The sequence below is a fragment of the Microplitis mediator genome, chromosome 8, assembly GCF_029852145.1.
Source record: "Microplitis mediator isolate UGA2020A chromosome 8, iyMicMedi2.1, whole genome shotgun sequence".
NCBI classification, from domain to species: Eukaryota; Metazoa; Arthropoda; class Insecta; order Hymenoptera; family Braconidae; genus Microplitis; species Microplitis mediator.
Window position 1 is genome coordinate 23506114 of NC_079976.1, and position 72089 is coordinate 23578202.

At 34.0% G+C, this 72089-nt stretch overlaps 6 protein-coding genes and 3 pseudogenes across 7 annotated transcripts in view; 3 read left to right on the plus strand and 6 right to left on the minus strand.

Annotated features, from left to right (window-relative positions):
• Positions 1-412: 412 nt before the first annotated feature.
• On the minus strand, positions 413-1447 carry LOC130673946 (tyrosine-protein phosphatase non-receptor type 9-like; annotated as a pseudogene).
• A 7012-nt stretch (positions 1448-8459) lies between these two features.
• On the plus strand, positions 8460-9530 carry LOC130673947 (tyrosine-protein phosphatase non-receptor type 9-like). Its single transcript, XM_057479160.1, has 2 exons — positions 8460-8487; positions 8611-9530. Exons 1-2 carry the CDS (start codon positions 8460-8462, stop codon positions 9522-9524), a joined length of 942 nt encoding a protein of 313 aa, XP_057335143.1. The 3' UTR covers positions 9525-9530.
• A 1557-nt stretch (positions 9531-11087) lies between these two features.
• Positions 11088-11615, plus strand: LOC130673948 (NF-kappa-B inhibitor cactus-like; annotated as a pseudogene).
• A 4936-nt stretch (positions 11616-16551) lies between these two features.
• On the minus strand, positions 16552-24671 carry LOC130673010 (odorant receptor 4-like). 2 transcript variants are annotated; one of them, XM_057477855.1, is made up of 3 exons: positions 24422-24671; positions 19737-20463; positions 16552-17424 (listed from the first exon to the last, which is right to left on the minus strand). In XM_057477855.1, exons 1-3 carry the CDS (start codon positions 24551-24553, stop codon positions 17090-17092), a joined length of 1194 nt encoding a protein of 397 aa, XP_057333838.1. In that variant the 5' UTR covers positions 24554-24671; the 3' UTR covers positions 16552-17089. The 2 variants fall into 2 exon arrangements, with proteins under 2 accessions (XP_057333838.1, XP_057333839.1); XM_057477856.1 differs by lacking the exon at positions 16552-17424 and adding an exon at positions 19210-19423.
• A 5898-nt stretch (positions 24672-30569) lies between these two features.
• Positions 30570-31472, minus strand: LOC130672965 (tyrosine-protein phosphatase non-receptor type 9-like; annotated as a pseudogene).
• A 3001-nt stretch (positions 31473-34473) lies between these two features.
• LOC130673471 (tyrosine-protein phosphatase non-receptor type 9-like) lies at positions 34474-44041 on the plus strand. Its single transcript, XM_057478489.1, has 2 exons — positions 34474-34817; positions 35377-44041. The coding sequence occupies exon 2, from the start codon at positions 42779-42781 to the stop codon at positions 43670-43672; it is 894 nt and encodes a 297-aa protein (XP_057334472.1). The 5' UTR covers positions 34474-34817; positions 35377-42778; the 3' UTR covers positions 43673-44041.
• A 2772-nt stretch (positions 44042-46813) lies between these two features.
• LOC130672894 (uncharacterized) lies at positions 46814-52350 on the minus strand. Its single transcript, XM_057477667.1, has 3 exons — positions 52100-52350; positions 49652-50378; positions 46814-47559 (listed from the first exon to the last, which is right to left on the minus strand). Exons 1-3 carry the CDS (start codon positions 52229-52231, stop codon positions 47222-47224), a joined length of 1197 nt encoding a protein of 398 aa, XP_057333650.1. The 5' UTR covers positions 52232-52350; the 3' UTR covers positions 46814-47221.
• Positions 52351-56243: 3893 nt separating this feature from the next.
• On the minus strand, positions 56244-60490 carry LOC130672895 (uncharacterized). Its single transcript, XM_057477668.1, has 3 exons — positions 60250-60490; positions 59051-59777; positions 56244-56754 (listed from the first exon to the last, which is right to left on the minus strand). Exons 1-3 carry the CDS (start codon positions 60379-60381, stop codon positions 56420-56422), a joined length of 1194 nt encoding a protein of 397 aa, XP_057333651.1. The 5' UTR covers positions 60382-60490; the 3' UTR covers positions 56244-56419.
• Positions 60491-65859: 5369 nt separating this feature from the next.
• LOC130672896 (uncharacterized) overlaps positions 65860-72089 on the minus strand; it is a 6635-nt gene continuing 405 nt past the window's right edge. Inside the window, exons 2-3 of the mRNA XM_057477669.1 lie at positions 69840-70566; positions 65860-66353 (exon numbers count right to left, since the gene is read on the minus strand). Of these exons, the coding sequence (XP_057333652.1) occupies positions 66019-66353; positions 69840-70566 (1062 nt within the window). The 3' untranslated portion in view covers positions 65860-66018. The remainder of the gene's footprint in view (positions 66354-69839; positions 70567-72089) is intronic.

Consider the following 72089-nt stretch of genomic DNA (forward strand, 5'->3'; position numbering starts at 1 on the left):
CAACAATCTTGTTTAAAATCATGGGTTACTTTTTTAAAAAAAAAAATAAATAAATAAAACAAATTACTAACATTCAAAATATCCTTGAAAAGTTTTAATTGTTGGAGATTTTTTCCTTTCGAAATTAAGGATTGATATATAGAATTTATCAATACAGATAACTTTATACGCTAGACAAGGGAATCCCGAAGATGGATTGAGATGAGATTCTATAGCTTTTTTAATGTGTAATTAAAATCGTGAACAAATTTATCATAGACAATAATAAGCAACATATGGACGATCTATTCTAAATAAAAGTAAGTTATAAGATTAAACACACCAGATATACGACCAAACTTACCCTAATAAACTAATGTTTACTTACAATCTACTAAAATTACACTATGAACATCAAATAACTGTATTTTATCTAACAAGCCGTTGACATTACGAACTGGAGCACTGTAAAATAACAGAACATGTATTGCGTAGCTAATGAGAGACAATTGTTTCTCTGCTTACGAAGATCACGAAATTTTGTGGACAACCGTATGATTGCAGTTCCGATGTACTTAGAAATGCATATATCTATCGCACAAAACACTGGCGCCCGGTCGAGACCTGCGCTGGAATGCACCAAGATAGAAGACTTTTTCACATGATTTTCACTTAAGACCTGAACTTCAGCCTCTGAGTCAGCACGCCTTACTACCAAGACGAACTCCAGGAAGTTCTTCACATCTGACGGAACGCCATCCTGAGGCCAGTCCTTGCAAGCGCAATGCTTGATGTCGAATACGGTTCTAGTATTAGTATTAGTGAGACGCAAAGTTGTCACCTTATAGTTGCCGAAGCTTTTTATTTTGTTGGTCTTTATTTTAAGCTTACCGTAGGTCACGGTGAATCCTTTGTAAGAAATCCAATGTAGGTAGCACTTTTGTTTGTTATTTTCATAGGTCTTGGTGAGCATGACGATAACACGAACGCGGCCTTGATACACAGCTCGCCAGAAGTCGTGGGCCGTTTTTTTCAATGGACCCTGGGAACAGATAAATCTTCTCTTGATGATGTTTCCGTCGACGTAGCTAGCATTGATGTAGTCGTCGAGACCCTTCCAAAATGGAAGGACCACCCAGTTGTAATCGAATCAGGGCGGATCAGGATATCTGTTCTTCTTTTCATCATTATTTTCCAGAGAGATGCTGCACGGAAATGCCACTATCCCTTGCCTTACGTGTTGATGTTTTCGCTTCAAAATTTCATGGAAGTTACGCTTCTGAGTAGGAGTAACACAGTTTTCATGGGATGGGTTTATAGAATAATGTAAACCCAATTTAAATAGAGTATTGTTAGGTCTTCTTTGACTTGGGTCGCAGATTGGGACTGAATAAATGCTTAGGGAAAGTGAGTATTTATAATGGTTTCCCAGTAGAATTAGAACACGCCATATCAATATTATGACCATTAAAAATGTGGTGACAATCACTTCCACTCACGTCAGCATTTTAATCATAATATTTTATAATGACGCAAATCACGTAAACTTTGGGTACCTACGGCATTTGGCATGTGTAGCCTAATAGCCTAATATCCAAGTGTGGATGCCAGGAAGTATGATAAAAACAGGTGAATATGAAATAGGTTCAGCGCTTCTGAAAAAACAGGAAAACCACAATGCCCATTGTACGTACGTTAAAAGGCATTTTTGGTCGATTTGCCTAACTCGTTGAAACAATGAGGCATTGTTGCTAATGAGGTCCTGAATACCGATACCGGAAAACCTACTTATATTATTAATTTTAAATATATTAACATCATCTATACCATGCCTTTGTAAAAACCGATACATATTTGGTTAATGTAAACTTTTTCCTCTGCCTAACTCGACCCGGACCGGTGGTATCCACTATTGGAGCTCTTACTTTGTGAATCCGCCATAGACGGAACAGTCCCGGTCCGATACCATCACTGCTACAGCCCATAAGGTGTAGTATAAGATGGTAATAATGTAAGTTACAACATGGCTGATGCCCATAACTCATGGTTAGGTTTTGATCTTAAGTCTATATTACACGATAGTACAGCAGCAAACATCTACTGATTCTATTGCAATATTCTGGTTGTTACCTAGTCTCCTCACTCGACTTTTTTATAGAAGCCAAGTGTTGCATCATCAACCGGGAATAAAAGGTTCCGTTAAACAATGTTGTATAATTAGACATTACGAGGAAATTATTTCTTAGGCGTCACTCTCAGTGGTCATGAGTTGATACTAAAGTTTCAAAGGTTAGATGGGTTAACCGTGCTCGTGCTGACGTATACAGAATTTTTAACGAGTTTATAATTAAACTAACAATGAACAAACAGTTCGGAGAAGACCTGTCATAAAAGTCTAGGTCACATTAGCATTCACGCCCCTGTCGTAAAAGTTTATAGCCTTATAATGGTCGGCATGTAATTAAATGTAGATCCATGAGTGAATAATATGATACCTCACGCTATGGTCAAAGAGTTAACTCAAATTTTATTCTCACCATCTTGTTGTCAATGAATGCAAAATGATTATTCATTACCTTTTTTTTTTCGAAATGTTAAGCCTATGTTAATTTACCCGATTTAAAAAATCACATAAAATCCAATGGATTTTATAGATAAATTGTCGTATGAATATGAATCTTGTATAGTGAATGAAATTCACTCCGAGGGATCCAAAATTGAGGTATTGAGCACAGAAAATTCATGAACGAATAATACATGGTTGAAAAATGTAGATTAGTTTCCATATTTTGCCCCTGATCTTTGACTATAAAGTCTAGTAATTAGGCAAATTATAATGCTCTTCATCACGCAAGTCAGGTAATGTGGGAACCTCCGGAATTTAGATCCGGCAGTTTATATCACTCATTTACACCAACCAGTTCTGTCTCTGATTAGAAGCTTTTACAGTGCGAATAATTTTTCATTACGGAATACGTTTTTTTTAGAAAAATAATTTTCTAAGGTAAAATTAAATCAAGTAAAACATTTCAAAAATGAAGACATTGTGGATATTAATATTTGTAATTATTATGGTGGAGGCTGGCCCAACTGATTCGGTGACAAAAATATCAGATCGACCTAAACCTAGAGCCCTGAATCCCTGCTCATTCTATGACAGAAAGGTAAGTAAACTCTTACAATTACTGGTAAGAACATATCGTAAATTTTCCACGTAAAAAAGCACGACATTCGACCCAAATAAAACCTTCCTTTCAAGAGAATAGTATGAAATATAAGCAGAGTTAAACATTCATTGTGATTAATTAATGCGTATTTTTTTCGTTTTTCAGTGCAGGGCGGAAAATTATATGATATGGGTCGATGAATTTCTGAAGTACTTAGATGGTGCGATTGAAGGTACGGAACTGCCGAGGCTTCGCGAATTATTCTATCCTGATGAATTAAGAAGACTACGAGTCAGAGTGTGGCGGCTTCGGTAAAATGATATCTACTCAAGAACTGCAGCAATGACTCTAAATTTCTACCACTGTTAGATTTCTGCTACTTTTTCACTGAAGGAAACATTTACTGTCTATAAGTGATCGAGTGTTTTAAAGTATTTCTTCAGTATCTAAGTTTCATTCTATAACTTTCTATTGCACGCATAAAATGTTTATAAAAAGTCATGGGATATCTAAATTCCTGAAAAACCTACCGTGACAACAGCCACTCTTTACAGAAAGTTATAAATCCTTTTAACTTAATTAAAATGTAAGTGACTAACGTTTCTGTTTTATTTCTGGTATAGATGATTTTAAAAAAGTCCGAGTCTGAAAAATACCGAGTGTTGTTTAGTAAATAGGCGCCTAGTTTGTTTATGAAAAGCAGTTCAATTAAATTAAGGGCATCTAATATTCACTACAGTATCTAGACTACCTACGACATTTGGGTGCATGACGATGTATAACCGGATATGATATATTAAGAGCGCACAGTCTAGACAAGTACCTTGTGCGTGTTTTTCAATCACTAGCTACTTCATAGAATGGGGTGGATGACGTAAGTGCGACAGTGGCAGATAAATAAACAGACACGAAATTTTTCATAATCCAAGTTTTAAAGTTGCCGAATTTTCAATGTGAATATCGATGTATTTGAATAGTATTATAATGAGACTGACAAAGATGTCTCCGTAGGATGAGTCATTTGCACATCGATTGGGGAATTAGAATAACTTAAGATTAACTATGTTAATACGGTACGAATCGAAGTGGTATGAATAATGAGATCATCCTATTATCATGCCTTTAGAAAAGGATAGGCTACATGCCTCAAGGCGTATATAAAGCAGCCTGAATATTTGGTACTCCGTCACACGGCAATAGACAACCGACAGAACGCTTGGACCAAACAGCTTTTGTTTCAACAATTCCTGTGTGTACTGTTTGTTGGACATCTGTATATCTGAACTTGGAGCTACCAATAAGGTATCTGTACCTAACAGTTTTCTAAAAATAAGACAGCAAAATCACAATGCTATTAGTCAGCCGGAGAACTAAGTTTATTGTTATCAAGCTCTGTATGTTTGGATTTCGTCTATATCAAATTCTTTGCGCAATTAAACCCGTGTATTTTCATACTCTATGTGACCTCCAAAAAACCTGAGTGTGGAAACGATTTTTTAAAAAATAAACAATAATTTCATCATTTTGTCTATTATTAATAGTGGTAAAATACAGAACTGCGGATTATCACTGCTCCGTTATGGGCAATGTTACTGCAATGATATTAGTTATATAATCGCCTTTACTTGAACCATTAGTTAGTAAATTCAATTTTTATAGGGTTATATCAGTTGACTGTTTTCGGACATGCGAAGAGAGGGTTCGGTAAAAAATCGTAGGTCATTAACGTTTGTACGCTATTATAGTTCTACTTACCACTTGGATTTATAGAACAATGAAACGTTTTACTAGAATAAAACATTTTAATAGTGTACTAAAACTTGGTATTCTCTAGTTAGTTCTAGACAGCTATGAAATGTAATTCCTTTACAGAAGCTAATCCTATGTGATATTAAACGGTAGTGAAGAAGCTATTAGAAGGTTCATTGTTATGGGTTTGAGATAATTATAGACAAATTCTTCGGGGTACACTTGATGTTCCAATTAGCTTAACTATCGGCACGTCAAAAAAATTACGAACTTTAAATAGTATATTACACACCTAGGGAAGTAAAGTAAGAAATGTCTCAGATCACATGTAATTGTTGGCCGAGGCGAAGCCAAGGTCAACAAACATGTGATCTGAGACATTTCTTACTTTACTTCCCTAGGTGTGTAATATACTATTTTTCTCCTCGACGGAGGCGGAAAGCGGCGACTTCGTGTTGCACAGAAGGACGAAAGTTGACGCTTTCCGCCCGGAGGTGAGAAAAAAATAGTATATTACACACCTAGGGAAGTAAAATAATTTCCTAGATGTGTAATATACTATTATTTTAATTATTTAAAAATAGTATATGTTAATAAAACTATCTAGCTACACCAATTTTGGACAACGTTAAAAGGTGGCTCTTGCGATGTCCAAAACATATTTAACCTTCTCGTTATTTTTCAATTCTTTAAAAATGTATTAGAAAAAGTAACACGTTTCAATAAACGCGGTCAAAATAAACACGGCATAATAACTAACGACACAATAACTGAATGACAAAATCACCGAATATAAAAATAAACTACAAAAAAATCACTTTTAATTAATATCGTATGAAATACCCTGAATGTTATGGACCCTAGAGAAATGGCGGTCTTAATATTCTGTAAATATGTTAAAAATTAAATCAGATCAACTTTAGGTTCAGTGCCTATGTTTGGTGATTTTACCCTAATGCCTATATCAGATTGCCATCGACTGACGTGTTCCAGGCAAAAACACAATATACATTTACATTTAAATACAATATGAATTTATATTTATTTCATGTCTAGGGTGTATTTTAGGTTTTAAGACAATTTACAAGATATATATAATAAACTTATGATTTCAATAACTTTCCATTTTATGTAAATCTAGATAGACTACAGTCCAACATTTGTCGAACGAAATAAGTCTCATCTTTCTATCTCGAAATCATTTTCCAATAGCTAGATCACTCTCAACCTTAATACCATAGGCAGTGTAAATTTTCTGTGGAGGAGAGAAAGCTTGCCTTTCCATTAAAATCTACCTGTTTATTTTCTACTTTTTCCTAACTTCCTACCATTGCGATTTGGGCCGTCTTACTACACTGTACTGCATATGCTTGAGTTGGGTATGCAAACAAGTCGACCACAATGATAAGGGAAACTCTTGGAGACCTGGTTAAATACAGGCGGCCTCGTTGTAGCGACTTCCCGTAGCGAGACCATGGTAGAAAAAGTCTTGTCCTCGCCAGGGCTCAAACCCCTGTACCCTGCATCTAAGGTCACAAGGACTCTTTCAAGACCGGCACATTAGACCCATTAGCTATACTGATTAGGTCATTGAAACTTCAAATTTCAATAACGATCGAAATACCTACTGTGCAGATTGATTGTGAAGAAAAACATAATATATGTGGTTATCCTCTGCTGAAAATAAATGCTGACTACAATGTATCAGAAAACCCAGTAGACTTCAGTTGTAGGCTACATTAAGATTGTCTTAACAAATCGGCGTGATTCTGCGGAACGACGTTGAACTACGCTTACCTTTCGCAGTAACTCATCCTTATGCCTGTTTCAGTATATAACAGTTCCAATACCTATTATCCTGCAGTGCGTATAAGGTAGTATAAGACACACTTCTAACGGGCGAATCCTATTCATTGAATGACTGAGATGGAACGCCTCTTACGCCCACAACCTATGTACCCTTATCTTCGCTTCGCACACATATTTACAGCAAATACTTATTGTAATTATAAACATTATAGTTTGTGTGTAATCTTTCTCGCTCACACAAAAAGCTTCACACACTCATCAATGTTTTACGCTTTCTGATATTAGTCGCATAAGGCAAGGTCCCATCACACGTGGAACGAATTGCCATCCACCGATTTAAAAAATTATTCTACCGCCTTGGATCACTATAAGTATACCGACAGCATCGTATGCCTATAGAGTTGATTGTTGACAAGACATATCTGCTTTTTGTCGCTACGGATGCTGTACTTGACGACAAACTTACCTCTTGCTATTAATTCCCAAGATATTAATGGAATTGGTAGGATATGTGACCACATGATATCAAAGTGTAAAAGCTACGTGGTGTGACAAATATAAGCGATAATGAAACAGCTGCGATGAGAGTAGCATTACTTTTATTAGCAACAGTTCTTGAACCATTAGTGGTTAACGCCTGACTGTTAACAAATATAAAAATCGGGAAACCCCAATTAATTGAAATAGTTAATCTAATTATAAATAATGGTTCGTTTTTTCCATTTCTGGAAGGCCAAAAAGAAGTTATCTTCTCCTCGATGAATGAATACCACAGTCATTTAAATTTTACACCGCATATATTGGCACTGATAACGATGAACCTATACTTTTTTCCTCTGAAGCTGGTCAAATAAAAATGGAGCTTATTCTCTAGTGTATAGGAACATAATTATTTGAGGCAACTTAAGAAGAATGGAGTTATCCTTATTAATAAAACGGATCAGTTTCACCATTTGGTCTGAAAGTTTCTTGACAGTTTAACGTGTCAAAATGTTTTCAAAAGCTGAACGTTTGAAATATGCAGTTGAAGTTCTAAAACTTCAGGACAAAATTTGTGAACTAAAGCGTCGTGAACCAAAAACACCTGAAGATGAAGACAAGATCAGTAAAGAAATACAACTTGCCGAAAGGCGATACCAATCTCTGAAGAATAAACTGCTGGTTATGTGTGCGAGAAAACGTTTCGTAGAATATGAGGTGGAGATGGCCCTTACGTAATTAATGAGGTAAGTTCGAACGCAGTCACCTATTATTTTTTTATCAATGACAACGCAATGTCAAGGACCCTTATAATTTATTATTTCAAGATTTCATAAACAGTGCTGTAAAAAAAGAATATAAATATCATGCGAATAGTTTTAAGAATGCGACAACAACAACTTTCGTGTGCACTGGTTTTCGGACGGTATAATCAATTGATCAAAGTAATCACTAAATTACGTACTAAACTTGGTTTTTTGTTCACTACCCAAGGCTAATTCTTCGAAGTACTATAAGCTAATGTTTTTATTAGTCATACTTATGAGCACACAACACACTATTTATACGAAGTTTATAGCTTTCAAACATGCAATACATAGGTGGGCTTGCAAAACTTTGCCCAAAGGGACGTTTTTTACGAGTTAACAGACAATTTAGTGGTTTAATAATAGGTAATGCGTATTACCTACCGAAAATATAAAAGCTCCAACGCAGCAATGAAAGGCTTAGTTCCGAAATACTACTCACAGCGGGTGCCAGTGCCTATTACGAATAATGAGTTTGTTTAATTTTGAAGAAACAAGTGAGTTAGATGATTGGCTTCGAGTGACAGTGGATCGGTGGAAATAAGACTACCAAACGCTTCCCGGTTGGGTTGCCCTTATCTTGAAATGTGAGTTTTAATATCAATTCTGTTCCTTTACAGATACTGCAGCGTGTATACCAAGGCCCTTCAAAGATAAGAGAATGAGAATAATGGATTTCATCAATTTCGTACAAAAGCCAGAATCTGTAAGCTGCACCGTTCAAGAACATCGTGCAATGGTATCTGAGCAGGAAGACGGCGGATCAACTTCTTCTAATCAAGCCGTAAATAAGGCGCAAAACGGAAATAATGTCCGACCAATTGGACATTTGCTTTGCAACCGAGTGAACCTCCATAGTAAGGAGAAGGTCTTGAGTGCAAGGTTTGTTGACGGATATAAACATAAGCGGAAGTACATCATCACTACGAACTCTTGTGAAAATAACACTGACAAATATTTACAAATGGTGTGGGATAAGAATGTTCAAATTGTAGTTATGACATCTGTATTCGCGGAGAAGGATAATTTCAACCGATTCTGGAGTTTAAATGGAAGTACTGTAATAGCCTGTAACAACTTTCAGATAGAGACTTTAGAAATTATAACAAACCCTCACTTTGTGTTAACCTTGTTGGTTCTCACTGATCAAAAAGGTCAAGCACGCAAGCTTTCACATTTTCAGTATACTGCTTGGCCTGCTGATAACTTTTCCCATGACCCAAAGGCCTTTATAGATTTCTTTATTAATATTAACAACTTGTACGCTGATTTAAAAAAGCATAAGACCTTCAGAAATCTCGGTCCCATAATTGTAGATTGCATTGGCAATAATAGTAGCTCAGAGGTATTTTGTGTGCTCGATATCTGTGTTACAGAGCTCAAAAAGACTGGACTGCTATCTATAGCAAATGCTGTTAAGAAAGTTAGACAGCAAAAACATGGTTGTATGGATCGATTAAGTACCTATGTCTTTTGTTATCATCTAATCCATACCTATATCTTAATGCAATATGATACAGTTAACATGTGTTGAAGGCGCAGCCCATTGTTTATTATTTTTTTATCTCGTATCTGGTTAGAAATACTTAGTGTATGTCGACGTTCCAAGCCTAAGTGCGATGGGAACGACACTTTAATTTAGAAAATATCATCAAGTACTTTAAGATTTAAGTTATAAATATGAACCACAGAATCAGTATCTGAAAGACCGAAAGATAAAGCCAAAATTTTCTTAAAATAATACAGAACATCAATGAGTAATTCATTCCAGGTGAACGTTGCCTGATAATTCCGAATTTCAGGCACGTGGTGATTATTCTTGGCTCTAAACTTATACGACGTACTTTATCAAATTTTACGTGCTTCTTTGAAATAAATGTATGTTGTTTTTTAGTTTTTAAAAATAAATGTGACAAATGTAATATGTTTGCATTGCTCAGAGAATTTATGTTACATTTTTAACTACAGAGGTCAAAAAGATATCGTAAATATTGTTAAACAACTGCCCTTAGGGTAATCGTATTAATAGGTGTCACATAATTACATGCAAACACTCCGGGTACAACTATTTGTATAAAATGAATCTTTTTCAACTTACGATAAGCTTGATCTTTCTGCGATGGAATACTGTATAATCACACCAACTTTACCGGTGACAAATCGAAAGAGCTACAAGCAAATGTTATTATTCCTATGAATAAATGATAGTAATTCCGGTTTTGTTTGGTAATCGCAGACTGTGCTTTACGTATTACTAACCAGCTTTGGGTTACCTTAGGATGAAGTAGGTCTAAGTGTTTAGATTAAATAGAACAACGTATTAGTTCAGTTGGAAGATTTATCTTGTGATCTCATCTGTCAATAGTAAATAGAAAGCTAATTCCTATTTTGTATTTAATCCTTCTAATTTTATAATAAAGTTATAAATTGCGGTTCAGCTGTCAATTATTTGCAAATTGAAACCCCTGGTTCTAACTTTACCTACTTCAATCTCCTTAGAAATAAGGACACCGCAAAGTGCGGACCCTCAGAATAGCGCAAGGTCCTAAACACGAGCTGAGAATTTCGAGATAGAGGTAAGCTATACATTTCAGAATAAGTTACATGTGCGTGCTAGACATTGTTCTTGATATAGTTCATTTGAGGTCAGTCAATGTGTGCTGTCCTCAAGCAACGGTCTGCAGACCTATTAATGCTTGAGGCCCAACATTTTGGCTCAATGAGTTCTAGATTAAGGAGGGACTGAATTTTTCCGATGAACTCACTCTTGAATTAAGCTCAAATATTTTAACGCGCATTAACATTTCTTTCACTTCAAAACGAAAAAAAATTGCTCATCAGATGAGTAAAACTGAATGACATGATAAACGTCAATTAATAATACCACGCTATCGTACGACTGGACCGAAATAAACATACGATAGCCTATGACCTCCACGTAATAATTAGGGAAATCCGAAACCAGAATTCGTAAACAATCGGTGCTATCAATATATAGTAGGCATTCGAAATATCGCCACCAAAGACGATTTAAATAAACAATCCAGATTAAATGAATCAGTTCATTCAGGATAGAACCGAAAAATATTTCTCAGCGATGGATAGTTCAGATAGTTCAAATCTTCAGCTTCTGCGTGAGATAGACTGGGAGCGACATGAGGCGTATACTAGAGAGAACGTTCTTCACCTCCTTGCTAAAATAGGATAGTTGAAGATGCTGTATGCTATCGAGGGGCTTATAGATGATAAAATCAAGCTATGGCTGTAGAAGCAGAACAATTAGGGCCATACTTGCCTTCACATTGCAACGGACGCACATAGAGGACAGCAAGCAATACGGATAATAGAGAAGTTAGTAGAATATGGAGCAGATTTTAAAGAAAAAGATCGTTATACTGGTGACGCTGTACTTCACATGGCAGTCAGAAAAGGAGACTGTCAACTAGCCACATGGATGTGTCAGCAGCTAAACATCGATTTGGAAATAGAAAATTACTCGAGTTACACGGCCTTCCAAGTGGCATTGAAAAACGGTGACGAAGAAATGATGAAAAGACTCGAAACCTATGGTGTGATTACTCTGGGAGTAAACGGCAATGAAGAAGAAGAGAGTGATTCAGAATAGTAACTGACAGTGTGAAAAACGAATAGTGTAAACATAAGTGTAGGGTAAAAACTTAATACGCAGATTTATATACTATACTAATTATAGCTTAGAGTCTAGTATTGATAGTAAATTATAGTAAGACTCTCTGGTCATGTACATACAAGATGGCATTCTGGGCAAAAAGCCCGTTACTCCAGTGAAGAACTAAATAATATTATTCATTTGAGTTAGCAACACCATGTAATTGAAAAACAAGCCAGGGATTCCCAAACAATACACTCCTAACAGGGGCGGGAATATAAATAGGTAGCATCGATAAAATGCTTTAGTTGTTGGAAAGTTCAAATCGACTCACTCATTAGTTGTGTAGTATTAATGTCCCTATTTATCATCAAATGAGGAATATACATAACCAGGTTGCAGACAGGACACTGCAAACCTTTACGTCGCGAACTTCATAGCGGGGCAAGGTAATCAATCAAGCGGTCAATAACCTGTATCCATGACCGGACAACCATGATTTTAGCGGAGGGAGGAGACTTTCTTTTTTGGGCGCTACAATGGTGAGTCATGTTTTATTTTTATTTAAGAAAGATCTCATTATATTGATGGAATCCGTTTAATTAAAAATTCCGAACAGTTAGATTGTACAATTTTAACAAAAAATATAAGTTTACTATAAACTATTTTTGAGCTCAAAGAACTTTAAAACGCTTGGGATAATGTTATCGAGGTCTTTGAACTCTGGAAACAAAAAAACAAGTACGGTGTTTTTCTCTTACGATATTCTAAAAACAGGATACTGTCAGTTTGAATAATTCTCAACTACTATGTTGTTGTGGTAGCCACGAATGACGCAGTAACCTTGACTTCAATGAGTAATGATGTTTGTCGTTTTTAGATTAACGAAACAATGAACTGAGTTGGGAATGTGCTTGAATCAGTATTCATAACAGACATCTGCACGATTTATTATCTATATATCTATTTATCTTAACGCTTTCGAGCTTGATCTAGAAGCCCTACTCCATGTTCAGACGGGTCGTAGAGTGAGCCCGTAGCACTCATTAGAGGGGCGTAGTACAGAAAAATATGGCAGAATAGCACCTTCAAACGTCGACATATGATAAAAACCCGATTTTCGAAAATCGGGGTGAAACCAATAACTTCCCGAATTTTTAGAAAACCGTTGATTTTCTCAGCGGGAAGTTAAAAAAGATTTTTTTCTTTCTGTATTTAACTTAGCCATACTGACATTCCTAACTACGGTACATAATTCAGTTTAAAATAGGTGGATTGGGACACAGTCACACTACTACTCTCACATTGCACACATACGAATCCATGAGACTTTTTGATTCGTGGTTGCCCCACTCAACACACACCAAGATGTTTCGAGATTCTCTAATGGATTAAAATTTGATGTTATGTCATTGCCTAAAGCTAATATGTCAACAGTTGATAATGGCTTCGATTTAGCAATGGTTTCTATGGAGATAATTTTTCTTAGCAACTGCTGCGATGAAAATTATCTACTTTAGTTACGGTTGCTATGATGATTGCACACCTCTAGTACTATTAACGTTCATTTCAGATAAGATTCGTTCCTGTTATGAATAAACCTTATGGTAGTCGTTTAAGCACGATTTGAATTAAACTCGCTTGTCTAGCAAAGAGTCAACTATTTAAGAAAATACATTAATATCATTTGATGAACTTTTGAAAAAAGTTAAAATTAACATTCCATTACATTTGATCGTTCAAAGGAATGTAACTATTTTCAAATGATTACAAAACATTGTAACCTCCTTGTTTTCTACTTCAAATTCAAATACAACCAAAAAAATTGTTTTCGTTTCTCCATTGTGATGCATACTGAGTAGACCTGTCCTTGAAAAGTGCGCCTAGGTATTTGACCGAACTCGATAACAAAAAGTACGACGACACCGTGCAAGCTTCAGTAAACTCATCGATAAATTATGTTTCATGCATTATTTTACGTAAATTGAGAACTGATGAAAAATTCATTGAGCAGTAAAATACTTTTGATAAGAGAATTATTTCCAATTCATGTAGTTTTATTCATTGATTGACAATTAATAAACTATTAGTGTAAATCATGAAAAATTCGTCGCAGTTTACTAATGTTAAATATATAGCAGAGTACTTGGACTTACTGAGCTTACTGCCCAATAATCACTCCTCGCTTCAGTCGATGATCGATAAGATAAACAACGTGCAACAAGGTTACGCAAAGTCGGACTGCGTAAAAAATAAAGATAGGTCATGGATCTTAAAAAATCTTTGTCGAGTTGAATACATAATGCTTTTGTTTATGTATGTACTGCCACTTATAAAAGGAACAGAAAGGAAAATTGAAATCTCATTACGCAGTTGCACCTATTGGAAAGAACATAGAATTCATAACATACTTTACCTGAAATGAACTCACCTTCGGAAAGACTACGGTTAGCAGAAGAAATCTTACGAAATGAAAACAGAATATTATTTTTGGAGAGAAATGAAATATTTGCAGAAAGTATAAAACATCCTCGGAATGAACTGGAAATGCTCAAATCAAGAAATAGAAATCTCATTGCTCAACTGCGGAGTCTGTGCCTCAATGTGAAATTTCCGGAAACCAGAGTTCAGATGGCCCTTATGTCATCCACATGGTGATATTTTTCAGTGCGTTTTTATAATTTGTGCAAAGGATGTGAAAAGTTATCTAGTGTGTGAAAAATTGCACACCTCGAACGCGAAGTGAAAAGGTAGTGCTCTACTGTCGTCAAATGTCAAAGCAGGATTGTCGTCAATTTAGTTCTTATATATTTTTATATATAATATGGTTGTGTATTCTTAGGAGTAGTATAGTATAACCACGTTTAGTTTAAGATAAATTGTAGCGCTTTATCACTTAAATGGTTTTTTGGAATGTAAATTACAAATATTAGTAAATTCAGTAAACGATTGATGTTATATCGAAAGCAAGATCATGATGTCCAAATAGTTGCTTGCATTTATTGTACACTTATGTAAAATAGAGAGATATTCGAGTTATATTTTTCTAATGCCTTACTGTATATTGTTTTAGAGTTAGAAAATAGTATAGTATGTGATAAGGGATCAAACAAAACGATTTCAGAACAGGATGAAGTTGACTGCCGAGCTGTAGGCAAGGGCTGACATCACCCGCAGTCTGAAATCGGATTTTATCCTGAGTCTCACAATATTTTTCATGATGACCTGCATTAAAATTTGAAATTGCAACGTCAAACTCCCGTTTGTGACAGTATCATAAAGTCAGAACTGTCATTTACGCAAATATAATCAATGGTCTGAAATGACTATTGAACAGGTAATGACACTTATGCCAGCTTCGATAGGTTCTCCCATAGTACCATCTCATGTATCGGTCGACATATCACTTGGCCAAAAGGGGACGTAGTTTCTTCTCTTGCCTTCCTGAGAAGACGCCTGACAAGTGTCGAGTATTATAGTTGGAATCACAAACGCCTTCAGCCAGTGGGTAAAAGTTTTCAATTTTTTTCGACATGATTCCATTGATTTGAATTGTGAAAATTGTAAAAAATTCTTGTTTTGAATCATCAAACTGCTAGTTTTAAAAATGGCATTATCCAATAAAGATATTTCACTGCATTGCAGCTGTATGTGCTATTGTATAGAGTGTAAGCTTTGTTGAAAGCATGTTGAAGGTCAAGGCTCGAAGCTAAGATTCGTTACTCGACCGAAAGGCTAGTTTGTAGTTGGCGTCACTAATAGAAGCATGGACTATAATTAATTCAATAATAGCAAACAGATTAGTGTACTATGTCACAACAAAGCCCTAATTGTGAGAACAGGTTGAGAAATCAGGTCAGATAAGTAGAAATAGTTCAGGAAAAAAACCGCTGACCGTATTGGGGGCACGTAGGTTCTAATTACCATAAACTAATTTACTATAATACACTCAAGTATCTTAATGCAATTATTAAAAAATTGTAATTATAATGTCGGTTAATGACACTACGCGAGAAGTAGTTGACCCCTTCAGTAAAATTTACAACCTAAAAATGTAAGATATATTTTTAATTTTATCAAAGTTTTTTGTTTCCTGCAGCTGAATGTGAACTACATTTTATGTGTATTAAGATCATAAGTTACTCAATTTACCGTTAGTAATATTCAGTCATTCATGTAATTGGAATGAATAATCGCTCAATGTAAGAATACTAATAAATTTGCCGTAACTTACATTGTATTGGATTTTCATTTCTTCCAACTCGAAAATTTCGACTTGAGAACTATTACTAGTCAACGCACGTACAATTTGGTTGAAATATGTGGGCATTTTATAAAAAATCCTACTAGTAATGGTTGCCAGGCCGAAAATTTCCACTTTCATGCAAATGCCATCAAGAGTTTTAATTTTTTTTTTAAATTTGTGTTTTAATGGTGGCACATATAAACTACTTTATATGATAAGAATCATAAACAAAGAAAATAATTACATCCGTGGGTGAATAAAAATAGTGGAATAATTGTTTTTTAACACGGAACTGTTTGTGATTTTTTGGTGAAATAATTTAACATTCTCAAGCTTCTCAAATTATATTCACCGTTCGTTAGTTAGACAGTACAGCAGTTTGAAAAATTGAGGTTACTGAATAGGTATTTCCTTCTTAGAACTTGATCTATAATATTCAGTAGGCTTGCCATACGTCCAGATTTGATCCACACAATCTAAATTTTTTCATATATTAATTAAGCATAGGCCTGGTTTGTCCATTAAAAATTAAAAGGACTTAAGCAAATTGAGCTACAAAATTCTATGATAAGATACATAATATACTCATGTCATTTTAAGGCAGCAGTATCTGTGATGATAATAACTTAACTCATTTCATCAACTACATTGTCATATATTTACTTTTATCAATAAATGTTAGGTCAATACAATACTAATAATCTGTGTAACAATTTTTATCAAAAGTTGGCTGTTGAGCCATTAATCATTAAAATCTTTTAATAAATTACATACAAGTGACAATCTTGTAGCAGTCATGTAAATGATGCGAAACGTCCTTCGAGAAAACCTTACATATCTAAATCTTTTTATACCAATAAATCTGTCACAAGATGTTAATGTGAGTAATTGTCAAGATTTTCGTATGACTCGCCCATGATATTATATGAAGTAATTTTGCAGATATCTTACTCATTGCTTATTAATAAAATCACATCCATTTCTTAAGAAAAAATTTGCGACAGAAATCAATTAAAGTTACTCACGCATAGCTTGCAACATTTTTGCTAAAGAAATGCGTAAGTAATTTTACAGAGTCTGCACCAAAATTAACAGTCATATAAAGTCGTAGACAAATAAAACACTAGTAACTAGGCTTGCGCAAGATTTTAATAAAATTGTTGCATGATAATATTAATGAAAATATTAAATCACACCGAATTCAGACTAAACTATAAAATAATTATTATTTAATTATGAATAATCGCAATACTGATAAATAAGAAAAGGCTGTTTTTATGACACTCATAAATGAGTCGTTTGTTAAATTAAAAAATTTACCCACAGTAAGATACGGCGCGATACAAAGACGCATTGTAATAAAAACAATATTTTTGTTCACATTTGGAAATTTATACCAATAACTGTATATTGCTCTCAACATAATATCTCCTTTTCTGGACAAAGTATCTGCCGGATAAGCGTATATGTAGCTCTCGAGTATAACAAAATTTATCGTACTCACTGATCTCATAGCAGTTATAATATCGTTTTTATTTATACTCAATAACAAAGTAACACCTATAAATAATAATTTAGTATCTTTCAATAGCAGTCTAACTTTCAATGAAGGGTTTTGGTGTTATATCGCGTTGTAGGTGCCATGAGGGTGTACACGGATAAAAATTCACGGTCGAAATTACAATCTATTATGGGACTGTTTTCATGTCGTATGATAACAGGTTTTTTTGATATATTGATTTGGAATCAAAATTTTTTAAAAATTTCTTCTACTTTCCGAATATGCCCTCGTAGCACCTATAACGCAATATGTTTAAATATGAATATATATGTATATTAGACTGTTAAAAAAAAAACAACTGATTTTTTTTTTTTCAGTAAATCGAACACATTGACGAAAATGACAAAACAAGAATGCTGTAAGAGTTTGAGCTCTTAATATTAAAATCAACAACTGCCGCATCGCAATTTTCTATTTTCTGCTTAAATATCATGAAAAGAGTTTTTCTCAAACTTTGGAATTTTCCCACTCATCAACGAATCAGTGTATCGGAATAATCTATAGGTACTTTGTTGTGATAAAGTGATAAAATTTCAAACTTTCAAAGTGCAGCATCGAAAGGGAAACGGTAGCTCGTAGTGGGGGAGGAATTTAAATTTCAATAATACCCGGGAAAAAAAAATTTTATATGATCATATATAAACATATGTGTTCATATACAATTTATATATGATCACATAAGAAATATATAAAAATTATATATGATTACATAAAAGCTTATAAGATCTTATAAAGTTCTTATAAGAATTAATATGCTCTCGTGAGGACTTTATAAAAATTGATATGACTTCATATAAAGTTTTATGTAACTTTATAAAAGTACTAGATAAAATTTCATATGCTTATATATAATTATATATGATCATATAAAAGTTCATATGATCTTATGAAAATCTTATAAGAATTTATATAGTTTTATAAGGATTTTATAAAAATTGATGTGATTTTATGTAAACCCGAGAAAAAGATCTTATAGAATCATATACAAACGTGTGTGTTTATATATGATTATATGAAAGCTTACATAATCTTATAAAATTCTTATAAGGATTCATATGATCTTATAAGAATTTTATAACAATTGATGTGATTTTATGTAAAGTTATATATAACTTTATAAAAATACCAGGTAAAGTTTCATATGCTTATATATAATCATATATGATCATATAAAAGCTCATAACGATCTTATAAAATTCTTATAAGAATTTATATAATTTCATAAGGATTTTATAATAGTTGATTTGATTTTTTATAAAGTTATATATGAGTTTATAACGTTACCAAATAAAATGTTATACATTATATGCAGTCATATATGATTATATAAAAACTCATATGATCTTATAATATTCTTACAATAATTCGTATAATCTTATAAAATTTTTATAAAATTCGATCTAACTTCATATAAAGTTATATATAACATTGTGAAATTACAAGAGCACGTTTCATATGATTATACATAATCATGTATGATCATATGAAATTTTATATGACCTTATAAAATTCTTCTACGAATTTAGATAATTAATGAAAATTGATGTGATTTTATATGAATTTATAAATAAATTTGTATAAGTACAATAGAGTTTAATACGGTTATATAAAATCATATATGATTATATAAAAGTTTATATAGTTTTATGATTCTTATACATAAATTTCTATGGTCTTATAAGCAGGTTATTTTAAAGAAGTTGATAATTTTATATAAAACACTAATGTGAAAAATTTGATCATATTTGGTGCATTATTGATGTAGGATGTATCAATTTGATCATTTGATTTAAGTAATGCTATAGATTGTCAACTACTTATAAAGGTTAAGCAGACTAGGGAACCAGACGGCAATCAAGAGATCATCAAAGTTGAGCAGCATTGAGGCAGAACATTAGTTGGATGGGTGACCCCTTGGCAAAATAGCAGTTAACCGATAGATGTTTTTTTTTTTTTTTTGTTCATGCATGATTATATATAATCATATATCATCAAATCCTGCAAATTTTGAGATCTAATCATATAAAATTTATTGTATATATAATTAGGTAAAATCATTTTTTACCGGGTATATCTAACTTTATATGATTATATAAGATTTTATATGATTATATAAGATTTTATAAAGTCATATAAGTTTTTATAGGACCAATTTCATTATAAAACTTTATATGATTTTATATGAGTCACTTTTATATGATTTATATATGATCATATAAGAACTTTTTTTCCCGGGTAATAACAGTAATAATAATTATCGTCAATAGTATTATTATTATTATTATTATAACTAAACATACAAATATATTACCAGCAACACTTAATGATGTAAGGCATACTCCCATTTGCATTAATATCACTTTATTATAAACAATTTCCAAACAATTTGATAAAAATATCAAATGTTGATGCCTCTGGATGATCATCGTCAATTCATGATTTTTAACTTCAAAATTATAATTATTGTCACAAAATTTATCCATTCGTTTTATAAGAATATCAAACTGTCCACAAATATGAGCAGTTATGGACAGAAACATGGCATCGGTGCAAATATCTCCAACTGCTATAATAAACGACTGTACCATTTCGTTAATCAGAATTACATAATATAAACTTTTACTGACGTTATTAAAAATGCAACTGCTGGGTAATAAAAATTTATGCTGATATTTGTAAACTGTTCTATTTGACTGATGGTCCAGAGTTGGTACTGCGCTGCTGTCAGTAAAAAATATTATTTTACCATCATACAAAATCTGTGTAATTAATCCACAACTGTATATTAGCAATGATACATTATTGTAAATTGCTGAATTATTGACCATGACTTCAATGTCTTCGGTATTTTTTATCGATTCCCAATCTTGGTATGAAGAAATTATTATTCGTTTTAAATAGTCACGGCATGTAGACGTATAGAATATTTTAATGAATATCAAAATACTGTATATCAGCAAAAAATAAGAGTCGAGGGTATCATCAATGCCGCCACAGTTTATTATAAACTGATAAATCACTGATACTGTAACTATTATCTGTATAATAAATACATGGATAATTATTCGAGGTACATGGAGAGAAATTTATGGTAACCGTTCCTAGTACGCTTATAAAATATCATCCCATACCGTTATGGTAATGATTACGTGGAAATATGGGATATAGGCTCATACTTCCAGGGAAAAGTTCCCATAAGTATAGAAACAATTTCCATCATTATGGTAACAGTTTCCATATCGCAAGTGAAAGAATGATGGTAATGATTACCATTACATTATGGTAATCGTTACCATAATATATAGTAATCGTTACCATGAAATCATGGTAATGGTTTGTAACTGGGTGGAATACTTCCACATTACATTAAAAATTCAATTTCGACTCGCGCCAAAAGATCCGCCCTCCTTCTTCAACAACTGTCAATAACTGAGGAAATACAGTCACTGGTGCGCCAGGGTCGCTACGGTCGAGTCCCGACATTTGGTTTTAGGGGTTGGCCAACCTGAGTGGAGAGGTATGAGGGCCAGAGACGACGAGTGGTCGGTCTCTTGACTCGCAGTAACCGCCGTGGACGGACGTGCCTTACTACGACTACCACTAACATCTTGGTTTCCACGAATTTCTGTCTACTACTACTACTACTACTACTACACGTGCTGCTAGTCATCATTCAAAGGAAAGCAAAGGGAGATGTTGGAAGGCGGTCTGCGAAAAAATAGATAATGATCTATGGGGCCTTGGCTACCAGATTGTTACTCGAAAATTCCTAGGTCGCAGTCCAGTATCACCTATGGAACCTGATGCGATGCAGGAAATAGTCAGTGTCCTGTTTCCGAAGCGTGAGGATCGAGACAGTCCAGTCTGGACTATATCCGATGACGAGTGTCCACCTTTCTCAGAGGTTGTAAAGAGTCTCAAAGGAGGAAAGGCTCCGGGCCCCGACGGTATCCCCGTTGAGGTTTATAAGGCCCTCCTCCCTCAGCACGAACAACTGCTTTTGAGTGCTTACAGCTCCTGCATTTCGGTTGGAGTTTTTCCTGCACGATGGAAGCTGAAAAGGTTAGTCCTGTTGGACAAAGGAAAAGGTCCGCCTTTCACTCCTTCGTCCTACAGGCCACTTTGCATGCTGGATGTAGCTGAAAAAATTCTTGAATCGTTAATTCGAAATCGACTGAGAATTGAAGTTGCGGATGCCGGTGGTCAAGCGGAAAACCAACATGGTTTTTGGCTGGGTCGCAGCACAATCGGTGCTATTTCGGAAGCGCTTTCATTTGCCAGAAGAGCTTGGACGGGAAACCATCGATCCCGTCCAGTATGCATTATGATGACATTCGATGTCAGAAATGCATTCAATTCGGCACGATGGCCAGATATAATGGAAGCGCTTCGAAAATTAGGTCTGTCCGAGTATCTCATTCGGATCATTGACGATTACTTACGTGATCGTTTTTTGATCTATGAGACTACTTTTGGCGAGATGATGAAGAAGCTGAGTAGAGGAGCGGCTCAGGGTTCTGTCTTAGGACCGGAACTCTGGATCATCCTTTACGACGCACTTCTACGTCTAGACCTACCGAGTGAGGTGATACTGGAGGGGTTTGCTGACGATGTGGCAGCACTAATCCTTGCGCGCTCTTACGAGAGTGCGCAAAGATTAGCAAGCCTGGTCGCGACCAAAGTGGACGCTTGGCTAAATGACCATGGTATGGCATTAGCTAAAGCGAAAACTGAGGTTATAGTACTCACAGCCCAGAGGTAGTTTCCGAGTCCTTTCCGTGCTCTCGTCGTGGGTCAACACGTCGAGAGTGGAAGTTCTCTGAAATACCTTGGGGTGACGATCGATACGAAACTCACGTTTTGTGATCAGATTGTCAGTGTGGCTAATAAAGCGGCAATGTTGGTAGCAAACCTTTCTCGGTTGATGCCAAACGTCGGAGGACCGAGGAGCAGCCGTAGACGAGCTCTCATAAGTGTCTCAAACTCGATAATGCTTTACGGAGCAGAAATCTGGTGTGAGTCACTTAAAGTAGAGAAATATCATCGACGACTGGCATCTGTTCAACAGAGAGGCGCACTGAGGATAGCTTGCGCTTACCGAACGGTTTCGGAAGCAGCCGTGATGGTCATCGCGGGTGTGATTCCGATCGACCTTTTAGGGTTCGAGAAGAGACGCATCTGGGATGCCCGTCGGGCTGGGGAAGAACCGTTGGAAAGAGTTAAGGCTCAAGAACGCGAGGAGACCCTGAAACTCTGGCAAGAGCGATGGGAATCTGTGGAAGCGGGACGTTAGACATTCAGGCTCATTAAACGTGTCCGTGACTGGATTCCACGGAAAGAAGGAGAGGTGGATTACTACCTTTCCCAATTTCTGTCCGATCATGGCCAGTTTAATGAGTACTTGTATCGCATGAGGATCCGAACCGATCATTATTGCCAGTACTGTCCGCAAGTTGTCGACTCTGCCGAGCACACTTTCTTTTCCTGTCAGCGTTGGTCTGAAATACGGCTGCGCTTTCAGGGGGAGAAAGAAGTGCCAAATGCCGCTGACCTGGTAATACCTTGGATGTTGGCGACGGCGGACAATTTCAAGACCATGACAACGTACGCCCGAGAAGTGTTGATGGAGAAGAAGAAGGAAGAGAATCGAGTAGAGTGAGAAGAGAGACAGCGACGGTGACATAAAGAGGAGGACTAGCACTGCGAAGTAATGCCCACGCGGTCCCGCAGTGCTAGGTCCGAAGAAGGAAGAGAGTGAGATTTTTAGCCGGTAGGGCCCCCAGGGATACAGTTATCTACTTAGAGTAAAATCTTAAGCGATACATGCTTGAGGGAGGAGTCCGGCACACGGAGGGCAATATGCATATGGTCGGCAGTTCATGCTTTCCATATGGGTATTGTCATCTACGATGCGTAATAGGATTTTCCCTCACCCTCTTCCCAAACAATAAGAAAAAAAAAAAAAAAAAAAAAAGTCATCATTCAAAATAGGCTAAGAGCATATAAGCCCACGGCTCGTGGAAGCTTATTCCTTTATTAAATTAATTAAGTTATTTAAACTGGTTAATTATATAATATTTATTGTGGATTGGACCTGGTTGATTGGAAAGGATTGGAATGGTTTGGTGGACTTGAAAGGAAGGACTGGTTATGGTTTTGGTCTTGGAGGAAAAGGATCGGTGGAATAAGAAGGACTGGTTAAGGCTGGAGATTGTTGGAGTAAGTGAACTCGTTTTGGTTATTGTCGGGTTAACTATTTTATTTGTAAAATAATATTTTATGATTGGAGTCGTTTATTAAATTAGAGTCAGTAGAGTCACATTATCGTTAATTAAATTAGTCGAGTCAGTGTCATCAGTCATCTTGGTTATTGTTCATACCTCATTAATAATTATCTGTAAAGCAGCTTCGTCAAATAAATGCCATTGTGTTTTATGTTTAAATTTGAGTTATAAAATTAATTTATCACAACGTTCCTGATAAGTGAGGTATAAGAATTCTCTCTCCTAATTTTAATACAGTGTGGTCCAGTAAGGGGCTTATCCTCACCTGGAGGTACTGAGACAGTTAAACAGGTTTGCAAAACACCTGAAGTTTCGCACATGTGTGGGACACTTATTATAGTGAGACCACAATCTAAATTAATATAGTAAGTGCACCCATTACAGGTTACTATAATATTGTGGTAATGATAACTATAATATATATGGTGGCCGTTTTTATAACCATTATTTCAAAAAAAACGGTTAACATGCATTATGGGAGCTATTCCCATAATATATTGTAATTGATACCATAAATTTCTCTCCGTGTACGATAACAATTAATGTAAATAAATTACATAGTTTGATGATTGAGTTCCAATCAGATTTGATTAGAGTTTTAAATCAGTGATGTAAGTTAGTGAAAATTATGAAAAATTTTGATATCCAAAAAGATAAGAGGCAAATTGATATTATTTATTAAATATACATAATAATTATTCAACATTATTACCATTTGACTAAGAGAATAACCAATACGAAATTTACGATAAAAATCATCTTTCTGTAGCGGCCAAAGGCCTAAAATTGATGTGAAAAATCTCTGTAATTTGAATCTGTCATTAACATTTTCATTTGATTTCATCGTTAACAGAAAAAAATATCAAATGACAAATCACTTTGCTTTAGTATATGTATAGTCTTAAGTTAGAATTATACTCCCAGATACCAAAAGCTATATCGTTTTTTTATCTACCCCATATTCAACTGACACTTCCAAGTCGCTGCCGAAAGATTACTTTTTTTTTGCTTTAATAAAATGCACCTGCGTATTCTTCAAGCTCATTATTTATTTATAATGTCATGTAACCCTTACATTTATTATTCATATAAGTGATCAATAGTGGATAAATTTTATATGAACAGTGAAAATATAAGAATAAATGTTATTAACCCTTCACTGAATTTATATACCGAGAATAGATTTTTTCTTGTCTGCTGTATGCAGGTTGTAGCAAAAAAAAAGACGATTGTATAGGTCCACCAATAATTTGCATACTAAATGTCGATGTATATGTGAGTGTGTAAGTTCACTGGGATATGTTGGATGTCTAGAGAATATTTCTTAGTGAATAATTATTTCTTGACAAATCGATAGGCTTCATATAAATTTAGATACAGTTTGGAAGAAAAAGTAGACATGGTTTTTTTTATTCTCTGCAAGTACTTTATCGGGCTCTCAGTGATGAATACAATATCATTTGTTTCAGTTTAAGACAGGCTTGTGTTTCGTGAAAAATATTCATATTGCAAGTATAAAATAGCAATTTGAAAAGCTATAAAGAGTTTACATCCATACACTCACACTGACACACACACACACACACACACAAACACACGCACACACACACACATACAGACATAAAAACACTCGGACATAATTCTGAAAATAGTCAGAGTTACTTCCTAGGACCTAGAAACGCCGACATCTGATGATAGGGTGAAGACATTAACTTCCCGAATTTTTCGAAAATCTTTGATTTTTTTAGCGGGAAGCCAAAATGTAAGTATAATATTAATAAATCATATCAAAATGATGCCCTCACTGCTAAAATGTATGAAAAAATAATTCACGACGAATTAAAACCAAAGCTAATAAAAACATCGATGTTTTTTTGTTGGTCAATGTAGATAGACTTCGGGGTCGTTCAACCCCTAAACTTGATTTTTCGGAAAACCTCAAAAAGACCTATCCTCTACTTTTTAAACTTCCCGCTAAGAAAATTGTGAATTTTCAAAAATTCGAGAAGTTATTGGTTTCGGTCCGATTTACGAAAATCGAATTTCTTAGAGATCTTGACGTTTTGAGCTTCTAGGAATTTATTTTGACTAATTTTAAGATGATGTCCGAGTGTATGTATGTATGTATGTACACACGTATGTAAATACCTGTATCTTTTGACCGGATGAACCGATTTTGAACTTCAAGGTGTCATTCGACGAAGCTTGTCAATATCTTGAAGCTGTAAGGAATTGAACTTAATCGGTAGAGTGCGTTCAGAGATATTTCAAAAATAAAATTTTTTCGAAAATGTTTTATTTGGATAACTTTTAATTTACTCGATAGATTGATTTCAAAATCTAATCAGCTCTGAAACTCTATAAGCCGCGTCGAATGCCACCTCAACCATCAAAATCGGTTAATTCGTTCGCGAGATATCGTGGGAGAAGAAAATGCTAAAAAATGGTTTTTTACAAAACAATGGCATACAAAAGTATTTGCGAGCTCGAAGAGCTCGAAAATGTAATCAAGATAATGTTTTCGAGTTTAACGAGCTTTCAAACAGCGGGAAGTTTTGGGGCTGGCCCGCAGGGTCAACTGACAGACCGATTTTTTTTTTAGAAGAATCTAGTCCATCAAGTTTTTTGTTAATCGCGTTGAGCAGGCTAATGGCACCGTCATCAGTTACATCACATGCTGGACAAGTTGTTCGTATTAAGTCGTAGATATCATGCGTGTTATCAACAGTAAGTTTGACAGCAAGACATGAACGATTAAACGAATGTTTACATTTTGCTCCCGTGATAAGTTTATCGACTGGATGTTCTATTTCAGCAAAACAGAGAGCACAAATTTTGGGCATATTAAAATATTAATGTTGTAAACGGTACGCATATAATACAATTGACGTCACCGAAATTAAGTTTAAGATAATGATGAGATAAGAAATTATCTAAGCTCAGATAAAAAAATGAACCACACGTTTACTAAAATAAAGAAAAAAAAATTTCAAATTTATAGGTTTTTTGGATATTCCTGCTGAATTATTAGCTGACTTTTGTTATGACAAAATTTTTTTTTTTCAGTGCAATAGAGTATAAATTCGTTCTTTCATTCATATACGCGTACCAACATACGATAGGCATAGAAATTCAGATACCGTAAGTTCTCAGAAAATACTTATATAGAACCCCAGATTCCTTAATGACTTTTCCACAAAAAAATCTACATATTCAAGTTTCTATATGGGTTTCCAGATACCCACAGTTTCCTATATGGGTTTCTTACATGAGAATTGGGGTTCCCAGTTTTCTGGGTGAAGTTCCCATATGGGAATCGAGATACACATAATTTCGTACATGGATTTCCAAATGAGAATCCAGGTACCCATGGTATCCTACATGGATTTTTATGTAAGCCCATACACTCCTATATTTATTCCTATGGATTTTTGTATAAGTCCATACTTTCCTATATGGATTTCTATGGATTCCCATATAATCCCATATGGATTTATTTGATAGGCAATACATTTTTAGACAAATCAAAAACCCAAATATACAAAACACTCTGATTCGACATGAACTTCAACAAGATCAAATCTGGATTTATGGCAAGCCTAGATATTAATAATGATTTTTTAATTTGAGATCAATATTCTGGAATCTACTTCAAATGAGTTGAGCGTTTCAAAGTAGTTAAGTACTTTAAAATTCAACGTCAAGCTTAGTAAATTATACTTTCGATCGAAATTACATCAGTATCGAACTCTCGAAAACTTTTGTTTTTAGAATGATTAATTTTCGAAAAACTAGAACCATACAATAAATTTACAAAAAAATTTTAGTTGATTGTGTTGTTTTTTTTTTTAAGTTAATGTCACTACTATACGATAACATCAAACATTTTGCTCTCGAATTCAGTTTAAATAATAAATGTTCTTTTGAAATAATAGTGAATATGAAAGGACAACGAACTCTTATGAATTTGTGATTCATTGTTAGTCACTTTGATCGTTATAAAAAGTATGAACATAAAATTTATGTAATAAGCTGCCTGACGATGATAACATTGATAAACGAATAGTTTAAATATTGCCCAAACTAATTGTAGTATTCATCGATAAATCACTACCAGAAAAGACTGGAATAAAGAATGTTCTGTAAGTTTTTGTTAAAATATGATTCCTCATAATAGTTACACAGTGATATATGTTGTAACGAATGTGAAACTGATCTTTTAAAATATCTGAATAACTAGAAACCAAATCCCTTCTTCTCTTGTTTTACAGAAGCGCGACTAGAGTCAGTCAGTCATATATTGACAGCATAACAGTATACATCTGTATCTCAATAAACTATATATATCTCTTGCCTTTTCTTTCATGTAAAATTTTTTTTTTTTGTTTTTTCAGTTAAAACTACGAAACAAAATCTGTCTATCGGTTGACCTTGCGGGCCAGCCCCTAAACTTCCCGCTGTTTTCGAGCTCTTTCTTGGATAGGTACCTATTACAACGGATTGTACAGTTCAACATTCAGTAATAAACTCAAAGCTTTCACATTAACTTGCTAAAACTCATAAAAGTCTCAAACTCTAAACTCTTATATTCCCTAACCTTGAAACCTTTCCCCCCTACCAATTTCTTACAAACAGATGATGTGATCAAAATCAATCCACGTTTATTAGGAAGGCCTATTGAACTAACTCTTCACAGAAATGTGAAATCAATAAGTCCAATAGATTTTGAGGTATTTCGAAGAAAAAAAAAATTAGGTTAGTGTTTCATTTTTCAATAACTTAGAAATAACTAAAGAATCGATTTCTAAACCTAATGAGCACCGAAGATCTAAATTATTTGATATTATTGAAAATAAACCAATATCAAGTTGATAAATCATGTCAGCCTTTCCAGTTGCCATAAGACATAGTTAAATCGGTTGATTGGTTGACGAGAAATTTTGTGACCGGAATATACAAAACGCGTATTTCTTTTCGAATTATTCGTAGCCTAATAATTCAGTTTGCATCAAAATTTCAATAGCTTTTTGAAGGTTGAACGTAAATATTGAACAAATTCATCTATATTCAATTTCAATTATGTCTTGATCAAATATTTTATTTTCCATGGCATCTGCATTAAAAGTACAATTTTCAATGCCTGTTTAGAAAGTCAACATAAGCCAATTTCAAATCAATCGTCATTCGTTATAATTGTCAATTATTTTGCCTTTAATTCTTAGCTTCTGATGAAGTCATAAATAAATGACAAAACGTTCAATTTATTTAAAATAATTAATTCTTTCTCATTGGTGTATTTACTACGAGATAATTATTTTTCAATGATTTTTCTTTATATTAGTCTTCGTAAAGAGAGGGTGTATATATATATATATATATATATATATATATATATATATATATATATATATATATATATATATATGTAGCAACTACGTCACTACTTATGTTATTAAAATTCATAATTTCGGATAAGTCCGTGAATCATCAATCGCCGAGTATTTTTCCACTCGCCGATTCGATATTCGGTAGCAACAGTACACTCAGTACACAGTACACACACGTACAATAGAGAGATACACGGCAACTAGCCAATACATATCTAATGCGTCCAGCATTACCTTGTATAATATAATTCATTAAATGAAACTGATTATTTATTATTTCGTGAACATTGATAATTGGAGTCAGATAAATTAATTAACGTAGTGATTAAGATCCTATAAACCTCATCCCAGTCACAATATATATATATATATTCCCCCCTTCTTCGTTACTAATATAATAATATAAGAAATTTTAATATTTTATTAATAAGCTTTTGGCACGGAAAAAAAATGAGCTTTATACCTATGTCATGATGGTATTAGATACCCAGAAAAAAATGTTCATGGATGATCAGGCCTGGTCATTTTTCATATCTGATCAGCTTTGATCATTTTTTCCCGGGTAATAACAACATCAATTTGAATACTGTACACTTCAATAATAAGATTGATAATAATAACTACTAGGATTAGATTTTGTGAGGATGAAATATTTCATTCATGGTTAGAATCAACATATATTTTTCTTATTAAAAGTTAATTAAAATTATTTACTTTATTCCATTCTTATATTAGTAGTTAATGAAGGGGGAGTATATATATATATATATATATATATATATATATATATATATATATATATATATATATATATATATATATATATATATATATATATATATATATATATATATATACAAATCTGTCCAAGAACATCCGTAGACTTTTGCTCATCAATCTTTGTAAAATGAGCGAATGTACCTTGGGATTCTGGTGTAGGTGTGGTTAATTCAATAACTAACAATTAACACAAAAATTACAGATAATAGAATAGATCTTTATTTAACAATATGTACACTGAATAACTGTAAGAAAAATACTTAATAGCGAATGCAACTGCAAGATGCGCGATAGCGAATGCGACTGTAAAAGAATACGCGTATAAATTCGACACGTGGTCGATAGCGGTTAATGACGCGATAATTAATTTATAATTAATAACACGCGAGCAACAATTCAATATATACTCAATAATTAGTAGCCTTGATATACTAGCTAATTATTATTATTAATAATAATAATTCTCCCGAAGATGGATTGAGATGAGATTCTATAGCTTTTTTAATGTGTAATTAAAATTGTGAACAAATTTATCATAGACAATAATTAGCAACATATGGGCGATCTATTCTAAATAAAAGTAAGTTATAAGATTAAACACACCAGATTTACGACCAAACTTACCCTAATTAACTAATGTTTACTTACAATCTACTAAAATTACACTGTGAACATCAAATAACTGTATTTTATCTAACAAGCCGTTGACATAACGAACTGGAGCACTGTAAAATAACAGAACATGTATTGCGTAGCTAATGAGAGACAATTGTTTTTCTGCCTACGAAGATCACGCAACATTGTTGACAACCGTATGATTGCAGTTCCGATGTACTTAGAAATACATATATCTATCGCACAATACGCTGGCGCCCGGTCGAGACCTGCGCTGGAATGCACCAAGATAGAAGACTTTCTCTCATGATTTTCACTTAAGACCTGAACTTTAGCCTCTGAGTCAACACGCCTTACTACCAAGACGAACTCCAGGAAGTTTTTCACATCTGACGGAACGCCATCCTGAGGCCAGTCGTTGCAAGCGAAATGCTTGATGTCGAATACGGTTCAGTATTAGTATTAGTGAGACGCAAAGTTGTCACCTTATAGTTGCCGAAGCTTTTTATTTTGTTGGTCTTTATTTTAAGCTTACCGTAGGTCACGGTGAATCCTTTGTAAGGAATCCAATGTAGGTAGCACTTTTGTTTGTTATTTTCATAGGTCTTGGTGAGCATGACGATAACACGAACGCGGCCTTGATACACAGCTCGCCAGAAGTCGTGGGCTGTTTTTTTGCAATGGACCCTGGGAACAGATAAATCTTCTCTTGATGATGTGTCCGTCGACGTAGCTAGCATTGATGTAGTCGTCGAGACCCTTCCAAAATGGAAGGACCACCCAGTTGTAATCAAAGCAGGGCGGATCAGGATATCTGTTCTTCTTCTCATTCTTATTTTCCAGAGAGATTCTGCACGAAAATGCCACTATCCCTTGCCTTACTTGTTGATGTTTTCGCTTCAAAACTTTATGGACGTTACGCTTTTGGGTAGGAGTAACACAGTTTTTATGGGATTGGTTTATAGAACAATGTAAACCCATTTTAAAAAGAGTATTGTTAGGTCTTGTGTGACTCGGGTCGCAGATTGGGACTGAATGAATGCTTAGGAAAAGTGAGTATTTATAATGGTTTCCCAGTATAATTAGAACACGCCATATCAATATTATGACCATTAAAAATATGGTGACAATCACTTCCACTCACGTCAGCGTTTTTATAATAATATTTTATAATGATGCAAATTACGTAGACTTCCGGCACCTACGGCATTTGGCATGTAGCCTAATAGCCTAATTTCAAAGTGTGGATGCCAGGAAATATGATAAAAACAGGTGAATATGAAATAGGTACAATGCTCCTGAAAAAAACAGGAAAACCACAATGCCGATTGTACGTACGTTGAAAGGCATTTTTGGTCGATTTGCCTTATTCGTTGAGACAATGAAGCATTGTTGCTAATGAGGTCCCGAATACCGATACCAAAAAACCCACTTATATTATTAATTTTAAATATATTAACATCATCTATACCATGACTTTGTAAAAACCAATATATATTTAGTTAATGTAAACTTTTTCCTCTGCCTAACTCGACCCGGACCGGTGGTATCTACTATTGGAGCTCTTACTTTGTGAATCCGCCATAGACGGAACAATCCCGGTCCGATACCATCACTGCTACAGCCCATGAGTATGTGTAGTATAAGATGGTATAATGTAAGTTACAACATGACTGATGCCCGTACCTCATGGTTAGGTTTTGATCTTAAGTCTATATTACACGGTAACACAGAAGCTAACATCTACTGGTTCTATTGCAATATTCTGGTTGTTACCTGTTCTACTTACTCGCCTTCTTCATGGAAGCCAAGTGTTGTATCATCAACCGGGAATAATGGTTCCGTTAGAAAATGATGTATAATTAGACATTACGAGGAAATTATTTCTTAGGCCTCATTCTCACTGGTCTAGAGTTGATACTAAAGTTTCAAAAGTTAGATGGGTTAACCGTGCTTGTGCTAACGTCAATACTATTTTTAGCGATTACATAATTAAACTACCAATGAACAAACAGTTCGGAGAAGACCTGTCATAAAAGTCTAGGTCACATTAGCATTCACGTCCCTGTCGTAAAAAGTTTATAGCCTTATAATTGTTGGCATATAAGTAAAAGCAGAACCATGAGTGAATAATATGATCATTCACGTTGTCGTAAAAAAAATAACTTAATTACAGCAAAGTGGGCCCATGGGGGGAAAATGGGCCCGAGAGGGCAAAGTGGGCCCCTCACGATTTTTTATACGCGAATAAGTTCGAACGGATAATCAGAATAAGCTGATCGAAATTTCTTATACAATGAGGGCTTAAATAGACCACCAAATCTGTTTATTGAATATAATTTATTAAGAAAGCCAAAGATAATAAAATTACGCTTTAAAGTTATATCGCTGCAGACTATGAAATGACTTTTATATTATTATAATACAATTGTTTTATAGTTATTCGCAAGTATCACACGTGTAAAGAATAAAGAATATCAAATTCGAAATTTTTGGAGGGCCCACTTTGCCCCTAATTTTCGATTTTCCATTTTTAATGGACGCAACATAATGAAGTTAAAATAAGTATCAAGGGTCTAAAAAGAAGTAAACGGTTCCATGATTCTTGATCCCCCGACAAAATATCCCCGACAAAATATCCCCAGACAAAATATCCCCAAAATAAATATCCCCGGACAAAATATCCCCACGACAAAAAATTCCCGACAATTAATCCTAAATAGCCGGAGTTTTTGAATAACACGATAAACCACCAAATATTAAAAGAAAAAAAAAAAAAAAATTTTTGTTTGCAAATAGTATTTTGAAATGTAAAGTAAGAATTGTCTAAACACAAATCTAAACCCTTAAAAAAATGTGTTTTCGGTAATTTAGTATGTTTTGATATTCTATCCCAGTTTTTTCTTAAAATTGCTTTAACTAGTTTTAATGGTAAGTTTGTAAATAATGAGACTACGTCTAGGGATATTAGAATGTAATCTGAAGGAATGTTGTTAAGTTTGTCTATTTCTTTCTTAAATTCAAAACTATTTTTAACAGCAGAAGGTTGTTTTTTTCTTGTTTGACTTAAAATGTTGGTGTACCATTTGTTTAGATTGTATATCGGAGAGTTTACTGATGAAATGATAATTCGAAAAGGCATGTTGGGTTTATGAATTTTAGGTAATGCATATGCTCTTGGTAAAGTACTGTTGTGTGTGATTAGAAAATTTTTTGTGTCTTTGTCAATGTGTCCTAGTCTAAGCCAAGTATTTCAATCAAGGTATAATCATGGTTTTTGTGTATGTTTGCTAGGTAATAGGCCAACGCAAACGCGGGTAATAGTGTTGCGCCCTTTTATCATGGTTTTTGTGTGTGTTCCCTGTTTAGAAAATCTCATAGAATCCGATAGATTCTCATAAATTCTCATAGAAATTTTATAAGATGGAATGAATTCTATGAGAAGTGCTATAGTTCAGTATTGGGCCTTATACATACAGCTATAAGAATCTATCGGATTTTTTATGCAGGGTTTATCCGACATTAGACCAACATATAACGAAAACTATAACGAATTCGAAGGATAACTTGTCGGGGTTTTTTTGTCATAGGGATATTTTGTCGGGGACATTTTGTCCAGGGATATTTTTTTTTGAGATATTTTGTCGGGGATATTTTGTCGGAGGATCAAGACGCCTGATACCGAAGTAAACACGTAAAAAAAATGAATGATATTATGATTATTTCCTTAAGGGGCCCACTCTGCCTTCCTCTCCCCTATTAATCCACCCTATTTAAAAATTCACATAAAATTCAATGGATTTTATAGATAGATTTTCGTATGAATATGAACTTTATGTATAGTGAATGCAATTCACTCCGGGGGATACAAAATTGAGGTACTGAGCACGAAACGTTACGAACCAATAATCCTTGGTCGAAAAATGTATACTAATTTCTCTAGTTCACCTCTATTTTTTGGCTATAAAATCTAGTAATTAAGAACATTATAATGCTCGTTATCACGCAAGTAATGTATTGTGGTTACCTCTGAAATTTAGATTTGGCAGTTGATATCACTCATTTACTCGAACCAGTTCTGTCTCTGATTAGTAGCTTCTAGTGCGGGTAATTTTTCATTACAGAATACAGTTTTTTTTTTTTAAATAATTTTCCAAAGTAAAATTTAAATATCAAATCAAGTAAAACATTTAAAAAATGAAGACATTGTGGATATTAATAGTTGTAATTATTATGGTGGAAGCTGGCCCAATCCCTCCATTGACAAGAATATTAGATCGACGTATAACTGCAGCCCCACGTCGCTGCACTTCCAAAGACGGTGCCGTAAGTAAACTATTAAGAATATACGTAAGAACATATCGTAAATTTTCCACGTAAAAAAGCACGACATTTAACCCAAATAAAACCTTTTCATGATACCAGCATCGAAACTTTAAGTTTCAGTGTTTCTACAGCCCATCGAAACAAACTGATTTCAAGCCGATGCTGCAAACAACTACTAGCGAATTCGTGATTAAAAAATACCTTCATACAGCGGGCAGAAAAAATTGTGTTTCTTTCCTTGAGAAGTTCTTTCACAGTTCTTCGCATCATCGGCTTGATATTAACTTGCTTCTTACTGGCTGCTGACACTGAATCTCAAAGTTCTGATGCAGATAATCATGAAAAACATAGTGTGTGACTCAGGGTAAAACACGATTTCACACTACAGGTGATGTAAACCCTCATCTGCGGCTCGGGCAGCCAACCTCACCCGAGTCTGAAATCGTCTTGTTTCTTCCTTGTCACACAATATACTAATCTCTCAATGGAATAGTATGAAATATAAGCAGAGCTAAACATTCATTGTGATTAATTAAAACGTTTTTTTTCTGTTTTTCAGTGTCGAAAAGCGATAAATTTTCTAAAATGGGTCGATGAATTTCAGAAGAGTATTCGTCAAAAGATTACAGCTATGGCAATGTCTGTGTATAACTATTTTGTTCGTCCTCATGAAATAAAAAGACCATTTTCAAGACACCTGCGATTTGGATAAATTGATATCTACCCAAGAACTACAGCAATGCTTCGAAATTTCTACTACGGTTAGATTTCCGCTACTGTTTCAATGAAGAAATATAAACCGTCTATAATTGATAAAGTGTTGTTAAGTATTTCTTAAGTATCTAAATTTAATTGTATAACTTTCTATTACACGCATTAAATGTTTATAAAAAGTCATTGGATATCCTGATTAAGAAATCTAATTTGAAATAATTCAAACACGATCCGAAACAATTCAAAGTTGGCTAAATTGACTATGTATAGATATACACTTCAGCATAGATTGAATCATTCCAAATGAAATTTCTGAATCAGGGTATCTAAATTCCTGGAAAACCTACCGTGACAACAGCCACTCTTTACAGAAAGTTGTAAATCCTTTTAACTTAATTAAAATGTGAGTGACTAACGTATCTGTTTTATCTCTGGTATAGATAATTTCAAAAAAGTTTGGAAAATCCAAAAGTGCACGCTTCATAACGCTTGTTGAATATTGAAGTCAAAATAACTTCTATCCCTCGATTATAGAGTAAAACAAAAAAAAATGTTTTTGCTACTATCACACTACTGTTTTTGCAACATTTGACGTTAAAAAAATAGAAAGTAAAAAAGAGTTGTGCAGTTATTTTGACTACATCCCAAAAGAGTGGATACATACAGAGATCCGGACGTGCAAATAAAATTTTTTTCAAACTTGTTTTTTCTTTAAAGTAGCAGAACCGATGTTCTTTAAAAAACATAAAATGAGTTTTCTCAAGTCTTTTCTTGATATACGTGTACTCATATTATCATATCGATGAAATATCAACGCAATAGAGTCATCTTAAGGCCAGAAAATTGCTTGACTTGACGTGTTGAGAGTAGAGCACTACCTCAACGCTTCGCTTATGAGGCGTGCAAAAGTCCGAGTCTGAAAAATACCGAGTGTTATTCAGTAAATAGGTGCCTAGTATGTTCATGAAAAGCAATTCAATTAATTTAAGGGCATCTAATATTCGCTACAGTCTCTAGACTACCTATGAAATTTAGGTGCCTAACGACGTATAACCGGATATGACATATTAAGCAAACACAGTCTCGACAAGTACCTCATGCGTGTTTTTCAATCACTGGCTACTTGATAGAATGGGGCGGATGACGTAAGTGCGACAGCGGCAGATAAAGGAACCTAGATTTTACTATGATAAAGTGTATACTATGATAAACTGTTTACAGATGAATCGGTCAAAGACAAATGCAATTATTTGTGGGAGTAGAGCAAAAATAATGAGTGATGAGTGTGTATTGGCTAATAAAATTATTGTAGGTGGGTGTATTATCCCATACAGTAGTACTATTAAATATCTCGGAGTTATAATAGACAGAACTCTCTCATGGGAGAGTCAAGTAACGAGTTTATGTAATCATGCAATGAGTATTTTAGCACAGTTAAAAATTAACAATGAAATATTTGGTGAGCGTCTGCGTATAAAGCTTGTTTCTAATTTAATTACTCCAATTTTTGATTATTGCTGCGCAGCGTATACTAATATTTCAAATAAATTGTTATTAAAAATGCAAAGGAAATTAAATTCATGTGTAAGATTTATCTATAAAATACCAAAATATGAGCATATAACTCCTTATTATAAAAGATTAGGTTGGCTAAAGTTAGATAAAAGAAGAGACTATTTCATTGCTTGCTTATTTTATAAAGAAATTCGACTAAATTATCGGCAGCTATTCGGCTCGAAATTAGAATTTTTACGAGTAGCGTTACGCAGGGGAGATGTCAGGCAAGACTACCTGCGTTTACCAAAGGCTAATTGTGTCATGTATGACAACTCATTTTTAGTACATGGCATACGTATCTGGAATGAGTTGCCAGCTGAGATTATAGCTGTGGATAATTTGTCTGAATACAAGATTGCTTGCTTCAATTATTTCATAGAATATGATAGCTATCACCCATAATTATAACAATATTATATTATATTGTATTATATTATATTGTATCATATTATATTATATTATATTATATCATATTATATTATATTGTATCATATGGTATGACACTTATTTAAGAATAATTTTGCAACTACTTAACATTTTATAATAATTAATATATAAACTTCCAATCAATCAACTAAATAATTTTTGTAGAAAGCGATATTATTATTATCATAATTATACAAATGTAAACCAATGTATTAAAAATTGAAGGCCCTGAGGGAGCTTAGGCTCTAGGGTCAAATAAAATTATTATCTATCTATCTATCTATGATAAAGTGTACTTTCATTTCTTATATCTATAACATTGAATTTGTCACATTTAACCTGATCGAATGACACAAAGTTTTTTATAATCGAAGTTTTGGAGTTGCCGAATCTTCAATGTAAATATCGATGTATTCGAATTTATAATAATGAGACTGACAATGATATCTCCGTAGGATGAGACATTTGCACATCGATTTGAAAATTAGAAAAACTTGAGATTAACTATGTTAATACGGTATGAATCGAAGTGGTATAAATAATGAGATCATTCTATTATCATGCCTTTAGAAAAGCGTAGGCTTTATGCCTCAAGGCGTAAATAAAGCAGCCTGAAAATTTGGTATTCCGTCACATGGCAACAGGCAACTGACAGAACGCTTAGTTCAAATAGCTTCTAGCAAACATTTTCAACCGTAACCTCCAGACAGGTAAATCCCTGAACAAGGCGTGACCGATCTAAAGGTCTCTACCCTATAAGTCAACAACCGTTGGAATAGGGTGAGCCCGATACTTACAAAGCCTCGCAAAAACTTAAGTTTCTTTAGTCTTCGAAAGCTCGCCTAGATAGGAAGTCAGGTTTGAGCCTCAGTACATTCAAAGTAATCAAAATAAGTTTGATTTTAAAATTTTCCTGTGCTTCGAGTGAGATTTGAATTTCAAAAATGAACACGAAATCTCAACGGTGAAACAACGGGAACCAGGAGAGGGTTAAGGCTTCGAACATTCTAAGCTTTATGAGAAGACCTAACTTTATCGCCAAAATATTGCAACGGCATACTCAAATAATCGAAGAATCGGAAATTGACTATTATTTGAAGATGAAAACTGAACACAATGACTCACAAGGATCTCGACGTTCTCTGCTTTGTCTTCCGAAGAACGCTCACGGAGCAGACAGCGACTTTTTTAGCGTTGATGACTATAATGTCAAAAACAAATTTCTATGCACCCACTGTCCGAAACAAGATAGCTTGTACCAGTTATGGAGTATGACATTCAAAAAGAACATTCATATCATAGTTATGTTATCTCCGATTGACAATCTGATAAGACACCGATACTGAAGTGTGGGAGAAGACTCAGTGTTTGAATGCCGTGACTTTAGAATGGAATTTCTACAAGTTGATGTGGAAGCTTTGTATACTACAACAACTCTGTTGCTGAGACATGAAAATGGTGCAGTGCGAAAAATAGTGCATTTTAATTCCACCGGTTGACCGTTGGACAACATTTCGCATCACCCAAAAGAGTTTATACGTTTTTCTATGACAGTGAATAGTGCACGTGATAGAGTAGATAAGCTCTCTACACAGCTTTTACGTGCCCCTACACCTATAATGGTACATTGTAGTGATGGTTTCAACAATTCCTGTGTGTATTGTTTGTTAGACATCTGTATATCTGAATTTGGAGGTACCAATAAGGTATCTGTACCTAAGGCTTTTCTCAAAATAAGACAGCAAAATCGCAATGCTATTAGTCAGCCAGAGAACTATGTTCATTGTTATCAAGCGCTGTATGTTTGACTTTCGTCTATATCAAATTCTTCGCGCAATTCAATCTGTTGATTGTGATAACCTATGTGACCTCCAAAAAACCCGAGTGTAAAAACGATTATTTGAAAAATAAACACTAATTTCATCATATTGTCTATTATTAATAGTGGTAAAATACAGAACGATGGATCATTACTGTTCCGGTATGGGCAATGTTACAGCAATGATATTAGTTATATAATCGCCTTTTTTCAAACCATTAGTTAGTTAATTAAGTTATTATAGAGTAATATCAGTTGAATGTTTTCGGACATGCGAAGAGAGGGTTCGGTCGAAAATCGTACGTTATTAACGTTTTTACGCTATTATAGTTCTAATTATCACTTGGATTTATAGAGCAATAAAACGTTATAGTAGAATAAAATGTTTTAATAGTGTACTAAAACTTGTTATTTTCTAGTTAGTTCTAAACAGCTATTAATGTAATTCTTTTACAGTAGCTAATCCAATGTGATATTAAACGGTAGTGAAGAAGCCATTAAAAGGTTTATTGTTATGGGTTTGAGATAACTATAGACAAATTTTTCGGGGTACACTTAATGCTTCAATTAGCTTAATTATAGAACATGCGTATTCCACATCTAAGGTCAAACGGTATAAAAAGCTAAAAAATGTAGCGGGAAAGTTAATTAAGTAAACACTAGTCTCAAGGGTTGATCTTAAGGCTCACGGCCGTTGTCTGTTCGAGTTTGGGACTACCAGTGCTCGTTCAGTGATAGTGAATGGGTGGGTTATCTATTAGGAATTACTAACTGCATATCAGCTAGATCGGTTAGAGTGATTTAGTTCTGCGACGTATAACATAACAGGTAGAACAATGACTACCCAAGCGGACAGTATAAGTGCAATAGACTTTCTGATTTTTATGGAACATCCGGGGTCACTCAGCAGCATCTTCGACGAATATTATACCGTATGACGTCGACAAAAAGTGAAAGCACTCCGTTCCTCCAACCATACGATGAACGAAGAGCAAGAAAACTGCTGCATGCGGATCATACGTTTCCTTCACTGCTGAATAAAGCTCAATGGCAACCCGAATGTCTTGGATGCTAACTCTATTGACAGATATGAACATAAGCGAAAGTATATTTACACCAAAAGTCCGTCTGAAAACACCACTGATGAATATTTATTTACAAATGATGTAGGACAAGAATGTAGAAATAATAATTGTGCCATCTAGATCAGAAAGTAAAGTTAATTTTCACCAATATTGGAATTAAAACAACCCATGTACCCTGCGTCTAAGGTCACAAGGACTCTCTCAAGACTAGCGCATTAGACCAATTAGCTATACTGATTAGGTCATGGAAACTTAAAATTTCAATAACGATGGAAATACCTACTGTGCGAATTGATTGAGAAAAAAAACATTATGGTTATCCTTAGCTGAAAATAAATGCTGACTACAATGTGTCAGAAAACCCGATAGACTCCAGTTGTAGACTACATTAAAATTGTCTAAACAAATCGGCCTGAATCCACGGAATGACATTGAACAACGCTCACCTCTCGCAGTAACTCACCCCTATGCCTGTTTCAGTATAAAACAATTCCAATACCCATCATCCTGCACTGCGTGTTAGGTAGTATATAACGCATTCCTAACAAGCGAATCCCATTCGTCGAATGACTTAGAAGGAACGCCTCTTACGCCCACAACCTATATACCCTTATCTTCGCTTCGCACACACATTTACAGCAAATACTTATTGTAATTGTAAACATTATGGTTTGTTTGTAATCCTTCTCACTCACACATATATGGCTTCACTCACACATCAATGTTTTACTCTTTCTGATATTAGTCGCATAAGGCGAGGTTCCATCACACAGGAGCGAGTTGCCATCCACCGATTTAAAGAACTATTCTGCGGCCTTGGATTACTATAAGTGTACCGACAGCATCGGATGCCTATTGAGTTGCATGCTGACAAAACTTATCTGCTTTTTGTCGCTACAGATGCTGTACTTGACGACGAACTTACCTCTTGCTATTGATTTCTAAGATATTAATGGAATTGGTAGGATATGTGACCTTATGAGATTAAAGTGTAAATGCTACGTGGTGTGACAAAAAGGAGCGATCATGGAACAGCTGCGATCAGAGTAGCATTATTGTTATTGGCAAAAGTTCTTGAACCATTAGTGGTTAATGACTGTTAACAAATATAAAAATCGGGAAATCCCAATGAATTGAAATAGTTGATCTAATTATAAATGATGATTTGTTTTTTCTGCTTCTGGACAGCCAAAGTGAGGTAATCTTCGCCTCAATAAATGAATGCCTAAGTCATTTAAATTTTACCCACATTTATTGGCACTGATAACGATGAACTTATACTTTTTTCCTCTGAAGCTAGTCAAATAAAAATGGAGCTTATTCCCTAGTGTATAGGAACATAAGTATTTGAGGCAACTTAAGGAGAACAGAGTTATCCTTATTAATAAAATGGATCAGTTTTACCATTAGGTCTGAAAGTTTCTTGACCGTTAACGGTGTCAAAATGTTTCCAAAAGCTGACCGTTTGAAACATGCACCTGAAGTTCTATTACTTCAGGATAAAATTTGTGAACTAAAGTGTCGCGAACCAAAAACACCTGGAGATGAAGACAAGATCAGTGAAGAAATACAAATTGCCGAAAGGCGATACCAATCTCTGAAGAATGAACTGCTGGTTATGTGTGCGAGAAAACGTTTCGTAGAATATCAGGTGGAAATGGCCCTTACGTAATTAATGAGGTAAGTTCAAACGCAGTTATCTATTACTATTCTATCAGTGACAACACAATGTAAAAGACCCTTATAATTTTCTATTTTAAGATTTCATAAGCAGTGCCGTAAAAAAAGAATATAAATATCATGCGAATAGCTTTATAAATACGACAACAACAACTTTCATGTTCACTGATTTTCGAACGGTATAGTCAATTGATCAGAGTAAACACTAAATTACGTACTAAACTTGGTATTTTGTTTACTAGCCAATTCTTCGAAGTACTATAAGCTAATATATTTATTAGGCATACTTATGAGCACACAACACACCATTCATAAAAAGTTTATATCTTTTAAACATGCAGTAAATAGGTGGGTTTGCAATAATTTTTCCAAAGGGACCTTTTTTACGAGTTGACAGATAATTTTATGGCTTAATAATAGGAAATGCGTATTACCTACCGAAAATATAAAAGCTTTAACGCAGCAATGAAAATACTACTCACAGCGGGTATCGGTGCCTATCGCGAATAAGGAGTTTGTTTAATTTTGAAGAAACAAATGAGTTAGATGATTTGCTTCGAGTGACAGTGGATCGGTGAATAGGAGACTACCAAACGCTTCCCAGTTGGGTTGCCTTTATATTGAAATGTGAGTTTTAATATTAATTTTGTTCCTTGACAGATACTGCAGCGTGTATAACAATGCCCTTCAAAGATAAGAGAATGAGAATAATGGATTTCATAAATTTCATACAAAAGCCAGGCTCACTAAGCTGCATCGTTCAAGAACATCGTGCAATGGTATCCGAGCAGGAAGACGGCGCATCGACTTCTTCTGATCAAGCCGTAAATAAGGCGCAAAACGGCAATAATCTCCGACCAATCGGACATTTGCTCTGCAACCGAGTGAACCTCCATAGTAAGGAGAAGGTCTTGAGTGCAAGGTTCGTTGACGGATATAAACATAAGCGGAAGTACATCATCACTACGAACTCTTGTGAAAATAACACTGACAAATATTTACAAATGGTGTGGGATAAGAATGTTCAAATTGTAGTTATGACATCTGTATTCGCGGAGGAGGATAATTTCAACCGATTCTGGAGTTTAAATGGAAGTTCTGTAATAGCCTGTAACAACTTTCAGATAGAGACTTTAGAAATTATGACAAACCCTCACTTTGTGTTAACCTTGTTGGTTCTCACTGATCAAAAAGGTCAAGCACCCAAGCTATCACATTTTCAGTATACTGCTTGGCCTGCTGATAATTTTTTCCATGACCCAAAGGCCTTTTTAGATTTCTTTTTTAATATAAACAACTTGTACGCTGATTCAAAAAAGTATAAGACCTTCAGAAATCTCGGTCCCATAATTGTAGATTGCATTGGCAATAATAGTAGCTCAGAGGTATTTTGTGTACTCGATATCTGTGTTACAGAGCTCAAAAAGATTGGACTGCTATATATAGCAAATGCTGTTATGAAGGTTAGACAGCAAAAATACGGTTGTATGGATCGATTAAGTAACTATGTCTTATGTTATCGTTTAATTCATACCTATGTCTTAATGCAATGTGATACAGTTAACATCCGTTGAAGGCACAGCCAATTGTTTATGATTTTTATATCTCGTATCTGGTTAGAAATACTTAGTGTATGTCGACGTTCCAAGCCTAAATGCTATGGGAAGGACACTTTAATTTGGAAAATATCATCAGGTACTTTAAGATTTGAGTTATAAATCTGAACTACGGAATTAGTATCTGAAAGACCGAAGGATAAAAGTTTTCTCAAATTAATACAGAACATCAACGAGTAATTCATTCCAGGTGAATGTTGCCTGTTAATTCCGAATATCAGGTACATGGTGATTATTCTTGGCTCTAAACTTAAACGACATACTTTATCAAATGTTACGTGCTTCTGTGAAATAAATGTATGTTGTTTTTTAGTTTTTAAAATTAAATGTGACAAATATAATATGTTTGCATTGCTAAGAGAATTTATGTTACATTTTGAAGAGGTCAAAAAGGTATTGTAAATAATGTTAAACAACTGCTTATGGGGTAATCGTGTTAATAGGTGTCACTTAATTACAATCAAACACGCCGTGTACAACTATTTGTATAAAATGAATCTTTTTCAGCTGACAATAAGCTCGATCTTTCTGCTATGGAATACTATATGATCACACCAACTTTGCCGGTGACAAAGCGAAAGAGCTACAAGCATATGTTATTATTCCTATGAATAAATGATAGTAATTCCGGTTTTGTTGGATGATCGCATACTGTGCTTCCACGTTTTACTAACCAGCTTTGAGTTACCTTAGAATGAAGTACGTCTTAGTATTTAGATTAAATAGAATAACATATCAGTTTAGTCGGCAGATTGATTTTGTGATCTCATCTGTCAATAGTAAATAGAAAGCTAGTGCCTATTTTGTATTTAATCCTTCTAATTTCATAATAAAGTTATTAATTGCGTTTCAGTTGTCAATAATTTGCAAATTGAAACCCCTAGTTCTAACTTTACCTATTTAATCTCCTTAGAAATAAGCACAATGCAAAGTGCAGATCCTCATAATAGCGCAAGGTCCTAAACACGAGGTGAGAATTTCGAAATAGAGGTATGCTACGCATTTCAGAATAAGTTACATGTGCGTGCTAGACATTGTTCTTGATATAGTACATTTAAGGTCAGTTAATGTGTGCTGCCCTCAAGCAACGGTTTGCGGACCTATTAATGCTTGAGGCCCAACATTTTGTCTCAATGAGTTCTAGATTAAGAAGAGACTGAATTTTTCTTATGAACTCACTCTTGAATTAAGCCCAAATATTTTAACGCGCATCAGCATTTCTTTTACTTCAAAACAAAACCAAGTGCTAAACAGATGAGTCAAACTGAATGACATTATAAACTGCAATTGATAATACCACGCTATCGTACGACTGGACCGAAATAAACACACGATAGCCTATGACCCCCACGTAATAATTAGGGAAATCCGAACTCCCATAGTACTATCTCATGTATTGGTCGACATATCACTTGGCCAAAAGGGGATAGAGTTTCTTCTCTTGCCTTCCTGAGAAGACGCCTGACAAGTGACGAGTATTATAGTTAGAATCACAAACGCCTTCAGCCAGCGGTTAAAAGTATTATATGATTCTTGAAGTTTTGATGCCGGTATCATGAAAAAAACTTTTCTCATTTGTCGTAGTCTTTCAATTTTTTTCAACATGATTTCATTGATTTGAATCGTGAAAATTGTAATAAATTCTTGTTTTGAATCATCGAATAAAGATATTTTACTGCATTGCAGCTGTATGTGCTATTGTATAGAGTGTAAGCTTTGTTCAAAGCATGTTGAAGGTCAAGGCTCGAAGCTAAGATTCGTTACTCGACCGAAAGGCTAGTTTGTAGTGGGCATCACTAATAGAAGCGTAGACTATAATTGATTCAATAATAGCAAACAGATTAGTGTACTATGTCATAACAAAGCCCTAGTTGTGTGAACAGGTTGAGAAATCAGGTCAGATAAGTAGAGATAGGTAAGGAACAAGACCGCTGACCGTAATGGGGGCACGCAGGTTCTAATCACCATAAACTAATTAAATATAATACACTCAAGTATCTTAATGCAATCATTGGAAAATTGCAATTATAGCGTCAGTTCATGACATCACGCGTGAAGTCTTTGACCCCTTTAATAAAATTTACAACATAAAAATGTAAGATATTCGTAATTTTATTAAAGTTTTGTGTTTTCCACAGCTAAATGTGAACTACATCTTATGTGCATTAAGATCATACGTTACTCAATTTACCATTCGTAATACCCAGTAATTCATGTAATTAGGATCAATAATCGCTCAATATAAGAATACTAATAAATTTACCGTAACTTACATTGTATTGGATTTTTATTTCTTCCAACTCGAAAATTTCGACTTGAGAACTATTACTAGTCAACGCACGTACAATTTGGTTGAAATATGTGGGCATTTTATAAAAAATCCTACTAGTAATGGTTGCCAGGCCGAAAATTTCCACTTTCATGCAAATGCCATCAAGAGTTTTAATTTTTTTTTTTAATTTGTGTTTTAATGGTGGCACATATAAACTACTTTATATAATAAGAATCATAAACAAAGAAAATAATAACATCCGTGGGTGAATAAAAATAGTGGAATAATTGTTTTTTAACACGGAATTGTTTGTGATTTTTTGGTGAAATAATTTAACATTCTCAAGCTTTTCAAATTGTATTCACCGTTCGTTAGTTAGACAGTACAGCAGTTTGAAAAATTGAGGTTACTAAATAGGTATTTCCTTCATAAAACTTGTTCTATAATATTCAGTAGGCTTGCCATACGTCCAGATTTAATCCACACAATCTAAATTTTTTCATATATTAATTAAGCATAGGCGTGGTTTGTCCATTAAAAATTAAAAGGACTTTAGCAAATTGAGCTACAGAATTCTATGATAAAATTCATAATATACTCATGTCATTTTAAGGCAGCAGTATCTGTGATGATAATAACTTAACTCATTTCATCAACTACATTGTCATATATTTACTTTTATCAATAAATGTTAGGTCAATACAATAATAATAATCTGTGTAACAAATTTTATCAAAAGTTGGCTGTTGTGCCATTAATCATTAAAAATCTTTTAATGAATTACATACAAGTTACAATCTTGTAGCAGTCATGTAAATGATGCGCAACGTCCTTCAAGAAAACCTTACATATCTAAATCTTTTTATACCAATAAATCTGTCACAAGATATTAATGTGAGTAATTGTCAAGATTTTCGTATGACTCGCCCATGATATTATATAAAGTAATTTTGCAGATATCTTACTCATTGCTCATTAATAAAATCACATCCATTTCTTAAGAAAAAATTTGCGACAGAAATCAATTGAAGTTACTCACGCATAACTTGCAACATTTTTGCTAAAGAAATGCGTAAGTAATTTTACGGTCTGCACCAAAATTGACAGTCATATAAATTCGAGGATAAATAAAAGACTGGTGAGTAGGTTTGCGCAAGAGTTAAAGAAAAATCTTGCATGTTAATATTAATAAAATTTATTAGATCACACCAAATTAAAACTAAACGATGAAATAATTATGATTCTATTAAGAATAATCGCAATACTGATAAATAAGAAAAGGCTGTTTTTATGATATCCATAAATGATTCATTAGTTAAATTGAAAAATTTACCCACAGTAAGATATGGCGCAGTACAAAGACGCATTGTAATGACAACAATATTTTTATTTATAATTGGAATTTTATACCAATAACTGTATATTGTTCTTAACATAACGTCTCCTTTTCCAGACAAAGTATCTGCCATATGAGCAAATATGTAGCTTTCAAGTATAATTAAATTCATTATACAGGCTGATCTCATAGTGGTTATAATATCCTTTTCATTGATACTCAATAGCAAAACAATACCTATAATTAAGGATATTTATCATCTTTTAATAAAAGTATTTTTTTTATGAGGATGTTTGTTAAGTTTTGAGGTGCATTCATCTCCGGACAAAATATCCCCAAGACAAAATATTCCCAGGACAATATATCCTCAGACAAAATATTCCCGTGACAAAATATTGTTGCATTTTTTGGAAAATATATTCATTTTTTGTCATATTTGAACTTATGTCAGTTATTTCAATCACAAAAATATTTTATATAGTATTGGTCTCAGTTTCTTTGAAAATGGTTCAGTACTATTGCAAGCCCGGGAAAAAATGATCAGACCTGACCATGCCTGTTCATGTCTGTTCATGTCTGAAGCGTTAAATACAGTCAGGTCTGATCATGCCTGTTCATACCTGTCCATGCCTGTCCATGCCTGGTCATGTCTGAAGCGTTAAATACGCTCATGCCTGATCATACCTGTCCATGCCTGGTCATGTCTGTTCATGCCTGTTCATGCCTGGTCATATATGTTCATGTCTGTTCATGGCTGTTCATGTCTGCTCATAGATCCAAAATTTTGTTGACCAAGAATCTATCACGTATAAGATTTTTATTACTTGAAGTTCATACGAAACTTACTTTTCAACTAAATCTCTTAGGTCAGTGGGTAGCGAGTTACACTTTCGAGCGCAAGGTCCACGGTTCAAATCCTGCACACGCCTGAATTTTTTATTTTTTTTATTTTTACAGCAATAATTATATACATGTAGAATTGAATATAGTTATACATAATTATATATAATTATATAGGGCCATTTTTTATATATAATTTTTTTACCCGGATGGGCATGAACAGACATGAACATACCTGATCAGACCTGAACATGCCTGATCAGGCATGGTCATTTTTCATGTCTGATCAGGCCTGAAGACTCATGCCTGTTCATGTCTGATCAGGTCTGATAATTTTTTCCCGGGAGTGTACGAGTTCTTAAATGTTATAATTACTCTCACATATAACCTGTGACAACAAGGCACAGTACTATTCCAAGCGTATATGGTTATATATCTTATAGTTCTACGCATACAAAACCTGTGAAAAAAGACATATATCGATACATATTTTATTAAGTATGTTATATGTCATATATGAAGATATTTGCGCATTAAACTATACATATCATTCTTGTATCACACTTGCACGTTATGTAAAGCACATCATTATAAAGAAGAAACACTAATGAATAAACTTGATGCTTTTTTTAAGTTTCCGACGTAAGCAAAAGTTCAATATAAAATTACGGGTAAGCCAAATTTTTTAAAACTATAACAACAGCGTTCGAGGCGTGCACTTTCGTATTTTCCAATTGTTTTTAAAATTTCAATTAATGAAGATCGATATTTCACTACTTAAGAGGGACCACTGGTGTGGTCGCCTGAAAATTGGGAATTTTTTTTTTTATGAAAAATACTGCATGGAATGTTTTAATGTTTAAAATATATTTGTGGATATGTAGTGAATGCAAGATAAAATTTTTGGACCAAAAAATTCAAAATTCAGCGAGTTATTCACAATCTCTCCACGCTCCAAAAATGAAACTCCTTCCACTGCAGTGATAACGACCTTCACAGGGCATGAAATCAAAAGAACAAAGAAATTTTTTAAGTTATTTATTTTATTTTTAATTGGCCATAGGACTTATATTCTCTGACAGCCATAACACATAACAGTATAGACTTTGGTAACCTGTTAGTATACGAAATATCAAGTTTACAAATTCGACTCCCAGGACTTTCTTTTAAAAAATTCAATGCCCTACAAGAATATTCTAGAGCCGAATTTTGTCTCACATGGTTCGAAAGTTATTATATTTTTAATCAAAAAAAATTTGTTTGCATGTTATGTAAATGGGAAATTTCAAATGGCTACCGACACCTTTTAAAATAGAGCTAAAAATTTTGCCTAATGGTAGAATTTTCTCTGGGATATTTAGTCTGGGAATATTTTATCCAGGAATCAAAACGTGAGTGAGGGTCAAGATTAAGGAGTTCCTAGTCAATGGATTCAACTTAAAGGAATTTGACTGTATAATTATTATGATTAAACAAACAAATATATTACCAGAAATACTTAATGATGTAAGACATCCTGCCATTTGCGTTAATATAACTTTATTGTAAACAATCTCTAAAGAATCTGACAAAAATATCAAATGTTGATGCCTCTGAATGATCATCGTCAATTCATGATTTTTAACTTCAAAATTATAATTATTGTCACAAAATTTATCCATTCGTTTTATAAGAATATCAAATTGTCCACAAATATGTCCAGTTACTAAAATAAACATAGCACTGCTGCAACTGCCTCCAGCTATTATAATATATGACTGTACCATTTGGTTAATCAGAATCACATAATATAAATTTTGACTGACATTATTAAAAATGCAACTACTAGGTAATAAAAATTGAAGCTGATCCTTGTAAACTGTTCTATTTAACTGATGGTCCAGAATTGGTACTGAGCTGCTGTCAGTAAAAAATATTATTTTAATGTCATACAAAATTATTGAAATTAGACTAGAACTGCAAATTAGCAATGAGACGGTATTATAAGTTGCCGAATTATTGACCATGAGTTCAATGTAGTCGGCATTTTTTATCGACTCCCAATCTTGGTATGAAGAAATTAAAAGTCGTTTTAAATAGTCACGACATGTAGACGCATAGAATATTTTAATGAATATCATGATACTCCCTATTAGCAAAAGATAAGAGAGGAGGGTATCATCAACGTCCCCACAGTTTATTGAAAGCTTATAAACCACTGATACTGTTAGTATTATCTGTATAATAAATACAAGTACTTATACACGGAAAAAAATTGGCGCTACAACAAGATTTTTATGTTACAGCAGCAGGACACATCCCGTGGGAGCAACGGGACAAAATCCTAATGCAGTGACAGGATTGTTCCTGTTGCTCCCACAGGACTACGTTCTGCTGCATCACCTATTTTTTCCGCTAATGATAGAGATAATAACAAATTATGTTATAAATTCAATAGTTCAAAAGTTATCATGATTACGAACGCAATAAAAATGAAATCAGTTAAGATTAAGAAAATTTTTGATATCCCAAAATCTAAAAGACAAACCCTAGCAGACCAGATTTACCGTAAATGTAAGGTAATTTTACCGTAAATCTACCGTAAAATACCGTAAAATTCGAGTAGATTTACCGTAAATTACGGCGGTTATACCGTAAATTTACCGTCGAATACGATAAATCTACCGTAAAATATTCGGGTGGATTACCGTATTTCCGTATTTTTCGGTAAATCCACCGTAATTTACGGTAAATAGGTATTTTACGGTGGATTACCGTAATTTACGGTGAGTTTACCGTAATTTACCGTAATTTCGGTCCGTTAGGGCAGTCATGTTATTTATTAAATATACCCGGGTCAAAAAATTGGATCAGTTTTAGAATAAATGATAAATTCAAATAATTTTTCTTCAATTTAAGTTTATAAATCGTATTTATTTTGTATAGGAATTTAATCTGTTTTTGCCCGTACTATTCCTTATCCAGACCAATATCAGACTTATTTTCATATGATGTGTAGTCTGTTTTGATCGCGTTTAGACTAAAAAAAGACTTTTTTATTATACCCTAGCGGATCCGAATTACGGTAAATACATTGATTTACCGTAATTTACCGTAATTTACAGTGCCTAGCAGAATTACCGTAAATTACGGTAATTTGCCGTAAATTACGGTAATCTACGGCAAATTGCGGTAAATTGCCGCAATTTACGGTAATTCTGCTAGGCGCCGTAAAATTACGGTGAATTACGGCAATTGGCCGTAGATTACCGTAATTTAGGTAAATTACCGTAATTTACGGTAATTCTGCTAGGCACCGTAAATTACGGTAAATCACTGTATTTACCGTAATTCGGATCCGCTAGGGTAATTATTGGTCTGTGATCAATTGTTTTCAAGGACAAAAACAGACTTTATTTACTATAATTTTAAGTCTGTTTTTAATCGCTTCCAGATTAAAAACATAACTTTTTCCAAATATAAATAATGATAATAATCTAGATCCATAAATTTATTTTAATTTTATTGATATTTGAAACATGCTAATGCGCTTCCGTAATAAGATGTCACAAATATTTTTGATTTTATCCAGTAAATAAGAAAAATTTATTGACATTTTAAGAGTTATTTTGTTACTTTTATTCAATACTATAAATATTCAGTCAAGACATCGAAAAAATTAAACTGTCAAACTTCTATTAACTGCCGACGCCCGTAAATAAAAATATTACAAGTCCATGATTTAATCTAGTTTTATCCTTGCAAATTTTCAGAACTAAAATTTTTGAAAGTTCAGGAATTAATTTAGTTTTGTCTGCCCATAATGCAATTGTTTTTTAAAACAACAGATCAAAAACAGCTTAAAATTTTTATAAAAAATCAGAAACAGTTCAATTATAGACTAAAATCAGATCAAATTTTTCGACCCGAGTACATAATAATCATATAATAGTATTACCAGTTGACAAAGATAATAACCAATACGAAATTTACGATAAAAATTGTCTCTTTGCAGTGGCCAGAGGCCGAACGTTGATATAAAAAATCTTTGCCACTTAAATCTCTCATTAATATTTTCATTTGATTTCATTGTTGATAAAAAAAACTTTCAATTGTCAATCTAATTTGTTTCAGTATATGACGAGTTATAAGTTAGAATTATACTCTAAGATGTATCTATTTCTATTCCAATAGCTGTATGGTTTTTATTTATCCGTCTCATATCTAACTGACAATTTCAATCCACAACCGAAATATTACTTTTTTTTTACGAATAAATGCACCTGCGCATTATTCAAGCTCATTATTTATTTATAATATCATGTCACCCTTACACTAATAATTCATATAAATGATCAATAGTGAATAAATTTTATATGAACATTGAAAATATAAGAATAAATGTTATCAACCCTTCACTAAATTTATATACCGAGAATAGATTTATTTTGTCGGCTGTATGCAGGCTGTAGAAAAAAAAAAAGGAGATTGTATAAGTACACCGATAATTTGCATACTAAATGTCAATGTATATGTGAGTGTGTAAGTTCACTGAGATATATTAGATGTCTAGAGAAAATTTCTAAGGAAAAAATTATTTCTTGAGAAATCGATAGGCTTCATATAAATTTAGATTCAGTTTCGATGAAAAAGTAGACATCGTTATTTAACTTCCCGCTAAGAAAATTGTAAATTTTCAAAAATTCGGGAAGTTATTGTTTTCACCCCGATTTTCGAAAATCGAGTTTTTATCAGACATCGACGTTTTGAGGTCCTAGGAAGCCATTCTGCCCGGGTCGAAAAATTTGATCTGATTTTAGTCTAACTGGACTGTATTTAAACTACTTGGTCTGTTATTGAACTTCGATAAAAATTTTAATCTGATTTTGATCTTTTACGAAAATTTTAAGCTGTTTTTGACCTGCTACTTTAAAAAACAAATGCGTTACGAGCAGACTAGATTAGATTAATTCGTGAACTTTAAAAAATTTTAGTTCTGAAAATTTACAAGGACAAAACTAGATTAAATCATGGACTTATAAAATTTTTATTTATGGGCAATATTTATGAAAAAATATTAAGTTGCAGAATTGATTATGTTTTATTTACTATTTATTTACTATCTTTTGTTTAAAAATGTCGGCAGTTAATGAAAATTTGACAGCTTAATTTTTTAGTTGTCTTCATTGAATATATTAATATCATTGAATAAAAGTGATAAAACAACATTTAAAATGTCAAGAATTTTCTCTTATTTACTGGATAAAATTGAAAATATTTTGGCATAAGAAAACATCAAAATTCTTGTGCTACGGAGAAAAATGTTGGCTCGAAATCTACCAATTTTTATTATGCTGTCGACCAAACTTGAAACAGAAAGTAAAGTATCCAAAAAATTACTATACTCTTATAAAAAATTATTCTGCTGCACCAAAATTATTATAATGTATGGAAGTAATTGATATTGAAGCTCATCGATAAGTTTCTCGCGTGTAATAAGTAATGTGATACAGTATAATCATTTTTTGTAAGAACACGATAATTTTTTGGATGCTTTACTCCCTGTTTCAAGTTTAGTAGACAGCGTTGTAAAAATTGGTAGGTTTCGAGCCAACATTTTCTCTCCGTGACATCTTATTATGGAAGCGCATTAGCATGTTTTAAATACCAAGAAAATTAAAATAAATTAATAAATCTAGATTATTATTATTATTTATATTTATAAAAAGTCCTGTATTTGTCCTTAAAAACAATCGAACACAGACTAAATATTATAGAAAATAAAGTCTGTATTTGTCCTTAAAAACAATTGAACACAGACCAATAATTATAATAAAAAAGTCTGTTTTTAGTCTAAACGCGATTTAAAACAGACTAAATATCATACGAAAATAAGTCTGATATTAGCCTGGATAAGGAATAGTACGGGCAAAAACAGATTAAATTCTTATATAAAATACATACGATTTATAAGCTTTAATTAAAAGAAAAAATATTTGAATTTATCATTTATTTTAAAACAGATCTAATTTTTTGACCCGGGATATCCGAGTGCCTGTGTGTGTGTGTTTTTTTTTTTTACTTAAAATTAAATAAGCGTTATGAGGCGTGCACTTTTGGATTTTCCAAACTTTTTTGTCTCTATGGTCTATTTGGATCATTACATACAGTAACATGACTCGTTCTTTAATTCAAATCATATTATCGACTAAAAAATTGAAACAACATCGTAGTGAGTATGTTTTTATAACTTGGAAAGCTCATAAAAAAAAAATCGTATGGAAGAGTATTTTTGGGTTCGAAAATGTAATTACACTGATGTTTTCGAGCACCTTGTTTTTTTTATTTTGTTTTTTCGGAATTTCTAAAAACCGACTTAAAAAAACTCCAAAATCTATGCAGCTCTCAAACTTGATAAAACGCGTCGAATGCTGCAAGAGCCGTCTTATTCAAATAATTCATTCGAGAGATACCGTGGAAGAAAGATATGCATATCGATATATCGTAGCATCCGCTCACATTCTAGTCCCATTCGCTCTCTGGGTATTAATTCTCTCAGTTTAATTTGTATAAAGTGTAAATGAAACATCAAAATTTTTATTATTAACTTTGTGTAATTTTTAGTCATTAAATTCCACCACACCTACACCGGAAGCCCACAGATCGTTCGCTCGCTCTGCAAAGATTTTTTAATTTGATTAACATGACCTGAAAATTTATAAGTTATTATTATTTTATTACGAAAACAAAATGATAGTTTTGAGGCAGCGGTGGGTAATGATGATAATAATTTAACTTATTATATAAATTATCGACATATATCTATTACTACTCTCTTAAAATGAACCAGTGAAATTCCACTGATTCAACCAGTGAAGTTCACTGGTTTAACCAGTGACTAAAAGTTCAATGGTTGAACCAGTGAATTTCACTGGTTGAATCAGTGAACGTCGCGCTCACTGGTTTCAACCAGTGAACTAAAAATATGTAAGCGCGCGGGTACAGCAGCATTCTGTACATGAGTATATTTAAGTTTTTTATTATGTCAATAAATAAGTAATATTTATTGATTATCTTCATGTAATATTTTAACTAACTTTTATATAACAATAATAATTATATGACACAATTTTTACAGAGTTTAAAAATAAATAACTTTGGAGTAATTTCAATAGCTTGGAGCTAACCTCAAAAATGAATGACATAATTTTAAAATTGAACAATATAAAAAGCCTATTGAAAATGGAAACAAATTAAATATTTATAAATCCTAATAAATATTATTTATTTTACTACTAAACAATTTTTAATTAAATATAATTGTTATTAAGACTCTTTTTGTTTGACTTCACTTTGTTTATAAATAAACGTTTATAATAAAATAAAATTAATCTAACCTATTGTGTTTATATTTATGTAGTACACCGGCGTATCACTGGTTCAACCAGTGAGTCAAGCGATCATGTTATTCCACTGGTTGAATCAGTGAATTTCACTGGTTAAACCAGTGAACGCTCGGTTCACTGGTTGAACCAGTGGATTTCACTGGAGAATCAGTGGATTTCACTAGAAAATCAGTGAAATTTCACTGGTTCATTTTAAGAGAGTATCAATAAATATTAGATCTAGACAATACTAGTAATCTATGGAACGATTTTTATCAAAAATTGCATGTCGAGACACTGATCACTAAAATTTTTTGATGAATTACATACAAATGACAATCTTGTAGCAGTCGTATTATTGATATAAAACGTCCTGCGACAAATCCTTACAAATCTCAGTCTTTATATACTTTATACAAATCTGTCACAAGATAATAATTTAAATATAGTGGAAACCTAAACATGCAAACATGCAAATAATCTTCTCAATAAGACAATTTATAGATAAATTGAGAAAAATATAGATAGCCCGAATAATATTCAACATTAAACATTAAGATTTTTATATGACTTGCCCATATTATTGGATAAAGAAATATTGCAGATATCTTACACACGGCTCATTGATAAAATCACATCCATTTTCTGAGAAAAAATTTGCGAAAGAAATTTATTGATGACATATATACTCACACATGGCTTGCAACAGTTTTTCTCAAGAATGCGTACGTATTTTTACCGTGTCTACACCAAAATTGACAGTCACATAAAGTTGTAGACAAATAAAACACTGGTGACTAGGCTTACGCAAGATTTTAATAAGATAGCTGCATGATAATATTAATACAAAATATAAAATCACACCGAATTCAGACTAAACTATGATATAACTATTATTTTATTATGAATAATCGCAATACTGATAAATAAGAAAAGGCTGTTTTTATGATATCCATAAATGATTCTTTAGTTAAATTGAAAAATTTACCCACAGTAAGATACGGCGCGATACAAAGACGCATTGTAATAAAAACGACGTTTTTGTTTATAATCGGAATTTTATACCAATAACTGTATATTGCTCTCAGCATAATATCTCCTTTTCCAGACAAAGTATCTGCTATATAAGCATATATGTAGCTTTCAAGTATAATAAAATTCATCGTACAGACTGATCTCATAGCAGTTATAATATCCTTTTTATCTATAGCCAATAGCAAAGCAACACCTATAATTAAGTATATTTATTATCTTTCAATAAAAATATTACCTTCGATGAAGGTGGTTGGTATGATATATCGTGTTGTAGGTGCCATAAGGGTGTATGCGGAGAAAAATTTAGGGTAACAATTTCAATATATATCGAAAACGTTTCCCATATCGTATAGCAATAGGTTTTTTTTTGTATTTACACTCAATAAAAAGTGTGGTTATTGTAACCATCTAAAGTATCGCTACTTATAGTTAGTTATCATAACAAAATGTATCATTAAATTGGCAATAGTTGATTACTACATTAACTATCTTCAAGTTTAAACACAAGTTTCGTCGAAATAACCATATTCTTTGAGAATATTCCGCATACTTGGTATTGCTATTTGAATGATTTATTAAGATTGCTATTGCAGAAAGCCAAACTCTTAATATAACAATACGAATTAATAATATAGCAATATGAATTGTTAATATAGCAATAAAAAATTATTTTCCAAAACCTTTTCAAAGAGTTAAATCATTCATTATTATTATTATTATTATTATTATTATTATTATTATTATTATTATTATTATTATTATTATTATTATTATTATTATTATTTCTGTAGTTAAATGCTCAGGGGATTATTCCCGGTAGTCTGACTCTACTGAGGGCCTCACCTGAGCGCCAAATCGTTACTGCTGCGATGCTTCATCAACAAGATGATCAGCATGCGCAGCAGGCCAAGTTTCGTTGCCTCAGGAGAGGGAGGGACCCGAGAATAACAGCCTTTTGCATCCGTGATGCCAGAAACTCAACTAGCGCTGAACAAGTTGGTATTCTAGCCAGTGCAGACACAAACGACTGTTTCATCCCTTCTAGGACGCCAACAATAAGGACGACAAGCTTGACACGGTAGCCTGAGTAAAGTTTGCCACTTTCAAACAGGAGATCCTGATATATCTCGTGTTTGTGCTCTTCTTTAACCGTGATGTTATACTCAGCAGGTGCTGAGAACTCGATGACATAAATGTCTCGAGTTGTTTTATCGAAGAGCACAATATCAGGTTTATTGTGATCTATTTTCCGAGTTGTTGCGAATGGCACATTCCAGTAAATACGGCAACGGTTATTCTCAACAACTTGCGGAATATCTCCTGGCAGATAAGGCAGCACTGGTGTTTTATCGATACCGTGCGTGCGTCGAAGGTGGTAATAAAGTACTCGCAGAGCAGCATTGTGACGCTGGATGTATGCACTTCTTGCCAGCACAGGACATGCTGACAAGAGATGCATAAGCGTCTCAGGATGTTGCTTACACACCCTACACAAAGTGTCGGGTAGCTGCATCTGAAGTACTTTCGCACGGTATTCGAGAGTGTTGATTACACCATCTTGGCAGGCGAAAATTTAACCTTTGGTCTCGGACATCAGGCCAGCTGACTTAAGAAAGGAAAACGTCAGCTGGGTAGACAAGCCATGATCACGCACGTGTTTAAAAAACACGCTGTGCATGGAATTGTCTATGTGTATACTGAGCAGTTTTTGCTGCTCAGCATTCCTGACGACACTCCTCCTTAGGGAGTTCAATAAGAGGATTTACACTTCCGAGACCGAAGGATTGGCAGGCAAAAATATACCCTTCGGTCTCGGATATCAGGCCAGCTGACTTGAGGATGGAAAACGCTGTGCATGACCATAGATGTCACGATTGGTTTTATCAAAGAGCGCAATGTCAGATTTGTTGTGGTCAATCTTTTGCGATGTTGCAAGTGCCACATTTCAATAAATACGGCAACGGTTATGCTCAATAATTTGAGGAATATCTCTTGACAGATAAGGCAGCACTTATTACTATTATTATTATTATTATTATTATTGCTTTTTTAGTTAATTGCTCAAGGGGTTATCCCCGGTAGTCCGACTCTACCGAGGGCCTCACCTGAGCGCCAAATCGTAACTGCTGCGATGCTTCATCAACAAGATGATCAGCATGCGCAGCAGGCCAAGTTTCGTTGCCTTAGGAGACGGAGGGACCCGAGAATAACAGCCTTTTGCATCCGCGATGCCAGAAACTCAACTTGCGCTGAACAAGTTGGTATTCTTGCTAGTGCAGATATAAACGACTGTTTCATCCCTCCTAGGACGCCAACAATGAGGACGACAAGTTTGACACGGTAACCTGGGTGAAGTTTGCCAATTTCGATTATTATTATTATTATTATTATTATTATTATTATTATTATTATTATTATTATTATTATTATTATTATTATTATTATTATTATTATTATTATGAATATAATTAAACATACAAATATATTACCAGTAACACTTATTGATGTAAGACATACTCCCATTTGCATGAAGATAACTTTATTATAAACAATTTCCAAACAATTTGATAAAAATATCAAATGTTGATGCCTCCGGATGATCATCATTAATTCATGATTTTTGACTTCAAAATTATAACTGTTTTTACAAAATTCATCCATTCGTTTTATTAGAATATCAAATTGTCCAGAAATATGACCAGTTATTGAAACAAACATGGCGTTGCTGCAACTACCGCCAACTATTATAATATATGACTGTACCATTTGGTTAATCAGAATTACATAATATAAATTTTTACTGACATTATTAAAAATGCAACTACTAGGTAGTAAAAATTGAAGCTGATCCTTGTAAACTGTTCTATTCGACTGATGGTCCAGAATTGGTACTGAGCTGCTGTCAGTAAAAAATATTATTTTAATGTCATACAAAATTATTGAAATTAGACTAGAACTGCATATTAGGAATGAGACGGTATTATAAGTTGCCGAATTATTGACCATGAGTTCAATGTAGTCGGCATTTTTTATCGACTCCCAATCTTGGGATGAGGAAATTAATAGTCGTTTTAAATAGTCACGGCCTATAGACGTATAGAATATTTTTATGAATACCAAGATACTGTACATTAGCATACAATAAGAGATGAGGGTATCATCAATGTCGCCACAGTTTATAATAAACTTATAAACCACTGATACTGTTGTTATTATCTGTATAATAAATATAAGTAGTTACATATAAATTGTCAATTAACCATTCGAAATACGATGAAAATTAATAAAAATACATTTTTCTTTTAATCAAATTTCCTAAGAAATTTTATTGATACATTTTTTCCGTGTCTATGATAGGTTCGGCGAGATATTTTGAAAATATGGATGCTTATTCTGAGATGCGTTTTTTGTGTCGTGTTTTAATAATGATTACTTGGAATTGAAATTGAAGCTAAAGTATCAAAGATATAATAAAAATGTGTTGAATGAAATTTTTAGAGAGTCAAATAATCTATGATAAAGACAACCATAAATTATGTCATAAATTCAAAAGCTTTAAAGTTATAGCGATTATAAACGCAGTAAAATATTAATCAGTGAAAATTGAGAAAATTTTTGATATCCAAAAATATGAAAGACAATTTTATGTTATATTTATTGAATATACATAATCCTTTAGTAGTATTACCATTTGACAAAGGGAATAACCAACAGAAAATTTACGATACAAATCGTCTCTTTGAAGTGGCCAGAGGCCGAAAATTGACATAAAAAATCTGTGCCACTTGAATCTCTCATTAATATTTTCATTTGATTGCATTGTTGTCAAAAAAAAAATTTCAATTGTCAAATTACTTTGTTTCAGTATATGGAGAGTCGTAAGTTAGAATTATATTCCTAGATACCAATAGCTGTATGGTTTTTTTATCAGCCCCATATTCAACTGACAATGTCGATTCACCACTAAAATATCACTTCTTTTTTTTTACTAATAAATGCACCTGCGCATTATTCAAGCTTATTATTTATTTACAATGTCATATCATCCTCACATTAAAAATTTATGTGAATAATCAATAGTAAATAAATTATTCATACGAACATTGAAAATATAAGAATAAATGTCATCAACCCTTCACTAAATTTATATACCGCGAATAGATTTATTTTCGTCTGCTGTATGCAGGTTGTAGCAAAAGAAAAAATATATTGTAGCTCCACTAATAATTTGCATACTAAATGTCGATATATATGTGAGTGTGTAAGTTCACTGGGATATGTTAGGCATCTAGAGAATATTTCTAAGGAACAAATTATTTCGTTACAATTCAATAGGCTTCGTATAAATTTAGATTCAGTTTTGATGAAAAAGTAGATATTGTTTTCTTTTTTGCAAGTCCTATATTATGCTCCCTGATGAATATATATATCTTTTATTTTAAGACAAGCTTGTGTTTAATACCATTGTGATTTATATATTTTCTCACTTGAAAGTAAAGAAAAAAATTTTCATATTTAACCGAGAAAAAATCGTCATATAAATTCTATTTTTTAAAAATAAGTATTAAATGTGGGGATATAAATTATAATACTCAGGAGACAATTTAGAGTTAAATCAGTACCCACACCGATATATTTACATTTCTAAATTGAAATATATCAATGTAAGTACCTGTTTAACAGAAAATTCAACTTCCGACATAAATAAAAAATTAAAATTTTTCACTTCTTAATTATTATATTAGGTGAAATTTATGTGTAAAGACATCGAGAAGACAGCCATCATTACATTTTTTTGCTTGTTCGAATTCCCATATATGGCGTTTGGACTTCGAAATGCCGCACAAACTTTTCAAAGTTTCATCGATGAGGCCACACGAGACCGTTTGTCTTCCCGTACATCGACGACGTGCGAGTAGCTTTCGAGAACGAGGAGCAGCATCTCGAGCACCTAAGAATTTTGTTTCAGTGCTTACAAGACTACGGACTGCGTCATCAACGCAGCCAAATCGGTGTTGGGCCAGCACGAGGTCAAATTTTTAGACCATTACATCAGCGAAAAAGATATCAAGCCGTTGTCCGACAGGGTAGACGCAATTATTAACTTAAAATTCCCTAGTACGATCTCTGTATTACGTGGTTTTCTAGGTACCATAAATTTCTATAGGAAATTTATCAGAAATGCTGCAGAAATCCTTGCACCGCCCTCAACGGGCCAAAAGTCAAAGGATCAACGCTGATCGTCGAGACACCAGAACTCCGACAGGCCTACGACAACGTAAAGCAAGCGTTAGCCAACGCTGCAATGCTTGCGCATCCGAACGACGACGCAACTTGGACTATTATCTCGGACGCATCAAACACTGCCATTGGTGCAGTTCTGCAACAACTAGTTGACGAAAAATGGCAACTGCTCGCGTTCTTCAGCAGAAAACTACAACTTTCCATTCAAAAATTATCGACGTACGATCGTGAACTTCACGCCATCTACGAAGCTGGCCGATACTTCCGTCGTATTTTTGAAGGTAAGCAGGTTGCAATTTACACCGACCATAAACCATTGCTCTTTGCTTTTCAGCAACATACTGAACGAGCATCACCGTGGCACTTTCGTCACCTAGACTTTAATAGCCAATTCACGAGTGATTTTAGACACATTTTTGTACACGAGAATATCGTTGCAGACACACTATCGCGCGTTGAAGCCATTTCGACACTAGTTATCTTGCACGAGCTGGTGAGGGCTCAGAAGAACGATCCTGAACTTCAAGATCTTCTTAACTACGCAACGATGTCACTACAGTGGTAACGAATTGTCTTCAATGACCATCCGGTCACAGTTTATTGTGATGTTTCATCAGGTAAACCATGTCCATACGTTCCTGGTCAACTTTGAAAGAAAGTTTTCGACGCGTTGCTCTCTCTTTGGCACAACCCGGTACCAGAGCATCTCAGATACTAGAGAGCAAGCGCTACGTTTGGCCATCAATCCAGAAAGATTGCCGAGAGTAGGCCAAAGTTTGCATAAACTGCCAGCGAAACAAGATCCATCGTCACGCGTCTTCACCTCTCGCTCGTTTTGAATTGCCGACACAACGTTTCGAGCATATCCACATCGACCTAGTCTCTCTACCAGTATCTCGCGATTACAACAAGTGCCTGACGATCGTCGACAGATTTCCCCGGTTTCCAGAAGCCGTTGCACTTAAAAATATAGACGCAGATACTGTCGCACTCGCGCTGTTTAGAGAATGGATCGCAAAATATGGTGTACCAACAAGAATAACGTCCGACCAAAGAAGACAATTCAGATCATCGTTGTTCTAATCTCTGAATAAATTATTTGGGATAACACATTTATTAACGAAGCCGTATTATCCTCAATCCAATGGACTAGTAGAACGCCTACACCGGCAACTCAAATCTGCACTGTTGTGTCATGATGACACTTGGTATGACGTGCTACCCCTTGTCTTACTTGGTCTACGAGCAGCCTGAAAAGAGGACATACAAGCTACCCCAGCCGAACTTGTATACGGTGAGCCGATTCGTCTCCCAGGTGAACTACTAGTTTCGTCAAATATACACGCAAATGCTGAAAGTGTTTTACGTGATTTAAAATCATATTTCAATAAATTAGCACCGGCTGGAATCTCGCATCATGAAGAGCATTCTGTTTGCTGTTTCAGAGACCTCAACACTTGTTCCAACGTACTAGTGCAAATCGGACAAATTGGACCATCATTCTCATCTCCGTATAAAGGTCCGTACGAAGTCGTCGCGCGACATGATAAATATTTTATCGTGAACTACAAATGCGTCAATACTACAATTTCTGTTGACAGGCTGAAACCTGTCTATTTCGTGGCCGACGACACATAAAATTATTTTTTTTCATAGTTTAAACCATTGTTTAAATTAATTTTTTGTTTATTATCTCTCTAGCTAGTACTTTCCCCACACCGTAGCAAACATGCTCAAATTAGTTTTTTATTATTTTTGTTTTGCATTGTAAATATCTCTTATTATTTTTGATTTGTACATAAGCATCATATTTTTTTAAGAGAGGAAGTACTGTAGTGACTGCGTCACTCCTTATATTATTAAATTCATAATTTCGGATAAGTCCGTCGACCATCGATCATCATCGATCGCCGAATATTTTCCCCCACGCGGATTCGATATTTGGTGGCAACAGTACACACAGTACACAGTACAGTACACACTCGTACATTAGAGAAATACACGGCAACTAGCTAGACACATATCTAATGCGACCAGCATTGCCTTGTATTATTATATAATTCATTAAATGAAACTGATTATTTATTATTTTGTTAACACTAATAATTGGAGTCAGATAAATTAATTAACGTAGTGATTAAGATCCTATAAACCTCATCCCAGTCACTACATTGGTGACCCCAAGACGTGATACCCTATCATGCCTCTGATGGCGAGTGGACCTACCCCCGCCATTTTGTGCCTTAAAACATCATGGCGGCCACAAAAAACTCGCAGATTAGAGATCACTAGGTGATAGATGAGGGCAGGTGATTATAATGGCGTGTCTGAAATCTTGGTGATTATATTCCTACGTGGAGGAAGCCCGTATGGGTTGGGGAAGAACTTGCTCCCCACCACTCCTATGCAAGCAGTTCACCAGAGCTGAAGTTTGGTACCATGGGGGATCCATTCCAAGCCCCACTTCGACCAGAGTCTCTCTATTTCCTGAGATGGGAGGAGTGTTTGGGTCCAAATGAGGTCGATCTCGTGGTGGCTGTTGGTGAGACACCCACATGCAATGCATGCCTAATGGGTAAGTTAATGTGAGCTTATGCTCATATTTCGCTATTATAATATATGGTGGATTCAGTATATACAATAGGGATTTCGCAGCGCGAGTATGCCCAAAAGGGCGAGGTATCGGCCTCCCGTTAAACGGAGGTGGGCTTAACGGCCCCGTTACATTAATTAATTATCACGCCTCTGACGTCCTCCAAATCCACATTTGACGCGTCCCTCTCTTCACAGGTCGAAGTGCGATTAGTACTCCCAAAAACTGAGAAACAAGGTTCGGCTTCACTCTGCGAGATGGCATTGTACAACTCGCCTCTCGCAATACCTCGTCCCTACACCTGTTTCAATGTATAACATTTCCAACATGTAACTTCCAACTCGGCGTCTTAGGTGGGGTATACGATAGACACACCTAATTAAGGAGTCTCAGCTATCGTACACTTCGATGAAACGCCTCTCACCCCACAAATACCTTTTTCCACCTCTCCCGTTCTCATTATCACTCACAACGTTGCACTATTTGGAATGTAGTGACTTAGGCAGTGATTGTTTCAATCTAATCCTAAAGAGTCGTCGCTACATACATAAATTTTTTAACGAGTGGTATTTTGGCCATTGGACAGCCAGGTCAGGGGCATCCAGTCTTGGCCCAAGCTCGGGTAATCACTGTAACGGCCAGGACTGAGTACCCAATCTTAAGCCAAGCATGGCCCATATAGGTGTGTCAAAGCTAGGTTCCCCAATGCTGGGCCAAGTAGCGCCCCGTTGTTCAACTCTAGCAGTTCCTGCATGGGATTACGGCGTGCATTCACTTCACGGCCAAGACCACGTGTCAATTGTTATACGCGATTTTACTATTATAAAGTGCAAATGAAACATCGAAATTATTTATTACTAATTTTGTGTAATTTTTAGTTATTAAATTCCACCACACCTACACCAGAATCCCACAGATCGTTCGCTAACGTTACAAATATTTTTTAATTCAATTAACAAGGAAACAAAATCATGGTTTTTAAGCAGCGATGGGTGATCATGATAATAATTTAACTCATTTTATAAATTATCGTCATATATTTATTACTATCAATAAATATTAGATCCAGACAATACTAGTAATCTATAGAACAATTTTTATCAAAAATTGCATGTCGAGACACTGATCTAAAATCTTTTGATGAATTACATACAAATGACAATCTTGTAGCAGTCGTATTATTGATATGAAACGTCCTGCGACAAACCCCTACATATCTCAGTCTTTATATACTTTATACAAATCTGTCACAAGATAATAACATGCAACATTAAACATTAAGATATTCATATGACTTGCTCATACTATTGGATGAAGAAATATTGCAGATATCTTACACACGGCCCATTGATAAAATCACATCTATTTTTTGAGAAAACATTGGCGACAGAAATTTATTGATGATATATATATGCTCACGCATGGCTTGCAGCAGTTTTACTCAAGAAATGCGTACGTAATTTTACAGCGTCTGCACCAAAATTGACAGTTAAATGAAGTCGTAGACAAATAAAACACTGGTGACTAGGCTTGCGCAAGTTTTTAATAAAATAGCTGTATGATAATATTAATACAAAATATTTAATCACACCGAGTTCAGACTAAACTACGAAATAACTATTATTTTATTATGAATAATCGCAATACTGATAAATAAGAAAATGCTGTTTTTATGACACCCATAAATGAGTCGTTCGTTAAAATAAAAAATTTACCCACAGTAAGATACGGCGCGATACAAAGACGCATTGTAATGAAAACGATGTTTTTGTTTATGATCGGAATTTTATACCAATAACTGTATATTGCTCTCAGCATAATGTCTCCTTTTCCAGACAAAGTATCTGCTATATAAGCATATATGTAGCTTTCAAGTATAATAAAATTCATCGTACAGACTGATCTCATAGCAGTTATAATATCCTTTTCATCCATAGCCAATAGCAAAGCAACACCTATAATTAAGTATATTTATTATCTTTTAATAAAAATATTACCTTCGATGAAGGTGGTTGGTGTAATATATCGCGTTGTAGGTGCCATAAGGGTGTGTGCGGAGATAAATTTAGGGTAACAATTACAATATATAATGAAAACGGTTCGCATATCGTATAGCCATAGGTTATTTTTTGTATTTACACTGAATAAAAACTGTGGTTATTGTCACCATCTAAAGTATCGCTACTTCTGGTTAGTTATCATAACAAAATGTATCGATAAATTGGCAATACCAGAATACTGCATTAACTATTTTGAATTCCAAACAAAGTTATGTCAAAATAACCATATTCTTTGGAAATATTCTGCATACACGGAGAGAAAAATATCGCCAGATTAAGTATACGTATCGCTATTCTGGCTATACGCTGTATAGTCATCTTACTTAACGATACGCCGTATAGCCAATTCAGCTATGCAGAGTATCCTCACAGTGGATCGTCAAAATGACGATCCGTATTCTTATTTTAGGCATTTTATGAATCGCTGACATGATTATTGCGCAAACTCTGTATTTAGGCATCCGGCAACTGAGATCGACGATACGTATAGCTAATTTAGCTATACGGATCCTCACGCTGGCTATACAGATACTTAAATCAACGAAACTACATATCGTTACAAAGGCTATTCGTGGTATTGTTAAATTAAATAAACGAATACTTAACCTAACCCAAAAACGTCTCTTTACTGTAACGATACTATAGATCATCAAATTAATATGAGAGTATTCCTAAATTAGGTATACGAATCGTTATTCTGACGATACGTCATTTGAGTATACATTGGATAGCCATTATGGCGATATTTTTTTCTCCGTGTACTTGGTATTACTATTCGAACGATTCATATAGATTGCTCTTTAGAAATTCAAATTCTTAATATAGAAATCCGGATTAATAATATAGCAATATAGCAATATAAAATTATTTTCCAAAACCTTTTCAAAAAGTTAAATCATTCATTATTGTCATTATTATTATTATTATTATTATTATTATTATTATTATTTTTAATTGTTCTAGTGTATAGCCGCATTAACGGCCTTTTACACTTTTTGCCTTTATATTGCAACTGCTTCCTTTTTTTTTTTTTTATTCTGCCTTCATTGTGTGGCTGTGGCCCGACTTGTGCTTATACTGTACTGTACCATTACGGTGATACCCTACCACCCTATCCAAAAATTCCCATAGAATCCAATCAAATGCGACAAAAACCGCATAGAAACCAATACAGTCTAAAAGATTCTATGCGGTTTTTGTCGCAATTGAGTGGATTCTATAGGAATTTTTTGATAGCCCCCCCCCCCCTTGGCTGTGAGAGTATAGGGGCAAGGGAAACCACAGAGAAAACCATTGCCAGTACAGTTCGGTTTGGGTGAGGCTCTAGTGATCGATAAAATTCCCATTTTACCTATCTCTAGATCCTCATCCCGCGCCTAACGGTCAGAGACCTGTAATCGAGCTCAACGCGTGGCTAAGCGGTCATCCAGCCAAGTAGCGATCATGCTCGATGCTGCCTAACTTGGGTAATCGACTGAGCCACGCGAGAACCGGTCGGCTGCCTCTGCCGCCTTTAATTATTATTATTATTATGTTTGTTTAAATGCTCAGTGGGTTATCCCTAGGAATCCGACTCTACCAAGAGCCTCACCTGAGCGCCAATTCGTTAATGCTGTGATGCTTCATCAAAAAGATGATCGGCATGCACAGCAGGCAAAGTTTCGTTGCCCTAGGAAACGGAGGGATCCGACAATAACAGCCTTCTGCATCCGCGATGCCAGAAACTCAACTTGCGATGAGCAAGTTGGTATTCTAGCCAGTGCAGACACAAAAGACTACTTCATCCCTCCTAGGACGCCAACAATGAGGACGACAAACTTAACACGGTAGCCTGGATGAAGTTTGCCAATTTTGAAGAGGAGATCCTGATATAACTGGTGTTTGTGCTCTTCTTTAACCCCCAAGTAAAAATAAAATTTAACGTTTAAAAAATTAAATTTTTATCTTCTGCCGTAACACCGCTGCACCACAGCCGTTTCGAGGACAAAATCGACGCACGCTAAATTCTTATTCTCTGCCGTCATAGCCGCAACACAGCTGCAACACAGTGGCACGCTGTTTATTTTGATCCGAACCATCGCTGCAAAATCGTCGCAACACAGCTGCACGCTATCGAAATTTTATTAAAATCTCTGCCGCAATACAGCGGCCCCGGATGATAATATTTGTTATTATTATTATTCCATTTGATTGAATAGAATAGAAATAATTGTATTTATCAAATACTTATTTAATTGTCCGGAAAAAGAGAATTATATATGGCCATATATTAAAGTTTCCAATATATTCATAGCTATGTACTGAAATTTCAAATAAATTAAAAAAAGAAAGACCTACTCAATGTCTGTATTTTTTTTTTTTTTTTTTTTTTTGTTCAATCATTTTTGTGATGCGGGAGTTATCAGATTTGTGGTCAATTAAATTTCTAACCGAGTAGAAATTTTTAATTTAGGGAAAAAACGCTAAAATAATCGACTGACCGCACACGCTTCAGTGGGATTCGAACCCGGGACCTTCCGAACGAAAGACTGACGCTTCAACAACTAGGCTACGGTACCGACAGTGACTACAAAGTTTACTTGTGCTATATGAGTTTGGAAGAATACATCACTTTTGAAACCAGTGATGGTATGCGACTTAGAAAATTATTTCCAAAATGATAAAATATATACGATTCGTTTGTCGAGTGTTGCAGCGGTGTTGCGGGATTTGGAAAGTTTTTCAGAGAATATTAATATAGTGATTTCGTGTTGCGGAAATTATAATTTTATTTTACTCGGAAAAATATCAGGTTTATTGTGGTCGATCTTCCGCGTTGTTAAGAATGCCACGTTCCAATAAATATGACAATGGTCACTCTCAACAACTTACGGAATGTCTCCTGGTAGAAAACTTGCGTGTGTCTAACAAGGTAATAAAGTACTCGCAGAGAAGCATGATGACAAGAGATGCATAAGCGTCTCTGGATGTTGCTTACACACCCTATACAGTGTGTCGAGTAGCTGCATCTAGAGCACTTTAGCACAGTAATCGAGAGTGTTGATTACACCATCTTGGTAGGCAAAAATATACCCTTCGGTCTCGGATATCAGGCTAGCTGACTTAAGGAAGGAAAATGTCAGCTGGGTAAACAAGCCATGATCACGCACGTATCTAAAGAACACGCTGTGCATGGACATAGATGTCACGAGTGGTTTCATCGAAGATCACAATTTCAGGTTTGTTGTGGTTAATCTTCTGCGATGTTGCAAATGCCACGTTTCAATAAATATGGCAACGGTTATGCTCAACAACTTGAGGGATATCTCCTGACAGATAAGGCAGCACTTATTACTATGATTATTATTATTATTAATATAATTAAACGTACAAATATATTACCAGCAACACTTAATGATGTAAGACATACTCCCATTTGCATTAATATAACTTTATTATAAACAATTTCCAAATAATTTGATAAAAACATCAAATGTTGATGCCTCTGGATGATCGTCATTAATTCATGATTTTTAACTTCAAAATTATAACTGTTTTTACAAAATTCATCCATTCGTTTTATTAGAATATCAAATTGTCCACAAATATGACCAGTTATTGAAACAAACATGGCGTTGCTGCAACTACCTCCAACTACTAAAATATACGACTGTACCATTTGGTTAATCAGAATTACATAATATAAATTTTTACTGACATTATTAAAAATGCAACTACTGGGTAATAAAAATTTATGCTGATTCTTGTGAACTGTTTCATTTATATAATGATCCAGAATTGGAATTGCGCTGCTGTCAGTAAAAAATATCATTTTAATGTCATACAAAATTACTGAAATGAGTCCAGAACTGTATATTAACAATGATACGTTATTATAAATTGCCGAATTATTGACCATTAGTTCAATGTCGTCAGCATTTTTTATCGACTCCCAATCTTGGTATGAGGAAATTAATAGTCGTTTCAAATAGTCACGGCGTATGGACGTATAGAATATTTTAATGAATACCAAGATACTGTATATCAGCATACAATAAGAGAGGAGGGTATCATCAATGTCACCACAGTTTATAATCAACTTATAAACCACTGATACTGTTGTTATTATCTGTATAATAAATATAAGAAGTTATATATAAATTGTCAATTAATCAGTCGAGATACGATAAAAATTAATAAAAATACATTTTTTTTAAAATCAAATTTCCTAAAAAATTTTATTCATTTATTTTTTTCGTATCTACGATAGGTTCGGCGAGATTTTTGCACGACTCAAGCGCAAAAGCGCTGAGGGTGCCTTATGAACGGTTTTTTTTATTCGATTATTTTACTCACATAAAAATCTTTCTACACTATGTTTATTACGCCAAGATAGGTAATATTGTATACTAGTATATAAAAAATTTATTGAGGAACAATTTGAACCCAATATTAAGTTGATTCATTATTTCATTCGTTTAAAATAAATTATTTTAACTCAAGAAACTAGTGCTGTCAATTGTTACGTATGAAACTTCGTAAACAAGATAACTCTCGATAGACACCATCAATCAGCCTAACTTTTTCAACATCCCGCTAAGAAAATCGACGATTTTCGAAAAATTGGGAAGTTATTGTTTTGACCCCGATTTGCGAAAATCGAAATTTCATCAGATGTCGACGTTTTGAGGTCCTAGGATGCTATTCTGACTATTTTCAGAATGATGTCTGAGTGCCTGTGTGTGTGTGTGTGTGTGTGTGTGTGTGTGTGTGTGTGTGTGTGTGTGTGTGTGTGTGTGTGTGTGTGTGTGTGTGTGTGTGTATAACTTTTTAACTAATGAACCGATTTGGACGGTTAAGGCGGCAATCGAAAGAGCTTGTTGGCCATCAACTTTTCTAAAAATTTCAAATCATTTGATTAAGTAGACTCGAAAATATTAGCGAATTACGGAAAAAAAAAAATTTTCGAAGAGCTCGAAAATGTATCCACAACAATGTTTTCGAGCTCAAAGAGCTCGAAAATAGTGGGAAGTTTTGGGGCTGGCCTGCAGAGTCAACTGATAGACAGATTTTTTTATTGTATTTGAATTTTTTATCACAAGAACCCCTACGAAAATTACTATCTGAATCCTTTTAGTTTAGTTGTAATTAATTAATGACGTAAAACTGATCATTCGTGATAAATTTAGCTGCGATTTTTACTGTTATTCTTATTTTTTTCATTGTTTCTCTCTATCAACTACTGGTGGCAGCACTAGCGTATCAATATGTTTGAAAAAAAGCGACATCTAAGACAAAAGGCGGGATATTTAAAAAAAAATGTTAGTAACAAAATATTAAAATGAAAATAAGAAATAAAAAAAATCAAATTGATAATTTGTAAGTTGAATAAAAGTTTATAATAAAAAAAAATACATTAATATTATATAATAAAAGTTATGATTAAATAAAATGACCGATTGAGGTGTGCACTTTTGGATTTTCCAACATTTTGAAAATATGGATGCTTATTCTGAGATGCATTTTTTGTGCCGTATTTTAATAATGAATACTTAGAATTAAAATTGAAGCTAAACTATCAAAGATATAATAAAAATGTGTTGAATAAAATTTTTAGAGCGTCAAATAATCGATGATAAAGATAACCATAAA

Coding starts and splice junctions, on each gene's coding strand:
- LOC130673947 (XM_057479160.1), top strand. CDS start 8,460: ATGAGTTTGTTTAATTTTGAAGAAACAA. Junction 8,488..8,610: donor GTTTAATTTTGAAGAAACAA/GTGAGTTAGATG, acceptor GTTCCTTTACAG/ATACTGCAGCGTGTATACCA.
- LOC130673010 (XM_057477855.1), bottom strand. CDS start 24,553: ATGAAATCAAATGAAAATGTTAATGACAGATTCAAATTACAGAGATTT. Junction 20,464..24,421: donor GTTATTCTCTTAGTCAAATG/GTAATAATGTTG, acceptor TTTATTATACAG/ATAATAGTTACAGTATCAGT. Junction 17,425..19,736: donor TACATCATTAAGTGTTGCTG/GTAATATATTTG, acceptor TATTATTTATAG/GTGTTACTTTGTTATTGAGT.
- LOC130672895 (XM_057477668.1), bottom strand. CDS start 60,381: ATGCAATCAAATGAAAATATTAATGAGAGATTCAAGTGGCACAGATTT. Junction 59,778..60,249: donor GTTATTCCCTTTGTCAAATG/GTAATACTACTA, acceptor TTTATTATACAG/ATAATAACAACAGTATCAGT. Junction 56,755..59,050: donor TACATCAATAAGTGTTACTG/GTAATATATTTG, acceptor ACTTAATTATAG/GTGTTGCTTTGCTATTGGCT.
- LOC130673471 (XM_057478489.1), top strand. CDS start 42,779: ATGCCCTTCAAAGATAAGAGAATGAGAATAATGGATTTCATAAATTTC.
- LOC130672894 (XM_057477667.1), bottom strand. CDS start 52,231: ATGAAATCAAATGAAAATATTAATGAGAGATTTAAGTGGCAAAGATTT. Junction 50,379..52,099: donor GTTATTATCTTTGTCAACTG/GTAATACTATTA, acceptor TTTATTATACAG/ATAATACTAACAGTATCAGT. Junction 47,560..49,651: donor TACATCATTAAGTATTTCTG/GTAATATATTTG, acceptor CCTTAATTATAG/GTATTGTTTTGCTATTGAGT.